Below are 72,089 nucleotides of genomic sequence, written 5' to 3'. Positions count from 1 at the left end.
GCCGCTGCGCCGGCCCGACCAGCCACCCCGGGCTGAGCACCCGGGGGATGGCCAGGGCGGCCCCCCCTGCCCTGTGCCGAGGCGGGAGGCCTCTGCTGGGCAGTAGCCGCCAGGTCGCTGTGGCCGCGTCTGCTGCCCCAAATATATATATAAAAAAACAAACAAAAAAACAAAAACGGGGGGGAGGAGGGGCCCGTCCGATGACCCCCGCCCTGAGATGAAGCCCTCCGGGGGCCCTTGGCCCCTCACGATCAGGCCCCTGCCTCCCAGCCTCCCCCCAGGCCCCCCAGGCCGGAGCCCAGCCACGGGTCCCGCATGGGGGGGGGCAAGGGCATCCGCCCCTGCCCCCCGCCCCCCCACCCCGGAGAGACATCAGCCCCTCCATAAGTTTCAGGGGAGGTGTGCTGACCACGCGGCCCGACCCCCGCCTGCCGGGCAGAGGGGGATAAAGGGCCCTCTCGAGCATCTGCGTACTTACCTGCATGTTGTTCCTGCAGATGCTCGAGCAGCAATGGCGCTGACCATGCGGTTGCTCCTCGCGGGATGGATGCTCCGCCTCCGTTCTTCGTCCCGCCTCCACTCCGTCCGGCCCCAGGTGGCAACTCAGCTTGCTGGTGAGTCAGCCGCTTCCTTTTCTCTCCCATGACTGACATCTCAGAACTGTCAATAACTTTCTCCTGTCCTAACCTCACTGTTTGATAAGCAAATTCCTTACATGAAAGAAAAAAAATAACGCGCTCCCCCCCCCAAAAAAACCTGGACTAAGGAGGAAAAAAGAGCAATGAGCTGAAAGAAACAACCCTTGTCCCAAGCAGTTCAAAATGCTTGGGAATGGCTTTGTTTCCATTTGGAATGATTTGTTGTAGGGCTGGTTCCAGGTTCTGAGAGCTCCTGAGCAGATAGTGTACAAGGGCCCCATCTGCCTACCACCAGGCACCACCCTCATGCCTTCCTCCTCCCCAACCTGTCTATGTATCCTTCTCCTGTTTATGAGCCCTCCTTCTGCCCATGCTCAATTGTCTTTACCACCTGTACGCCCAGTAGCACAGGTCAGTGTATGCACCTAGGAGTGCTGCTGTGATGGCCACCAGGAGAGCTGCCCCTGTGCATCACTTATACATATGACCTTCATCAATGATATGACCAATGATGCTGAGCAGCTGGGAACACAGGAGGCAGAGCAATTATAGCAAACAGACAGGGAGGGGCATGCAGGCAGGTGGCAGAGGAGGAGCATGGGTGCCAGTCAGCAACAATGGGCCTTGGCAACTGTCCCCCTCAAGGTATGCTGATTTGGAGCAACCTTGTTTCATTTAGGTCTGATTCATGTCACTGATTCTTACCAAATGAATATACCCCTAGATACTACTGAATTTTGTGGCCATGCTGTTTTTATTGGAAAAATTCAACTTCTAAAACAGTTTACTGACTTTCCCCCAGAGTCTTACTACCAGAGAAATTGTGGGGGAGGGAATCTTTGGAGGACTCCCTCCAAGCAGTTTTTTCCCAGAATGTTTCCATTTTTTTCACAAGCCACATCCTGACCTATGAATTTAAAAGCACTGCTGTAGGTGTTACTTTCTCCTCCCCTAATTCATACTCTGTCCAAAGTTCCTAAACTAGTTCTTAACAGTATTATTATCTATAATGATCAAATATTCTTAAAACAATTTTAAATTTAACAGAAGTATTGCTATGATTTATAGCTCTTCTGGCCACAACATTTGCTGGTTACTTGCGCTCTGAAGATTTAATTATTGGTAAAATGGCAAATTCTAGCATATATTAAATTAATTTTAAAACTATATGAAAAAATTTAATTGCTGAGTCTCAGAGAATACAACAGAAAAAAGGAACTGATGACATGAGATTAACAGTGCAATCTTAAACAGATTCGCACTCTTCTAAGCACATCAGAATGAATGGATTTAGAAGGGTATAACTCTGCTTAGGTTTGCATTCATCAGTTCCTAACTTTTCATTTAAAAACCAATTCTTCACAACTACAGTTCCAGACCATCAGATTTATATTTTCTTTTTTGTTCATCCTCAGTGAAAAAGGAGGGTTACAAATGAAGTAAAGATATAAATAAGTAACCAAAGAAATATGCTGCCTATCTCCTCTCTTCCATTGTTTTCTAGCATGAACAGGATGGAACTCCCTCTGCATGTTCATAAACCTAGTCTAGTGTTTATCAGACCTTCTTATTAAACAAATCCAGCTGTAATTCCCTGTGCAAAAGAAACTGAAGTCTGGTAACAGAGAAGTCTCAATGTAAAGTTCTGACAAGCTTGTTAGTGCATGGCCATAGGAACCAATTGTGAACATTAGCAAGTTGTAGGTGACCCTTAGTAGGTACATTTGGAGCATCCCAGGTTTAAAGTCTCTTTAGAGTAATTTTTTTCTCACTCAGTGCTATAGAATACAGCAAATCAGGGGTTTTGGAAATATGTTGAGGCCTTAAGTAAATCAGTTCTTGTCAGATTTCTGAAGGATGAAAAATGACTGTGCTTACACATGTTCAGTAAGCATTTCCCCTGGAGTTTCAGTTTGTAAATGGGCAAACTATATAATAGTAAACACTCTGTTTAGAAGGGAAAGCATCCAAAGGGGTCATAAATTTTGTAAGGTTTGTTAGAGAGTGAATACGGATCTCTGTTTTACACCTTTGAATTGGAAGAGGCTTTCACTAATGCGAAATGCTGTTCTCCATAATTGTTTCATAATTATGACTTCTTTCACTGAACATAAATAGGCTTGCAGCCATATGCTGTACTCAGGCCATTCAAGAGCTGGCTGGGGTCCACCCTGAAAAACTTGTCATGCCCAACTCTATGCCTGGCATGTGTGTGCAGAATAGCCAGGACAAAAAGGCATGAGATATGAATGCTTTAGCACTGAGATAAGAAGTACTGAGCGTGTTGAAAATGTAATATTATAGCCCTTTTCAGCTAATCCAAATACCTACAACAAAAGTGCATGGGGTGGGGTGGGGGGCAGGGCCTATACATGTTTACTAGGTTATGTGCACAATGCCTACACATATACAAAGTGTATGTGCATAGGATAAGTGAAACGTTGCAAAAGGTAGAATTTCTAATGATATGGATAATGATATGTGAGTACAGTTTATATACACATATGGATTGAGAACATGGTCTTATTGAACACAGAGGTTGGGGAAAGTTTTGCTGCCTCATCTCACTTCCCCACCCCTTTCATTCATTATACCTGCTATGATGATTTCTGATGTGGCTTATATACTGTCACTGTAAATCAGTTTAATGAAGACCAATGTATGGGGTTGTTGAATCATTGTTTCCTAAGTAGCATGATATTTTAAGTCACATATAGAATTAGCTTTTGCTTATTCACAGTCTTTTTTCCTTGACTGAGTTCACCATAAGTCTGAGAAGTTGCAGTAACCTTCCCAGGTGTGGCTTTCATAAATTTTTGTGGAATGTCATATCATTATAAGGGGCAGCTTACAGTATGCAGTATGCAGCCTATTGTACTCATCCATCAGTTACGGGCTATAAAGACTGTCAGTTCTGCAGCTCTAATGCTGGATTAAAAAATGGTATATGAGTAGACATGGGCATGAACAGAAAAAAACCGAACATGGTGTTCGTTGTTTGTTGCCAACCTCCCTCCCCTTGCTCCAGCTGACTGGTGGGCCTACCAGACAGCTGGAGCAAGGGTTGATTTAAACCTTAAAGACCTCCTGGCACTGCTTGCCAGTGACTCCGGAAGCGCTTTGACACCTCCATGTCTGGATTCACGGATGATGGACCAACAGACCAGCCAAAAAGTCGTGGGGTCCATGGAAAATGGGCATCCCACGACCTGCCAGTGCACAAATGCTGAACCTGCCTGGTCCATGTGAAATTTTGGTGTGTTTTCCAGTCTGTGTCTATCTCTAATCATGGGATCTGTCTACAGAGCATGGAGAGGAGCCTACACCTTGGAGATCCCAGGGTCTGAGAGGGATTACTCATCATCATAAGACCCTGTCCCTGAAAATGGGTAACTAACATCAGTAGGTACCTGTGTGTGTGTGTGTTATGTGCCATTAAGTTATCTCTGATCTATGGCGACCCTATGAATGAAAGACTTCCAAAACGTTCTATCCTTAACAGACTTGCTCAGATCCTGCAAACTGGAGGACGTGGTTTCTTCTATGGAGTCAAGCCATCTCATTTTAGGTCTTCCTTTTTTCCTGCTGCCTTCCACTTTTCCTAGTATTATTGACTTTTCCAGAGAATCTTGTCTTCTCATGATGTGACCAAAGTATGCTAGCCTCAGTTTTGTCATTTTATCTTCTAAGGAGAATTCAGGCTTGATTTGATCTAGTACCCACTTATTTGTCTTTTTGGCTGTCCGTGGTATCTGCAAAACTCTCCTCCAGCACCACATTTCAAATGAATCAATTTTCTTCCTGTCAGCTTTCTTTACTGTCCAATTTTCACATCCATACATGGCAATGGGGAATACCATAGTTTGGATTATCTTGATTCCCAGAGAGACATCTTTATCTTTAATGATCTTATATAGCTCTCTAACCGCTGCTCTTCCAAGTCTCAATCTTCTTTCTTCATTGCTGTCCCCCTGTTGGTTGATGAATGAGCCAAGGAACAGAAAATCTTGAACAACATCAATTTCCTCTTTGTCAACTTTAAAATTGAGTAATTCCTCGGTAGTCATTACTTTCGTCTTCTTGATGTTCAGTTGTAATCCTGTTTTGGCGCTTTCTCCTTTAACCTTCATCTGTAGACATTTCAAGTCTTCACTATTTTCTGCTAGTAATGTGGTGTTATCTTCATATCTCAAATTGTTAATGTTCCTCCCACCAATTTTCACTCCACCTTTTTCTAGATCTAATCCAGCTTTCCTTATGATATACACTGCTTAGAGGTTGAACAGGTAGAGAGATAATATGCATCCTTGTCTGATACCCTTGCCAACTGGAAACTATTCTGTTTCCCCACATTCTGTTCTGACAGTAGCCTCTTGTCCGGAGTACAGGTTGCGCATCCAAACAATCAGATGTTGTCGTTCCCCCATTTCTTTTAAGACTCTCCATAGCTTTTCATGATCCACACAGTCAAAAGCTTTACTGTAATCTATAAAACACAGGCTGATTTTCTTCTGAAATTCCCTAGTATGTTCCATTAGCCATCGTAAATTTGCAATGTGGTCTCTGGTGCCTCTTCCTTTTCTGAATCCAGCTTGAACGTCTGGCATCTCTTGTTCCTTATATGGTAAGAGTTTTTGCTGTATAATTTTGAGCTTCACTTTGCTTGCATGGGAAATTATCGCAATTGTCCAATAGTTGTTGCAGTCCTTGGCATTCCTTTTTTTGGGGATTGGAATGTAGATTGAATGTTTCCATTCTGTGAGCCATTGTTTTGTTTTCCATATTTGTTGACATATTTTTATTAAGATTCTGATGGACCCTATTTCTATGGCTTGAAATAACTCTATTGGTATTCCATCTACTCCAAGTGCTTTGTTTCTCGGAATTGCTTTGAGTGCAGCTTTTACTTCATTTTCTAGGATTTCTGGTTCTTCATCAAAAGATTCTTCGTCAAAAGTATCTGTCATCCTTCCATCTCCTTTGTATAGTTCTTCAGTGTATTGTTTCCATCTTTCTTTTATTTTGTCCTGATCAGATACTGTATTTCCATGGTGATCTTTCACCATTCCAAGCCGTGGCTTGAATTTCCCTTTGATTTCACGGATCTTTTGGAACAAGCCTCTTGTTCTTCCTTTTTTGTTGTTCTCTTCTATTTCTTTGTACTGTTTATTATAATAAATTTCTTTGTCTCTGGTCTTGTTTTAGCTGAGAGAATAGAGCTTCTCCATCTTCTGCTTCCAGTTATGTAATCTATTTGGTTCCTGTATTGGTCACCCAGTGATTTCCACGTATACCATCATCTTTTTGGTTGCCTGAAGCATGTATTAGCAATGAACAAGTTGTTGGCTTCACAAAATTCTATGAGCCACTCTCCTGCTTCGTTTCATGATCCTAATCCAATTTTTTCAACTATGTTTGATTCTGCTTTATCACCTACTTCTGCATTCCAGTCGCCTATGATTATCAGCACATCTTGTTTAGGTGTTTGGTCAATTTCTTCTTGGACACTTGCATAAAATTTTTCTATTTCTTTCTCTTCAGCAACCATAATTGAAGCATAAACTTGAATGATGGTTATGTTAACAGGCTTTCCCTGAAGTCTGATTGATATTACTTCGTCAGACTTTGCATTGTAGCTCTTCACTGCTTGTGCTATGTCTTGCCTCATGATTAGAGCAACACCATTTCTTTTGAGTTCATTTCCATAGTAAAACACATACTAAAACATAGTAAACATAGTAAAACACATAGTAAAACATAGTAAACCACTGTGTGATTTTCTGACTGAAAATGTCCTGAGTCAGTCCACATTAGTTCACTCACACCCAGGACTGCAATGTTTAAATGTTCCATTTCTTGTTTTAAAATTTCTGTCTTACCAGTTTTCATACTTCTAACATTCCATGTTCCTATTATGTGTGTTGCACAGCTTTGGACATTCCTTTTGCATCTAGTCATGTCCACAACTGGCCGTCCTTTCGGCTTTAATCCAGTCCCATAATTAAGAATAGTGTTATTCGTACTTGTCCTTGGCTCTTCCCCAGTGGCCAATTGAGTGCCATCCGACCTGGGGAGTCCTGTCTTCCAGCACTATATCTTTTTTCATTTCGGATTGTCTCATCATAGGGTTTTCAAGGTAAGAGATTAGCAGAAGTGGCTTACCATTGCCTTCTTCCACTTCTGTAGTACTAACAAGGGTTAGTTGAAGTGACACTGCCATTGTCTGTGAAAGATTCTCCACCAATGTCACCTTCCATGTGACATTGTAAATCTAATTTTCTGTAGAAAAACTTAAAAAGAAATATACAATGAGGAAGTGCTGATTTAAAACTCATCAAGAAGCAAAACAACTTCTGCTGTCCTGGTTTAAACGAAGACTTAGAATGTTTCACTCATAATTCCTAATAAACCAAGATAATCCTCTTTTTAAATTTTAATAAACTGTTCTTAATATGTTATATCATCCTATAACCCTTTACTGATTTTGGTTAATTTTCTCATGTTTCAAAGAGCCTTTTCCTTAATTACTTTATTTATTTATCCAGCATCATTGCACTTTTGTTTATCTTCATGGTAGGTAAGAGAGGCCAGAACCTCTAATCGCTCCCATCATCCATTAAACTACCCAAGTGGTTCAAGCCTCCTCATAGAGATTCTCACTTGATTTATTATACTAGACCTCTCTCTGCTAATCTCCTCCCATTTCTGCCTCCCTTTCTATAATTTTCTATAAAACTAAAGTAAAGGGATTTCTTTCTCCTATTGTGTCTGAAGAACTGAGCTAAGCCTTATGGAAGCTCCTCATGGAATAAATGTTGTTAGTCTTTTAAGATGTTGCCTGGCAACTGGCAGGAGGGCTCGGGTGTGTGATTTCGGGTATGCTGCAAAATCACATGTGGGGAAAATCTGGAAGTGATGTAGAGTTTTTACCATAGAGTTTTCAGTGATTCTTACAGCTACCCTATATCACTTCCAGTTCTTCCTGGAAATGATGTAGTGGTATAGCCAATGTCACTGTTTTTAATTCTCCTGCCAGTGTTCTGAGCAGCAACTGGAGGAACTAGGGCAGCCCTACACTCAGATTATTTGTTTTATTGAGTACAAGTTATTCTACCTTTCTTCCAAAGATCTCAGGTTAGCATATGTGGTTTTCTCCACCTCCATTTTATCCTTAAAACAAGCATGTAAGATACCTCAGACAGAGAGAAAATGACTTGCTTTAAGTCACCCAGTAAGTTTTATGGCAGGTATAGATTTGAACTAGGTCTCCTCAAGTCTAGCCTGGCACTCGAACTAGAGCCAGTTTGTTGTAGTTGTTAATAGTGGTGGGACTCTAATCTGAGGAGTGGGGTTTGATTCCCCACTCTTCCCCTTGAAGCCAGCTGGATGACCTTGGGTCAGTCACAGCTCTCTGGAGCTCTCTCAGACCTATCCACCTTACAGGGTGATTGTTGTGGAGATAATTATAGCATACTTTGTAAACTGCTCTGGGTGGTCTTAAATTGTCCTGAAGCATAATATATAAATTGAATGTTGTTGTTGTTGTTATGCCACACTGGTCCCCCAGAACTGGAAGCTCTATAAAGATCTTCAGATCAGGTCATGGCTTTTCTTTTCAGTGGAAGGCTTGGACAGATAGGGGAATTTTTACTTCAGATTAATTAATAGACTATGATGACAAGTTTTTGTCATTTCTTAGGTAAGGTCTAGATATAACTTGTCAACTTCTGCTGAATGGCAAATTTTACAACTACATTTTCTTTTTTTCTTTATTTAGAAAAAGATAAGATTTGATAATAGAAAATGCATAGAAAAGCTTATACAAACAGTACTTGCAATTAGTTTGAGACTTATAGTAACTTATACAAATAACACATCTAAAATTAGTTTATAACTTAAACCAGCACTACATTTAAAATTGAGCTAAACTGATAAAGGATAAAGAATAAGAATTTTAATAACAGAACTTAGTTATGCTGTAAATCTCCTCTCCTTAGTTATATGAAATTTAATATCAACTATTTTACTTATCATTATCTGTGTTCCATCCTTTTATCTTTATAGTAAGTTATACTAAGTTACCTTAATTAATGTTAGTTCTGGCCTAAATAATCAAAGAAATCCCTCCATTTCCCCCAAAATTCAGCTATTTGTTTATTATGTACATAAGTAGTTAATTTAGCCATTGAGGCATATTCTTGAACCTTATCTATCCTTTCTGATACTTCAGGAGAGGCATCTCCTTTCCATCTCACTGCATATAGCACTCTAGCTGCTGTCGCTGTGTAACAAAAGAGGTCTCTGTCATGGGTGGGGCCAGCCCAAACAGGATTGTCACAGTCTGGTCCGAGGTCAGTACATGAGTCCCCAAACCCTAAGTCCAAAGTCCAAAAGCCAGAGTCCAAGAGCCAAGTCCAAAGTCCAAGAGCCAAGTCAGGGGGTCCATAGGTCAGTGCCAGTAAGGTTCAGGGCATGGTCTGAAAGGTGCAAGGCAAGGTTCCAAGGGGTGAGCACAGAGAGAGCAGGAAACTGACACATTGCTTCCACCCCCAGCAGCCTCTCTCAGCTGGTTTTATAGCCCCAGGGCTAAGAGCCATGCATGCAGTGCATTACTAGGGAAAGGATATTGCAACTACTCTTTCTCATCATCAGAGAGCAGCTGGCACCGGCCCAGGAGGCGTGCACTTCATCTCCTTGTCTGCAGTTCAGTTCTCAGCTTCTGTCTACGGTGCTCTAAGGGTGGAAGTGAAGCTGGAGGGCTGGGGCCGGCTAACTGGGTTTCACCGGCTGGATCAGATCTAGAGGATTTTGGCCCTGCCTCAGCTGTTAGTGGTGCTGGCTGATCAACAGGCATTCCCTGCTGGTCAGCTTCTGTTAGCTCCCCTTCTCCTGAGGAGTCCTTAGCTTCTGGCAGTTCAAGGCTGGCTGCATGGAGCTCCTCTTCTGAGGAGTCCTCACTATCACTCAGTCCTGGCTGACTCATGACACCCTCCCTGCTCTTTTCTGAAATTGTTTGGTAAGATGTTTAATAACAAGTTTTTGGATTCAACTCAAATCTTTGAGAATTTTCTGTATCTCTTCATGTATCTTTATCCAATATTTTCACACTTTCTTACAAGTCTACCACATATGGTAAAAAGTTGCACCTGTGCATTGACAATTTCAACACTGTCCATTATAGCCCTTGGTGATTTTCGCAATGTCTTTGGGGGTAATATACCATCTAAAAACATTTTATACCCATTTTTTCTTAGTAGCTAACAGGCTGTAAATTTTATGTCCTTGGTCCATAGATCTTCCCGTTGGTTCATTGGAATATTTTCTCCAAAATTTTATTGTACAGGTTTTAACTTGTTCTGTTTCTATACAGTGTTGGGGTAATGTTTTATAAATTTTCCCTAAGAGATGTTTCAGGTCTCCAGATAATAATCAAATTATGTTTTATTTCTTAATCTACAGTCCTGTTTAAGAAATTGTTCTTTTAGCCTTGATACCGTTTGGTGATACATCAGCCATGGAACATTTATACATTGATCTTGAATTTCTTCCCGGCTTTTATATTCCCTTTCTTATCCATCATTGGTTCATAGCTGAACTGATCCACTTTGCTTCTAGTGACTATGTCATTGTAAGCATTTACTGGTGACATCAATGGGGAAACCAGTGGGCTCTGTCTATTTTTACATTGAAGCCATGTTTTGAGTAGCCCAACTAATATGTGAGCCCCGTCCTGTTTTTGGATAGACTTCAGTGATTTCTTAAGCCATAGATAATTATGGATACCTTCTTCAGCATTCTCTGTCTCCAATTGGATGTGTCTGTTAGTCAGATTTATGATCCAGTCTATTATCCAAACTAGTGCTGCCACTTGGTGATGTAACTTGAAGTTTGGTACAGCCAGTCCTCCTCATTTTTTGTCATCCTGTAGTCCTTTAAATCTTACCCTTGGTTTCTTCCATTTCCATTTGAAGTCATTTGTTACTTTCTGCCATTTGTTTAGGGTCTTTTGATCTGTATGGATTGAAATAATTGAAATAGAAAATTCACTTTTGGTAATATATTCATTTTCACCATGGATATTCTCTCTAGCCATGAAATTTTCAATTTTTCGCATCTCTGCAAATCTTCAGTGATTTTTGTCCAACGTTTTTGATAATTATCCTTATAAAGATTCTCATTTTGTGCTGAAATATATATCCCTGGGTATTTTATTGGCTTTGTAATAATGGCACAATGGGTTATTTTCCCAATCTCTTCTTGTTCCTCTGCTGGTGTCGAAAGCAGCATTACCTTTATTTTCTTTTTATTCAGCTTATATCTAGAGTACTGTCCAAATCTTGATATTTGTTCCATAACATGAATCAAGGAATTACATAGGTCTGTCACTGATATGACCACATCATCTGCATAGATTTTCATTTTATATGTCTCTTTCCCCTCCTTTATGACTTGTCAACTTTTGCTGAATAGCAAAATTTACAACTACATTTGCTGAAATCCAAATATGGGCCTGCAGTATTGAATGTTTCAGAGTCTCTTCCATTTTAGAAACTCTTATTTAATCTATGCAAAATGAAACATATTCATTTTAAAATATTTGATGTTCATTAATAAATATAACATGAAGAGTCTTAGGAAAAATAGAATAAGGAGTTAGATCTTCTATGGATATGGCTTCTCAGAAGTCTGATGTTTGGCATACATGAATTTCATTGAAAGAACTGTTTTCTAGTGCCATTTCCCCATTTTGGGTAGTAGAGGTCAATGAAAAATTCAGCTGTCTGGATTTCCAAGGGCTCATGTTGGTGATTTTATTTTCATGCATGCATGAACAGTAAGTCTTACAGTTAGGCCTGTATATGCAGGCACATATGCTTGAGGGATTGGAAATGATTTGGTGTGGAATGGAATATTGTGAAAGACTTGGTTCAAAAATGGTTAAATTAGTATGAAAATTCCGATACAAAATGCATAGTGTTGTTTTATGTAAAGCATGATTCATACGTAGCCCTTTCAAGAATATGTTGCATTTTGGAATGAGCACTCTGAGAATTTTGGTGGCAAGGCAAAACTCCAATATTTGAGCCAAAATCCAGTTTTCCCCCAAGCCTACTCCGTAATCACTAACATTTCAGGGAGTGGGGGTTGAAATTAAGCGCAGAGTAAATCTAACTCAGAATGAAGATATTTAGTGCTGGTAGTCAGCTATGCAGTTATTTTTGCAAGAATATAGCCAATTGGTTGCAAGGATGGAGAAGAAAGGAAGAGACAATTACGGTCACAATCACAGTTTGAATGGATTGGTGTAAATAAGAGAGAATTTATTCCAGGTAGCTACCAATTTTTATCTGCCTAAAAGACAGCAATTGCTTGTGGAACTATTTGCCACAATCCAATTATTCCAAGCAGAAACAGTTAAATACATAAGAAGATAGCTGGAAGTTATTGCATGTGAATCAGATATTTTTATTTGCTGTTTTCAGCTTTATTGTATAAAACCTTATAATAATAAGAAACACAGTGCCAATACAGTAACATCTTTCACTGGCTTTTTTTTAAGATGGCCAGAACTAGGGATGTGCAATTCAGGTTTCCAATTTGGGTTTTTAACCCAAATCCCGCCCAATTTGTAAAGATTCAGGATTTCCAAATTGGCTCCAGCATTGCTGAACCAATTCAGAATTCACCCCTAGTCAGAATAACAATTAAAACAGAGATTGTATAACAGTTATATGATAGGTTGCTTTTCAGAACAAGGAAACAGGTAACTGGAGCTCTGTATTACGAGTAGTTTTATTTTGTAGAGAACCTTCAATTAAGAAAGGCAAAGCAGTGAATAAAAATATGTGCTACTTTTGAAAATTAAATATAAAAATAAGACATGAAGAGGAAGTAGATATGTTTGCATCTCTAGTTCCATCTCTATGTTGTAGAACCCTTGGAAGACCAACTGTTAAGTAAAACATTGAACCTGGAAATCAAATTGGTAGCTGTGTTGGTCTGCAGTGGAAAAGCAAAATTTGCATCCAGTAGCACCTTAAAGGCCAAAAAGATTTCAAGGGTATAAGCTTTCAAGAGAAAAACTCCCTCTGTCAGAGTCTCTCTACACAATACCTCTTACACAAGGATGCTCAAGTGAAGGAAGGAGCAATGTTAGCTGGGAAGGGTAGTTTAAAGTTTCACCTCTCTAGAGCCAGCAGAGGTAGCTCCTCAGAGGGTTTATTTTATCTTTGCCTCCCCAAAGATGCTGTCAATTTCACCTCCCCTTCAGGGAGAATTTCCTAACCTGGAATTGGCAACCCTAGAAGATATTGTGGCATGCAATATAACTAGGGCAAACACCAGGCCTTTGGCATTACATGTAAACCTTGTGGAAGAAACAATCATTATGCCAGAATTTGCAAACATTCCAAGTAGAGCAAAACTATATCACTTGAGACAAATAAATAAAGTTGACCAATGCAATAATTCTGACACTGATATCTTCTACATGCATTGCATTAAAACAGTACATGCTAAAATACTAAGCTGGTTAGTAAAGCACGAGTTGGCACCCTGTAAAGAAAGTCAAGGAAAGAATGTAACAGAATAATGATCTTCAAATTTTGATTTGTTATTTTAGCAGGTCATAGAAAAGAAGTGCATACATGGGAATGATAAAAGGAATTTGGAAGATCTCTCTGATGAAGCTGTTGCGAAATGTCTAGGGGTTATATAAACATTAAAGACTCTTCCTTTGCACCATTTGCCTTTTCCCTTTCATTTAGCAGGTTCCCGGACACCGAGGAAGAAGCCCCAATTTCAACTTAACAATACAAGAATTATTGTGATGAACTCAGTGTCAAAGTTATATTTATGGAAATTAGGAACTGCTGGCATAGAAACACTAACTATTCAACACTAACATCAGTACATCAAAACTATAGCCCTGGACAATTTTATGGTTCTCTGTGGTCTCTAGCATGTTGAATGCAAGGTCTTTGTGGCATACTGTTGTTGTGGTGGGGGGCAATCTTTACCTGGATCAGGAGGTATGGTGAAGGCACTATCCCAGTGCAGATGGGAGCTGAGATGGCCACAATCAAGGAAAGATGCTTGCTGCCTATCTAAGCTTTGTAGCATTTCTAAAGGTAATGATACGGGGCCCACTCTTCCTCCAGCCATTTACTTATAGTATGCAATGCCAGGTAAGTGAGAAACAAAACTGCACTCCTCACTGGTTATTACATTAAAAGGAAATTGACCTGATGTCATATATGCCTCCTGCATATCTGCCATGAATATATGTTGTCTCTGAATTTGGTCTCTGAGAGTATGGGAAGTTCTTTATTGCTGTAATGTCAGAACCTGGACCTCCCCAGCCGATTCCGGGAGCACCCCCACTGCACCAACCTCAACCTTACCCTCAACAACCTCCGCCGCAGCTACCGCCAACACCGCGACAGCCTCCTTTACAACTCGCCCCACTCGATGTCTACCCAATGCCAGCACCAGCCCCCAGGCAAGATCTTCCCATGGGTTGGGTCAAGCTGGACGCTACGTTTGATGGAGACCCTTCCAAATTGGGATTCTTCCTTGTTCAAGTAGTACAATTTTTCAATCGTTGGGGGCATCTATTCGGGAGTGAAGCCAGTCAAATCGAGCACCTGGGATCACGTCTCCAAGGCAAAGCAGCTGACTGGTATGTAGGACTTTATGACATTGGGGCCCCTGAGTTGGATACACTCCAAGGGCTAGTGGATGCAATTCGAGCCCAATATGAGGACCCCCTGGAAGAAACTAGAGCCCGAACTGAATTGCAGGCTATTAGGCAAGGCAGCATGTCGGCTAGAGACTATGCCACAAAATTCCGACAACTTGCTGCCAAATGCCCAAGGTGCGAAGAATCCACCAAAATCATTTTATTCAAACAGGGCTTAAACCCTAAATTGTTGGACAGAGCTCTCATGCAAGACAACCCGCCTACACTGTTAGGGTGGATCCAATTAACCTGCGAAGTAGAAAATCGCCTGCTAGAAGTTCGTTTGGTGGAACAACACCAACAACCCCCGGGCCAAAGACGCTCCTCCACTCCTGTCCGAGGAAGCCGGGGGGCTGGATATGCTACTCGTGGAGCAAGAGACGCTAGATGGCAACAAGGGTTGTGTCTGCAGTGTGGCCAAAGTGGTCATTTTGCGGCGCAATGCCCATATCAGCCTGTGCAAAGACCTCTGCTCCAACTAAGACACCCAGCCCCTGCAGCCTACCCGGCGCCACCGCGCCCTACGCCAGCTCCCAGAACAGGGAGAGGTAGAGGAGCTTCTCGGAGAAACCCTCCCGAAAGAGGATTAGAACTGGAAGAAGTTATGGAATATGACCCAACAGCCCTAACAGGGGGGGAGAATCCAGAGAGTCCCTCCTCGGGAAACGAAATGGATCTGTCGTAAAAGGACCCAAACGGCAGATCAAACCTCAGTCAGTTCCGGTTTCGAACCGACCTCACGGGTCCATACTCTTCATACCAGTAACCTTGGTGAACCCTGACAAGAAAATGCACATCCGCGTGCAAGCCCTAATAGACTCGGGCTGCTCCAGAGACATTATTGCACCAGCCCTAGTAAATGGGCTAGTACTTCCGGTGAAAGAATTAGAAATACCTGTCATTTTTGAGCAAATGGATGGCACTAATATGAATCCAGTCACCACTGAAACCACTCCGGTCATAACAGGCATGGGACAGCATTGGGAAGTCAGATCATTCGTTATAAGTGCCACTGCCAAATACCCCTTGATCCTGGGGAGCCGATGGCTGTGCGATCACAACCCCTACATCAACTGGGCAGAGGGAAGCATCACGTTCACCCAGGAGTCTTGCAAAAATCATCATTGGAACCAAAATTGGGGTAACAACCCTACTATCACGGAGCCTGCTCTCCTCATCCAGGAAGAAATCAACCAAATACCCAAGCAATACAGAGCGTACACCCAAGCCTTCACAGAGGAAGAAGCTAATACTTTACCTCCTCACAGGAGGACGGACTGTGCCGTGGAAATTTTACCGGGTGCCTCACTGCCCAAAGGCCGTCTATATCCTATGAGTCCTAACGAAAGGGAAGAGCTCCGCAAGTTCATTGACCTCAATCTTCAAAGAGGATTCATTCGACCTGCTAACAGCCCCCATGCCGCGCCAGTCCTTTTCGTCAAAAAGAAAGACGGGGGCTTAAGACTATGCACAGATTTTCGGGGACTTAACGCTGTCTCTTCCAGCAATGCCTACCCCATCCCGCTCATCAGAGATCTACTCAACGTCGTGGCTCAAGGTAAGGTCTTTACAAAATTAGATTTAAAAGACGCTTACTTCCATGTTCGTATCAGAGCGGGGGATGAATGGAAAACCGCTTTTAACACTCCCCTCGGCCAGTATGAATATCTGGTTATGCCATTTGGCCTGGCTGGGGCCCCCTCGGTTTTCATGTCCATGATCAATGAAGTACTGCATGAATTCCTATATAAAGGGGTTGTGGTGTACCTAGATGATGTTTTAATCTATTCGGAGACTGAAGAGAACTCACTTACTTAGGCTACTGCATTTCCCAAGAGGGCTTGAAAATGGATCCCGGCAAAGTTCAAGCAGTTCTAAATTGGCAAACCCCGGCGACCCGCAAAGAACTACAATCCTTTTTGGGCTTTGCCAACTTTTATAGAGAATTTATTGCAAATTTTGCCCAAATTACACTCCCCCTAACCGAACTGTTAAAAACCAAAGACAAGGGGGAGCAAGCCAAAAAACCAAGGGCAAGATTGTCTTGGACGCCAGAATGCCAAATAGCATTCGATCACCTCAAAACGCAGTTTATTTTGGAACCCGTTCTACAGCACCCCGATGAAAACCACCCCTTCATAGTGCAAGTCGACGCCAGCGATACTGGAATTGTGGGCGTACTGCTGCAGCGGGGGGAGGATGGGAAGCTCAAACCCTGCGCCTTCCTTTCCAGAAAGTTTTCAGATGCTGAAAGGAATTGGAATGTTTGGGAAAAGGAGGACTTTGCTGTAAAAGCTGCTCTCACCACATGGAGACATTGGTTAGAAGGAGCCCATCACCCTTTCGAGGTGTGGACGGACCATAAAAATTTAGAGGCCCTACGCAGCCCCCGTAGACTAAAAGCCAAGCAACTGCAGTGGGCGGAATACTTCTCCAAGTTCAATTTCACATTAAACTTTCTACCGGGCAAAACTAACTTTTTGGCCGACGCTCTATCACGCATGCCCCAGCACAAAAGCAAAAGGGAGGAGACAATTGACAGTCTTTTCGCCTACGCAATTAGGAGGCGTGGTGACTACACGCAGCCGCACAACCCAACCCCCTCAACCCGATCAGGGATGGAGACAAAAACTGAAAGCTGAAGTGGAAAAGGAGGGGGGGGACATGCCCAAAGACAAACTGCAACAATCCGATAAAGGGGAATGGCTTTGGGGAAGATCACTTCTATGTACCCAAAAGTTTAAGAAAAGAAGTTTTGCAACGCTGTCACGATGCTCCCATGGCAGGGCACTATGGCTACTTAAAAACGCTTCACTTAGTGCAACGACAATTTTGGTGGCCGGGCATGGGCAAAGACATTTCCCAATATGTAGCATCTTGCCCCATTTGTCTCAGCGCCAAATCCTGAAAGGGCAAACCTCCAGGACTCTTACAGCCTTTAGAAACGCCAAATCGACCATGGGAAATAATTTCTATGGACTTTATCACTGACTTACCCCCCTCAAAGGGGCACACTTGCATTTTAGTCGTAGTTGATTTGTTCTCCAAGCAAGCTCATTTTATACCTTGCACCACCATTCCTTCTGCTAAAAAACTAGCTGACATCTTTATAAAAAACACTGTAAAAATACATTCTTTTCCATCAAAGGTGATTTCGGATCGCGGCGGACAATTCGTTGCCAACTTCTGGCGGGAGCTTTTACAACTACTGGGCATTGAACAAGGGTTAAGTTCAAGCCATCATCCAGAAACCGACGGGCAGTCAGAAAAGACTAATCAGATATTAGAACAATTTCTGCGTTGTTATATTAATTTCCAGCAGGATAATTGGTTTGATTAACTCCCCTTGGCAGAGTTCTCGTACAACAACAGCGTACACGCTTCCACAGGAGAAACTCCCTTTAAAGTCGTCTATGGCTTCCACTTCAAACCATTCCCGTTTGAAGCGCTTCCCCCTCCTACTGCCGTTTCCAAGGACGTCTCCGAATGGTGGGGGGAAGCAGCTCAACAATGGACTCAAATAAGAAAACACCTCGTCAAAGCCAAGCAGGATTACAAAAAGTACGCCGACCGCCATCGTGCGGCGGAATGGGATTTAAAACCTGGTGATCTTGTCTATCTTTCTACAAAGAATCTGAAAGTAACCCAAACCAGCCACAAGCTAGCATTAAAGTTCTTAGGACCTTTTCCTGTTCGCAAAGTAATCAACAAAGTGACTGTTGCCTTAGATTTACCAAAGAACTTATGCCACGTGCATGATACCTTCCATGTCAGCTTGCTGAAAAAAGCTCCCTCTGCAGACCAGTGGCACACCCGTGCCCCTCCAATCCCAACCTTAATCGATGATCAAACCCACTATGAAGTTCAACAAATATTGGACTCTAAAATAAAAAGAAATCAGCTGTTTTACCTCATCAGATGGAAGGACTTTGATTCTGGGTTTGATGAGTGGGTAAATTCTGTACATGTTCATGCTCCTAGATTAGTTAAAGCATTCCACTCTCGTTACCCACATAAACCTGGGGGGGGAGCATCTTAGGGGGGGCAGAATGTCAGGTCCAGAACGCTTTCTTGTATGCCTTTGCTTAACCGACTCCATTTTTAATCCTTTCAGTGTTTAAGTGCTCTCTTCACAGGTGCCAAGGTTCCCAGGCAGCTATCTCACAGAAAAGGATTGTTTTGGCTACCGATGTTCCACCAAGAACCGGCCTTGGGAAACTTTCGCTCTTCTAACTTCAAAGGGGTTGTTTTGAGAACTGTGGGGGGAGGTTGGGCCTGCTGTGATCTGTTACTTTGTACCTCATGCTTTGCCTGTCATTGGTAACAATGCATATGTACCATCCTGAATATTGTATTCAGGCTAGTGGACTATAATGAACTAATTCTTCAGTAAAAGCCTTTTGGAAACAATGGACTGTTGTCTAATTGCAGAGGGTAGTCTGGAGTAAGGACATTATCTAGCCACAGTTCTGACAAGTAGGTTATCTTGCAAATGTTTACTTTCTCTTTCTTGCTCCACTGAGGGAGTGTCCTTGAATGCCAGCTGAAACTGGTTCAAGATGTATCCCTCTTGAGAACTAAGGATAAGTCCGTCTTTCTCACTGTCGAAATATTCCCTATAACTAACACTGCTGGCCCCATATACATCACTTCTGCCAATTTCACTGTCTAAGTACCTTGTACTGAATGGATCTCTACTAAAGTTACTTCAGTTGGAACTCCTGAGTGTTAACTGTGGAGAACTTGGGGATCTAAGTGCCAGGGACTGACATTTTGGCAGAAGTCCCCTTCTTCCCTCTGGACACAAAATCCTGAAGTTGAGCTACCAGCACAATGCCATACAAGGTAGACCAAAGAACTGTGGAGACACCAGAGGGACAATTAACCAACATAGAATCAGGACAGACCGAGGGAGATGGGGTGACTGGAGAAACCCCAATTGGACTAGTGCCCAGTTTCAGCATCACTGGCTGGGAGTTTGGGGCAATCCTGGAGAAGAGGATGGATTATGGGAATCAGATGGTAACCACCCTGAGAGAGTGGGTGCCCCGAATGTCGACATGCCAGCAGACTTGGGAAGAGTTCATAGATGAACTGGATGAGTTCCTTAGGAAGAAAGTGGTGCAAAAGAAGGGGGTTCTGGTTGACGCTGTGGGGCCTCAAGAGAAGAATGGCATGCGGACTTCCGGTTTGGAATGATGGTGACCTGACGTTGCCCAGGGAGCTGGGCAATCAAGAGCAACTGTTTGGGCTGGCCAGGTGCACTGATTACCTGCAGCTGCCCCTCCCCAAGCAGGAGAGAGGCTGGGATGCTACAAGACCCTGAGAATGAGTGATCTTGGCACCGGGGGAGGTTCTGAATAAAGGATTTCTCCCAGCACCTTGAGGTCCCCTCAGAGAAGGGTGAGCTACAATCTCTGCAGAGCTCTTTTGAGTCAAAATTTGGCATAAGGCCACCAGAATCCAGGCTTCAGTATCAGACTTGATCAACTCTGAACGTAAGAAGCAGCACAAATAACCCAAAAGGAACAAAAGAAGGTAAAGATTACTATCTATTTGTTTAGACTAAAAACGGAAAGAAAAAGCCAGTAAAAAGTGAAACTAACTTATCGAGCTGGTTGCAGAAAAGAGGAGAAAGGCAATCAAGGAAAAATTGGGAGAATTTGGTGGAATTTTAAAGTATTAAAGAAGAAAGAACAGAATTGTTTACACATACCTGCGGTTTTTGAGGAGATGGCGGCGGTGAGAAAGGGGAGCAGCATGAAAGAGGACACGGAGCAAATATCGCAAGACTGTGAAGGTCATAGATAACAGTGAATATTTGCCTAGAGGGGAGTCAACACAGGACATTGTGAAGGAAGTGTTGAAAACATGGAAGATCACTGAAGAGAAAGCGGGGAAAGATCACGAGACAGAGGGGAGGAGAGGTCAAGAGGAAGTGAATACCCGCCATTTCGAGAAGGGAAAAGGAGAGAGGAATCTACCATAGAGAAAATGCACCCAACATTTTGGTAAGGACAAATTTGATAACCTTATAAAATAAAAGACCAATTGGTTCAAAGCAGAAATTAAGGTTGATTTTAAAGACGGAGCATAGAAAGAGAGCCGAGACTTGGGGTGGCACAAAGGTAAGTCCAAGTATGGCAAAAAAAGCGGATAGGGACAAACAGGACTAAAAAAAAAAGTGTTGGATAGTAATAAAGAAGTAGGCCAATCTATTCAAAAATTGGAAGAAAACCTGATTCAAATATGAAAGAGTTAATAAAGGCAGAGGTGACAGAGCTATCTAAGAATATAGATGAAATGAAGAAAGAGCTGCAAACAACAACGCAAACAGTGCAAGAGGTGGAGCAAAAGACTACCAGTTTAAAAGAGGAAAACCAGAGACTCCAAGAGCGTGTGGCAGTGATGGAGTGTAAAGTCACGGAAAACCAGTTGAGATTTAGGGGAGTGCCAGAGAATACAATGCAGAATGTGCAAGAGCAAATGATTGCTATATTGGCAGAATTTTTAAACAAGCAGCCAGAAGAAATAGAAGTAAACTTGGATTTAGTATATAGAGTGAATTCTAGCTATGCACAACAGAAGAATTTACCAAGGGATGTGATTGTACAACTGACAACTAAAAGAATGAGAGAGGAAATTTTGAGAAAACATTTTGCAAGCCCTTTGGTAATGGAAGGGAGCAGAATCAGAATTATGAAAGAACTTCCCAAAAAGATACTTCAAGAACGAAAGAAATATAGAGAACTAACTGAAAAACTGAGGGAGAAGAATATCAGGTATAGGTGGCAAATACCTGAAGGGTTGAGCTTCCATTTTCAATCTGCACGAGTCAGCATTAAGTCAAGACATGAAATGACAGTGTTCCTGTTTGACAATCAAAGAGACTTTCCTGGAGCCTTTGAAAAATAACACTATGGAGTACAAACTGATTTCTTGGAATGTTAATGGACTAAACTCACCTCAGAAGCGTAAAGCAATTTTTCATTGGCTAAAGAAACAAAATTGTAATATAATATGTCTACAAGAAACACATATTAAAGAGCAAGACTTTAAATTTCTTAAAAATGGACAATTAGGAAAAGAATGTTTGGCCTCTGCAAAACAAAAGAGGGATTGTAATATATGTAAAGGAAGAATTGGATCAAAAATTAATTTTTAAAGACAAAGATGGAAGATATTTGGCGGTAGAAATAATGTTGAATTTTAAAAAGTCTTTGGTTATAGGAATTTATGCGCCTAACGGGGCTAAAGATGATTTTTACAAGGAGTTAATTCAAAAATTAGACCAATACTCCTATGACCAAATTTTAATGACTGGAGACTTTAATGGAGTTGTTAATCTGCAGTTAGACAGACAGTTAAAGTCAGCTCAAACGAGAACAGCGAAGTTACTAAAATCCTTTTTTGAGCTGACAGGGCAAGCAAATTTGGAAGATAAATGGAGAAAATGGAATCCTAAAATAAAAGATTATACGTTTTATTCTGCAAGACATCAGTCCTTTTCAAGAATTGATATGATTTGGGCAACCAAGGATATAAGTTTATTGACAAAGAAAATAGAGATGATGCCAAAGGTGAGCTCAGATCATAATCCAATGATGTAGAAAGCCTTGATGGGACACAGAAAATTTAGGTGGAGACTAAATGAAGACCTTCTTCAGAGTCAAGAGAACATGGAATTCATTCAAAGGGAGACAAAGTATTTTTTTCAATATAACATTGGGCAGGAAGTACCAATACATATGGTCTGGGATGCTTATAAAGCAGTGATGAGAGGAATTCTGATTACTTTGAACAGTAAAGAAAGGGGGGAAAGGGAAAAGAAATTCCAAGAGATACAGGAAAAAATAGGTAAGAACGAACAAGAATTAAAGAAAAGGCCAGGGAAGAAAAAAAAATTCAAGAAATTAGGGTACTACAGGAGCATCTGAGGGCTTTTGCAAACAGAGAGTTAGAATGAAAACTAAAGAGTCTACAGCAAAAATCCTTTGAAGGGGCAAATAAGCCAGGAAAGTATTTAGCTTGGCAACTGAAGAAAAAAAGGCAGAAAAAAGCAATTGGCAAGATAGTGAAGGGAAAGAGCTAATGGAACATCAAGGTATAAAAAGAGCATTCTACAAATATTATGCCAAATTATTTCAAAAAAGGATAACAGATCCAGAGGAAATAAATAGTATTTGGAGAAGGCAAAACTACCTAAGATTTTGGATACTATGCAAGAAATTTTAAATGCTCCAATTACTGAAGAAGAAATCTCAGAAGCCATAGAGTCAATTAAAGTGGGGAAAGCACCGGGTCCAGATGGAATTTCAGCAAAATTTTATAAAACAATGAAAAAAGATCTGGTGCAGACCCTACAAAAGTTGATGAATGAGATTATGAAGAAAAAAAGACTACCAAACACGTGGAATGAAGCAAATATTTCATTAATTCCAAAGGAGTTGCAAGATTTAACAGCTGTTAGGAGTTACAGACCTATATCTTTATTAAATAATGACTATAAAATCTTTGCAAGAATTTTAGCGGAAAGGCTGAAGAGATTTTTAATGGACTTTATGGGAGAAGAACAAGCTGGATTTTTACCTAGTAGGCAAATTAGGGACAATTTAAGAGTTGTGATGGATGCCATTGAATATTATGACAAACACCCTGAAAAGGAGGTGGGCTTTTTCTTTGCGGATGTGGAGAAGGCCTTTGACAATTTAAATTGGGATTTTATGTTTTTAATAATGGAAAAGATGGACTTGGGGCAAGAATTTATATAAGCCGTGAAAGCTATTTATAAAGATCAAAGAGCGTCACTGTGTATAAATAGCGACTTGACAGTAAAATTTGAAGTAAGAAAAGGTACAAGACAAGGATGTCCACTTTCTCCTCTGCTGTTTGTTACAGTGTTGGAAATACTATTAAGGCAGATAAGGGAAGACGACAGTATCAAAGGCATAAGACGTAGAGGTTTTTCCTACAAGTTCAGAGCTTTTGCAGATGACATGATGTTTATAGTGGAAGAACCAGTCCAGACACTACCGCTATTGTTAGATAAAATAAAAGAATTTGGAGATCTGGCAGGGTTCTTTATTAACAAAACAAAATCTAAATTGCTCTGTAAAAATATGACGAAAAAGAAACAGGTGGAGTTAATGAATGTTACAAATTGTGAAGTGGTTCAAAAGACAAAATACCTGGGAATAGACTTAACAATGAAGAATATAGATTTATTCAAGAACAACTATGAAAAGCTGTGGTCACAGTTAGAGAGAGATATGTTGAAGTGGAATAAATTGAATTTGTCACTGTTGGGGCGTATTTCAGTCGTTAAAATGAATGTGTTACCTAGAGTGATGTTCTTGTTGCAAACTATCCCAATTGTAAAATACAGAAAACATTTTGATAAATGGCAAAGGAAAATATCAGAATTTGTGTGGGCGGGGAAAAAGCCGAGAGTTAAGATGAAGGTGTTGTGTGATGCAAATTTGAGATTGTACCATGAGGCAATATGTTTAACATGGTTGAGAGACTGGGCAAAATTATCTAACCATAAACTGTTAACTCTGGAGGGTCATAATAATTTGTTTGGCTGGCATGCAAATTTATGGTATGATAAGCATAAAATGGACGGTATGTTTCAGCATCATTTTGTGAGAAGAAATGTTTTTATGGTTTGGCAAAAGTATAAGAAGTTTATAGGGGAGAAAAGGCCCATGTGGATTGTTCCGGCTGAAGTTGTAAATCCACATTCTGAGTACGAGAAGACTGGATAACATACAAAGAACTATTGTGGATGGACAGAGATTCTTTTAAAATAAAGGGTCATGAGGACTTACCGTTTAGGTATGGATGGTTACAATACTGACAAATTAAAGACTTATTTGAATTTGATAAAAGAAAAGTAGGTTTTAGAAGTAAAAACTCAGAATTGGAAGAGCTTTTATTCAGAGGGGGAATAAAAATGATTTCTAAGATGTACAAACTCCTATTGAAATGGTATACAGAGGATGAGATAGTTAAAACTCAAATGGTGAAATTGGCAGTTAACTTTAATAAAGAAATTACAATGGAGACATGGGAATATTTGTGGAAAAATACACTGAAAATATCTACATGTGTAAATCTAAGAGAGAATGGGTATAAGATGATGTATAGGTGGTATTTAACACCGAAAAAATTAGCAAATGTAAGTAATGCCATGTCAAACAAATGCTGGAAATGTAAAAAAATGAAGGTTCTTTTTACCATATGTGGTGGACGTGTGAAAAAGCCAAGCTTTTTTGGTCTAGGATTTATGCAGAAATGTCATTAATTATGAAAAGTAAATTGTTGAAGAGCCCTGAACTGCTACTGTTAGGACTGAATATGGAAAAGATCAATGTAAAGGACAGGAAACTGCTATTTTATATGGTGGTGGCAGCAAGATTATTATGTGCATAATATTAGAAGCAAGAAGAGATACCAGAAATTGAAGATTGGATTCAAAAACTGTTGTACATGGCGGAGATGGATAAAATGACAAGAAAGTTGAAAGAGCAAAATCCAAGTGAATTTTTAAATGATTGGGGAAAGTTTAAGGACTATTTGGAAAATAACTGGGAAGTGAGAGGACAACTGTGGTCTTTGGATAACTACTAAAATTCATAGAGATATGTATGAACTTTACCTTTAATATTAGAATAGAGACAATGATAAGAAAAAAAGAGGTTATAGTGCTGTTGGGGGTCTAAAAAGAAAAGGGGGAGGGGGAAGAGGTGGGGACATATCTATCTATCTATATCTATATCTATATCTATATCTATATCTATATCTATATCTATATCTATATCTATATCTATATATTATATATCTATCTATATCTATATCTATATCTATATCTATATCTATATCTATATCTATATCTATATCTATCTATCTATATATATATATATATATGTATGTATGTATGTATGTATATATAAAGGGGTAATTACAGTTATATTATGTAGTATGGAATATGTATGTCAACCTACCCAATAAAAATCTTTATTAAAAAAAAAGAGAGAAGAATGGCATGCAAGAGGCCCAGCAGATTCGAAAAGAAGAGACCAGATATGAGCCCCAATCTGCCAGCCTCGGGGCATTGGAGATGGAAGAATATTACCAGGTGATGGGCATGAATTGGGAGGAAGAATGTCTGAGTCCCTATGACACCACCCCCTTCGAAACGCCAAGTGCAGATGAAATGAGCATGGTGGTGACAGACCCCCCCAGAGACTGACTCCAAACAGTGGCGAGTTGTATGGGGGAGATGAATGAAGAAGGATATGGTGCAAATGGTGAGAGGACTACACGACATGATGCACCGTATGCCTACGATGGGAGCGCCTCAGGGACCTGGGCCTGATGGAGATGGAACTGGGGCAGACTGAGGGGGTGGCCCACTCAGACCCATGTGCCCTCCTCCTCCTGTCCCTCCACAGAGAGGTTTGGTTAGGCCCCTGGGTGAACAACCAGGTGCTCCCCCACAGAGAGGGGGATCGGTAGCCTTGCCGCAGCCAGAAGCACCAGTATGGCCAGTGGGATCTCCGCTCCATCTTCCTCCGGTTGGAGGCCCAGCTATCTCACCACCCATGGGAATGCTGATTGGAGTACTTCCACCCCTCGTTCTGCTGGTTCCACTTGCACCTATTCTGCCGCCAATAGGAATGCCGGCAGCACCAGGAGCCCTGGCCATCCGGCTGTCAGGAGGCATACCGATTGGAGTACTGTTACAACCGCCAGCTCAACTTCCCCCAACTTTGCTGCCACTGGGGATGTCACGGGCTGGGCCAGCCCAAGCAGGGTGGTTCAAGTCCAAACCTTAAAGCCAAAGTCAAAGGGGAGTTCCAAGAGCAAAAGCCAAGTCAAACCGGTGGTCAGAGCACGAGATAAAGCCAGGAGTGAGTCCAGAGTCCAAAAGCAAGGTCAGGCACAGTCCAAGGTCATTCACCGATAGTGTCAGGTCCAAAAGCAGGCACAGGCAAGGTTCACGAAACACGGAGTGGTTGCAAGCAGTAGACACGTTGCTTCCACGCCCAGCAGTTCCTCCAGACTGGCTCTTATAGCCAGGCGTGGTTTTCAGCCAGCTGCTGGGGCTCTATCCTGCCACTACTCATCGTCACTCTCCAGCAGCTGGCGTTGGCTTAAGAGGCGAGCACTGCGCCGTCTCTCCTGCAGTTCCAGTCTCTGGCGCTGCCTGCGGCGTTCCTTGGGCGTGGGTGAACCTGGGGGGGTGGAGGCTCTTGGCTGCGCTGCACCTGTAGAAGTCCCTGGCTGAGCTTCCTCTGTAGTATTGGAGCTTGAGAGTGCTGGTGCCTCAGCTGCTGGCTGTAAGCCCTGATCAGCCAGCAGCTGTTGCTCCTGATTGCTGGCTTCTGCTGAATCAGGGCTAGGGCTGGCTACACAGGGCTCCTCTTCTCCTGAGGAGTCCTGGCTGGCTACACGAGGCTCCTCTCCTCCAGAGGAGACCTCACTCTCAGACTGGGCCATGACACCATCCCCCCTCCCAAGGCCCCCCCTCTTCTGCGGCCCGGGCAGCCCCGGTTTCCGAGGATAGGCCCGATGGAATTGTCGGACTAGGCGGGGGGCATGGATGTTCACAGCAGGCTCCCATGAGCGGTCTTCCGGCCCATACCCCTTCCAGTCCACCAAGTACTGTACTTGCCCCCGCCGGCGACGTGAGTCTAGGATCTGGGCAACCTCATATTCCTCTTGCCCCTCGATGGTAATCGGAGGCGGAGGGGGTGGTGGCCCGGGATGGTGCGGGTCCGGGGGTGAAGCCAGGACTAGAAGGGACCGGTGAAACACAGGATGGATCGGGAGGGTTCGTGGTAGTTGCAGGCGGTAGGCCACAGGGTTCACCTGGTCTGTGATCACAAAGGGTCCAAGGAACCGGGCATCTAGCTTTTTGGAGGGCCGTTGGCTGCGGATATGGCGGGTGGATAACCAGACCCGATCACCCACAGACAAGGGAACACCAGGTTGCCGTTTCCGATCCGCAGCCTCCTTGTAGCTTCCCTTGGCAAGCTGGAGTTGTTCCCGCAACAGCTCATGCATGGATTGGAGTTCCTGGAGGCGATCATCAGCGGCTGGAATTCCCGACAAGGGTGCCATGCTAGGGAAGAAACGAGGGTGGTGGCCATAGTTTGCCATGAAGGGGGTCTGCTGGGTGGAGGAGTGCACTGCATTGTTATATGCGAACTCGGCCAAAGGCAGTAGAGCTAGCCAGTCATCCTGTTGATGGTTTGTGTAGCATCTCAGATATTGCTCCAGGGTTGCATTGGTGCGCTCTGTCTGCCCGTCAGATTGGGGGTGGTGTGCTGAGGATAAGTGGACTTGGGTGCCAAGAAGGGAGTGCAGGGCCTGCCAGAACCGAGAGGTGAATTGAACTCCCCGATCAGAAACTATATGATCCGGACGCCCATGGAGTCGAAAGACGTGCTGAAGGTACAGGTGTGCCGTTTCCTGGGCAGTGGGGGGTCCAGAACAGGGAACGAAGTGGGCCATCTTTGTGAACAAGTCCACCACCACTAGGATGCAGGTGTGGCCTTTGGAGCAGGGCAGGTCTGTAATGAAATCCATGGAAATAGTCCTCCATGGCCCAGTGGGTGTGGGGAGTGGATGCAGGAGACCAGAAGGTTTGCCGGGGACGTCTTTGGCCCGTCTACACGTTTCACAGGCTGCCACATACCGGGCCACATCCGATTGCACCCGGGGCCACCAGAAGTCACGGGTCAAGAGATGAGTTGTCTTGTGGCGGCCGAAGTGCCCGGCAGGTCTAGAATCGTGGACCAGCTGCAGTACCTTTGTTCGTAGAGAGCCTGGGGGTACATAAATCCGGCCTCGGTGGGTCAGTAGCCCCTCTTCCTCTGCAAATCCCTCTGCCTGGGGATGGGGAGATCCCCGGACGTTCTGGAGGTACTTCTGGGCAACGGGGTCCAGCAGCTGTTGAGTCTGTATCTCCTCCACCAGCCCCGGAGGGGGTTGCGTGGCGGCGAAAGTTTCTGGAGCCAGGATGGTCATTGGAGGTTGTTCCAGGTCGGGGTATGTGTTGTACTCTGGCTTTCGGGACAGAGCATCGGCCTTCTTATTCTGGGAGCTGGGAACATAGGTGATCCTGAAATCAAAACGGGAAAAGAACAGCGACCAGCGGATCTGTCTCTGGTTGAGACGGCGGGCAGTTTGGAGGTGTTCGAGGTTCCGGTGGTCAGTGAGCACTTGGACTGGGTACCGAGCCCCCTCCAGATGATGCCGCCAAACCTCAAAGGCTGCCTTTATTGCCAGCAGCTCCCGCTCCCAGATGGTGTAGTTCCTTTCAGCGGGGGTCAGCTGGCGAGAGTAGTAGGCGCAAGGCTGTGGAGAGCTAGAGGGGGTTGCCCGTTGTGAGAGCACCGCTCCAATGGCGGTGCTGGAGGCATCTGCTTCGACTAGAAAGGGTAGCTGGGGATCCGGGTATCGAAGGACTGGTTGCGTGACGAAGCGTGTCTTCAGGGTCAGGAATGCCTCGTTGGCTTCTGGTGTCCAACGGAAAGGTTCTCGAGGCCGGAGAAGTCGAGTGAGAGGGACGGCTATGGATGCAAACTGGGGGATGAATTGCCGGTAGTAATTGGCAAACCCCAGAAATCGCTGCACATCCTTCCGAGAACGGGGGGCTTGCCAAGTCTGTACAGCCTCGACTTTAGCTGGGTCCATTTGGATTCCGTGGGGTGATAGCACATGGCCAAGGAATTCCACGGTAGGCCGGTGGAATGCACACTTTTCCAGTTTGGCGAATAGGCCATGCTGCCGGAGTCTTTGCAGCACCGTCCGCACGTGCCGAGTATGTTGCGACGCATCACGTGAATAGATTAATATGTCATCCAGGTAAACAATGACAAACTGATCCAGGATATCTCGAAAGATGTCGTTCATCAGTCTCTGGAACACAGCTGGCGCGTTAGTCAGGCCAAAGGGCATTACCCGGTACTCGTATTGTCCATATCTGGTACTGAAGGCGGTCTTCCATTCATCGCCTTCTCGGATACGCACCAGGTTGTAGGCTCCCCGAAGATCCAGCTTGGTGTAGATCTGGGCTCCCTTGACTTGCTCCAAGAGGTCGGAGATCAGAGGCAGTGGGTACCGGTCGCGAACGGTGATCTTGTTCAGGGCCCGGTAATCATTGCACAGCCGGAGTTCTCCACTTTTCTTTTTGACGAAGAGGACTGGGGCAGAGGTGGGCGAGGTAGAGGGCCGGATGAACCCTCGCTGCAGATTGGTGGTGAGAAAGTCCCGGAGTGCAGCCAACTCAGGCTCTGATAACGAGTACAGGCGTCCCACTGGCAGGGGGACTCCAGGAATCAAGTCTATGGCACAATCATACGGCCGATGAGGGGGAAGTTGGTCTGCTCCCTTTTCCTCAAACACATCTTCAAACTCTGCGTATTCCTCTGGCATCACAGAGGCCTCCTGTACAGCGGCTGCAATGGGACCTGGGCATTGATTTTCGTGTGGGCATGGGTCCCGGAAGCAGAGGTCCAACTGGCCCCACCGGATAACCGGGTCATGGCGGCAAAGCCAGGAAAGTCCCAAGACCAGCGGGAACTGAGGGATGCCTACCACATCAAAGCAGAGCCATTCACGGTGCTGCTGGATCTGCAAGAGGAGGTCCTGGGTCTCCTCGACCACGGGCCCAGAACGTAGCGGTCGCCCATCAATGGCCTCAACTACGGTGGGGGTCTTTTTTGCCCGCAAGGGAATTCGGTGCTGTGCGGCAAACTTGGCGTCCATGAAGCAGCGGGATGCCCCTGAGTCTATCATGGCATACACAAATAGCCATCGACCATCAGGCAGGCACAGCTTTACTGGCACCAGGAAGGGTTCAGAAGGAACACTGGAGGCATTGGCCGTTCCCACAAGTTGTTTAGTGGGAGTCTGCTCCTGGACTATAGCTCGGGTCCTTCTTTTGGCAGGGCACCCATCGGCAAAATGGCCCACCCCACCACAGTACCAGCAGAGGTTGTGGGCATGACGCCTCGCCTTTTCCTCTGGAGGCAGGTGGGTAGAAGGCATGTTCATGCCAGGGAGTTTTGGGTGGAAGCAATCTGTCACGGGCTGGGCCAGCCCAAGCAGGGTGGTTCAAGTCCAAACCTTAAAGCCAAAGTCAAAGGGGAGTTCCAAGAGCAAAAGCCAAGTCAAACCGGTGGTCAGAGCACGAGATAAAGCCAGGAGTGAGTCCAGAGTCCAAAAGCAAGGTCAGGCACAGTCCAAGGTCATTCACCGATAGTGTCAGGTCCAAAAGCAGGCACAGGCAAGGTTCACGAAACACGGAGTGGTTGCAAGCAGTAGACACGTTGCTTCCACGCCCAGCAGTTCCTCCAGACTGGCTCTTATAGCCAGGCGTGGTTTTCAGCCAGCTGCTGGGGCTCTATCCTGCCACTACTCATCATCACTCTCCAGCAGCTGGCGTTGGCTTAAGAGGCGAGCACTGCGCCGTCTCTCCTGCAGTTCCAGTCTCTGGCGCTGCCTGCGGCGTTCCTTGGGCGTGGGTGAACCTGGGGGGGTGGAGGCTCTTGGCTGCGCTGCACCTGTAGAAGTCCCTGGCTGAGCTTCCTCTGTAGTATTGGAGCTTGAGAGTGCTGGTGCCTCAGCTGCTGGCTGTAAGCCCTGATCAGCCAGCAGCTGTTGCTCCTGATTGCTGGCTTCTGCTGAATCAGGGCTAGGGCTGGCTACACAGGGCTCCTCTTCTCCTGAGGAGTCCTGGCTGGCTACACGAGGCTCCTCTCCTCCAGAGGAGACCTCACTCTCAGACTGGGCCATGACAGGGGATACCAGCAGCACCAGGTGGCCTGGCCATCCCACTGATAGGAGTACTGTTACAACCCATGCCACTGATTCAATCTCGCCCAGATTTGCCACCACTGGGGATGCTGGCAGGACCTGGAGGTGTCCCTAACACAATAATGCCCCAGCATGGGTTGTGGAAATTACAGGCACGATTTGATGGAGACCCCAAAGAATTGGGCTACTTTATAGTGCAAGTTATGGAATTTTTCCAAGAATGGGGCCACCTCTTCCCAAATAACACCAGCTGGGTAAGCCATTTAGGATCCTGTCTAAGGGGTCAGGCAGCTAAATGGTATGTCACCTTAAATGAAGCCAAGGTTCCAGAACTTCAAAACCTTGAGGCGTTTGTGCAAGCATTGAGAGCCCAGTTTGAAGATCCACTGGAAATAAAGTTGGCTCGGACACAACTAAAGCAGATGTGGCAAGGGAACCATTCAGTCTGCGAATACGTTGCAGAATTCAGGCAGTACGCAGCAAAGGTACGTGACTGGTCAGAAGGGGTTGAAATTGAATTTTTCTGGGCCGGCCTGAATCCAGACCTGGTGGCCAAAGCCCTGATGCAAGATGATCCTGTAACTCTGTTGGGATGGTTCCAACTTGCCTGTGAGGTCAAAAACCTGGACCAGGTGGTGAAGTTCATAAAAATGCAGCACCAGGCAACTGCCAAGAACCCCCCCCCCATGGGATCGGGGAGAAAAGAGAAGACTTTCAACCTCCATTCTCTAGACACGGAGCGAACCATCTGCATGCAAAAAGGATTATGCCTACAATGTAGGGGAGTAGGGCATTTTGCTGCCGAATGCCTGGGGAGCAACAAGGGGATGATACCAAGGAGCCGCACAGCAAAGCCAACCACCCCACTGGCTAGCAAGCCATCAAAAGGAGCTCCCCAAAAGAGAAATGAAGTGGCAACTGGCCTCAATACCGAGGAGGGGGCGAATGAGGAACCATCAGAGGAGGAAGAAATCCCCAACCAGCCTGCAGGAAATGCCAGTGACCTGTTGTGAGGAGGCCCTGACTTTACATGCCAGTGACTTTAGTTAACCTCAAGAGGGGGACCCATATTCGAGTGTGAGCATTAATTGACTTTGGATGCACTCAGGACTTGATTGCCCCAGCACTAGTCACAGGGTTGGGGCTGAACATGTGTAAATTGAACCACCCCATTGTATTTGAACAAATGGATGGGTCCCAAATGAAAGGGGTCCCCACGAATGTGGAAACTGAAATAGTCCCGGTGGGAATGGGGAACCATTGGGAAGCCAGAACTTTTGTAGTGAGTGACGCCACCAAATTCCCATTGGTGTTGGGGATACAGTGGCTATGGGACCATGACCCATATGTGAAGTGGAAAATGGGAGAACTGTGTTTTACAGGGGGAGATTGTTGAAGTCATGCATGGAACCCGGAGTGGGGCCTGAGAGCACACACACACACCCCGTTTGAAACTGCTCTATTAACTCAGGAAGAGATTGAACAGATTTCCTCCAAATACCAGGACTTGAGTCATGTGTTTGGCGAGGAGGAAGCTGGTGAACCTCCCCCCCCATTGGGCTACAGACTGTGCCATAGAGCTGATCCCAGGCCAAAAACTGCCAATGGGAAAACTATACTCAATGAGCCCAGGGGAGGGCGAGGAATTGCATAAATTTATTGATAAAAACCTAGCCAGTGGATTCATGCACCCTGCTAGATCCCCTCATGCTGCACCGGTACTGTTTCGCAAAAAGGATGGGGGTTTGAGACTATGCACAGACTATAGGAGCATCAGTGCAGTATCAATGTCTAACACCTACCCCATCCCCTTGATACGAGATCTATTGAGAGTAGTTTCACAAGGGAAAATTTTCTCAAAGCTGGACTTAAGAGACCCTTACTTCCGAGTAAGGAAAAAAGAAGGAGATGAATGGAAAATGGTATTTAACACCCCTTTGGAACAATTTGAATACTGGGTCATGCCTTTTGGATTACAAGGGGCTCCGGGGAGGTTATGAATTTAATTAACAAGGTGCTACACAAACATTTGTATAAGGGTGTGGTTGTTTACCTTGATGATTTGTTGATTTATTCACAAGACTATGAATCCCATGTAAAACTAGTACATCAGGTATTGCAAACTCTCTGGGACAACCACTTGCCTGTGAAGTTGTCTAAATGTGAATTCCATAAAAAGGAATTGGATTTTCTGGGATACAGAATCTCGAAGCAAGGGTTAAAAATAGACCCCGTGAAAATTCAAGCGGTAGTGGGGTGGGATCCCCCCAAAACCAGGAGACAGTTGCAATCTTTCCTAGGGTTTGCTAACTTTTATAGACCATTCATAAAAAACTTTGCCAAGGAGGTGCTTCAACGTGAAATTGAAATTGAAAAAGAACTCCACCCACCGAAGGTGCTTGGTGCCTAATTTTTACGAGGTGCGCAATGCTTTCAAATTGTTATGATCAGTCCAAATTTCAAATGACACCTTGGCCCCCTCCAGCCAATGTCTCCAAGTACATAAAGCCAGTTTAATCACTGAAGCTTCTTTGTCCCACACCGCCTAGTACCGTTCGGCCTCAGAGAATTTCTTTGATATGTAGGCACAGGGGTGTAGCGTCCCCTCTGCATCTGCTTATAAAATAACTCCCCCCATGGCAACATTGCTCACGTCTACCTGTACAATGAACTTCCAATTCTCATCAGGGTGGCGTGGGACTGGTTCTGAAGTGAATAAAGTCTTTAGGTGCTCAAAGGCCTTTTGGCGCTCTTTGGTCCAATTCAGTTTAGCACTGGGTTTCACCCCTTGAGGTCCTTTATCCTTGGTTTTCAGCAAGTCAGTTAAGGGTAAGGAAACCTGTGCCTACATATCAAAGAAATTCTCTGAGGCCGAACGGTACTAGGCGGTGTGGGACAAAGAAGCTTCAGTGATTAAACTGGCTTTATGTACTTGGAGACATTGGCTGGAGGGGGCCAAGGTGTCATTTGAAATTTGGACTGATCATAACAATTTGAAAGCATTGCGCACCTCGTAAAAATTAGGCACCAAGCACCTTCGGTGGGTGGAGTTCTTTTTCAATTTCAATTTCACGTTGAAGCACCTCCTTGGCAAATCTAATTTCCTGGCAGACGTTCTTTTGCGCATGCCCCAGCATGAGAGCCAGAGAGAGGAAGTAATAGACACAAAGTTTTCACCAACCCAGTTGGGAGGCAGTAACCACCCAAAGCCAAGCAAAGTCAATGTAGAAAAAAAAAACTCCAGTCACGGACTGGGAGGAGAAAGCAAAAAGGGACACAGAGAATTTACTATTGCTCCCAATAGTAAATAGGATTTTCAGCACGAACCTGGCGTGAGAACATCTCACATCTTTGTACTCTCAAGTTGAATCACTGGGAAAGCAAGACAGCAATACATGGGAGTAAGTATTATACAAGATCATGAACACTGAAAGATTCTACAATCCGTTAGATAAGCACCTGCACTAAGCCTGCGAGAGAAACAGTTATGGCATTGGCAATATGATATCAAGTTATAGCAAGTTATGGAGACTAGATAACTATTAATGTGGCAGAAGGGAAGAGAGGGTGATCTTTACAAGAGGAGAAGAGATAAGTTAGAAACATGCTGTAATTCTTAATTTGATATTAGGTTTTTTATAGTTTAACATAATATCTATTTTAGTAGTATATTAGAATGAATAAGAAAAGAAAAAGAGATAGAAGTAGTAGATTTAGACAGCGGGTTGGAAAACTGTTGGAAGTCTGAGATAAAGGGGGGAGGGGAAAGGGTGGGGGAATATAGAAATGAGGGTATTAATAAAAAAATTTGTAATATTAAATTTTACTCACCCAATAAAAATCTTTAAAAAAAAAGTTATAGCAAGTTACAGCATGAAACATTGCTTCAGGACAACAGGTTTGCATTAGAATAAGCAGTGCAGACAACAGCATTGATATTGGCATGGCTGATATGTGGCTCATGACACGTACCAGCTAGTTTGAGGGAGGAGGTGTTAAAGCACTGTCATGATTCTAAACTGGTTGGCCACTTTGGCTATTTGAAGACGTTGCACAATCTGGCACAAAGATCTGGCACAATGACAATTTTGGTGGCCAAACATGAGAAAGGACATCTCTCAATACGTATCCACTTGCCAAGTGTGCTTGATGGGAAAAACCGGGGGGGGGGGAGCACCAGGTCTCCTCAAGCCTCTAGAAACCCCTTCTAGACCATGGGAAGTGGTCTCAACGGACTTTATAACAGATCTCCCTCCATCGAAAGGGAAGACTGTAATTCTGTTAGTGGTTGACTTATTTTCAAAGCAAGCCCATTTCATCCCGTGCTCTCTTTTCATGCAACATGTAGTCAGACTACACTCGTTTCTGAACAAGGTAATATCAGATCGTGGAGTCCAGTTTGTTGCCAACATTTGGCGGGAGCTATTAATAATGGCTGGAATTGAACAAGGACTTAGCTCCACTCATCATCCAGAGACTGACGGGCAAACTGAATGGGTTAACCAAGTGTTGGAACAATTCTTAAGATGCTACATTAATTATCAACAAGATAATTGGGCTGATTTCCTGGGTTTTGCAGAATATTATTATAACAATGCAATACACAGCTCCACAGGTGCCTCCCCTTTTATGATAGCCTATGAATATGAGAGAACTGCAATGCTGGCCATAAAGACCCCAAGCAGTACTGCACCAGGGTTCTGGGAGAGTGGTGGTCTAAATTAACAGCTCAATGGGAAGTAATTAAAAAGACTCTAGTGAAAGCCAAAGAGGATTACAAAAAACAGGTTAATAAAAAATGATCAGTTCCATGGAAACTACAAGTAGGCGACTATGTGTACATTTCTACTAAAAATCGAAGAGGGGAGCAACCCAGCAAAAAAATGGGGTGGAAATTTTTGGGGCCATTTCAAGTCAAAAGGATAATAAATGAAGTGACTATAGAAGTAAATTTACCCAAGAACTTAAAAAATGTACGTTTCCCCGGAGACCGCTTCGATCAGCGAATAAATGTTTACTGGTGGTCCCCGGCCCTAAGGAAGCCCGCCTCGCTTCAACCAGGGCCAGGGCCTTTTAAGTCTTGGCCCCAGCCTGGTGGAACGCTCTGTCAATGGAGACCTGGGCCCAGCGGGACATATTATTGTTCCGCCGGGCCTGTAAGACAGAGCTGTTCCACCAGGCGTTCGGTGGTTGAAGGGGGCGGTGCCATGTCGGCCTCCCACCTTTGGGGTGGGGGAGGGTTCTCCCCACCATTGTACTTGGTTAATTTATTTCATTATTGTTTTGTATATTGATTTTAGTATTGTTGTTTTTTGTTTTTATCGATTTTAAACTCTTCACCGCCCAGAGCCCCTGGGATGGGCGGTATATAAATTGAAATATAATAATAATAATAATAATAATAATAATAATAATAATATTGACACTGAGAGATCTCTGTCTTTTGGTGCTATACCTCTGAAGATGCCAGTCACAGCTGCTGGTGAAATGTCAGGAACTACAATGCCAAGACCATGGCTATACAGCCTGGAAAATCTACAACAACTAATACTGCTTATGGATCATTTTGACTCAGTTACAGTGATGGATATTAACAGGATCCTGGCATCTGTGAAAGCCACTACTTGTGCTCTGGATCATTGCCAATCTTGGCTGCTATAATCATGTAAATACCCCATAACTAAGCCCTTGATGTCTATTATAGTCAATAACTCAAGGTGCCTTCCCCCAGCCACTCAAAGAAACGGTTGTTCACCTGCTACTTTAAAAAAAAATCCCTAGACAAAAATGATGTGTCTAATTATTGCCCAATCTTTAATCTGCCCTTTCTTGCTAAACTGATTGGGAGAGCAATAGCAGACCAACTCCAGGCCTTGTGGAATAATTTTTGTGTTCTACATACTTTTTGTCTGGTTTCAGGCCATATTATGGGATAGAGATGGCTCTGGTAACTTGAGTGGATGATGTCCGTCTGAATGTAGATAAAAGCCACACTTCTTTGTTGCTCCTCCTGGATCTTTCTGCAGCCTTTGACACAGTAGATCATGCCACCCTGTTGAGGCATTTGGAAAAAGGGAATGTGCCTTAGACAGGTTTAAATAATTCATCTTGGAATGGACTCAAAGAGTTGCTGCTGGAGACCAGTTATCTTCAGCGTAGGGATTATTTTGCGCAGTTCCTCAGGGATCAATCTTATCTTCTGGTTCCTCAGGGAGCAATCTTGTCTTCTAGGATAAAATATTCATAGTTGTGGACCTGGATGTCATCAATGTCCAGGGGACACCTAGTTCTATATCTCTTTATCCAAATCCCCTGGTGATGCACTAGAGGTCCTAAGTCACTGCCTGACAGCTGTAGTCAGTTGGCTGAAAGTGAACAAATTGTAATTGAACCCAGCCAAGAAGGAAGTCATGCTGATTAGGAAAGTAGAAATATTGAAGGACATTCTGCTTCCCACTTTCTGTGGGATTCAACTGACCCTCACAGACTTGATTAATAGCCCAGCAGTGAGTATACTTGATCCAGCACTTCTGCTAGAAAAACAAGTTAACACAGCAGCAAAAAATGCCTCGTACAAACTCTGTCTAGCCTGGATGATGGATTCCTACATTGACACTGCGGATCTAGCCATCTGGATCCTCACCATGATAATATTGAGACTTGAATGTTGTAATGCATTCTATATAGATATCCCCTTGAAGTCAATTTGGAGATTCCAGTTGACAGAGCATGTGTATTACTCCTATTCTGCAGTCACTGCTCATCAGTTACTGAGCATAATTCAAGGTGTTGTTGACTATCACATACAAAGCCCTTTGTGGCCTTGGTCCCTCATATATATGGGACTGCTTCCCTCTTTATGTTCCACCATAGCAGCTTTGGTCATTTGAATAGGGCCTTCTGCAGTTGCCACCCTGCAAATGGGCAAAATCAACAGCTGCCCATACACATGCTTTCTCTTTAGTGCCCCTCCCTTTTTGGAATGGCCTGCTTTAAGAGGTCAGGAAATTTTCACTCTCTTAACTTTCCCCACACTGTACAAAACCAAATTATTCAGGAGGACTTTCTTACCCAGGTAATAGGGCTGTGCTGTAAGGAAATGGTTCATAGAGGTGTATTGGTATAGGGATAGAAACTGTAAACTATACTACTTTGTACCCTCTGTTGCTATAAGTATGATCCTGCTGGATAATTCTGCACTGTATAACATGTCATATAAATCTGATTATGCTTTGTTTCAGTAACTAAGCTAAGCAATGTGCATGTTGATGAAATGGTAAATTCATTCATTCAATGATGTCTAAGGAGAACTCAGATGTCCCAGAGCTGTCAGATGATGATGATATACAGGATCCATCAGTCCCCAAACAATCTTCTGAAGATCTACATACTTTATCACATACATAATCATATGGTTCAGAGACCCATACCACCCTGCAGCCCAAATGATATATCACAAACGAAGAGCATCAATAGGGAAATGCCTCTACATACAATAGTAGTATATACATTAAAGCCCTACATGGCTTGGGACCAGGGTATCTGAAGAAATGTCTTCTCACATATGTTCTTGCCTAGGAATTAAGATCATGGGAAGAGGTCCTTCTGACTGTCCCGTCAGCTAAAGAAGCTCACCTGATGTGTACATGAGAGAGGGCCTTTTCAGTGGCAGTCCCACAATTATAAAACAGCATCCCCAGAGAGGTGTGTCTGGCCCCCTCACTGATGATCTTCACGAGGCAACTGAAGATGCTTTTTGAGGACTGCTTCTAATTAACTTTGTTTTTATGTTTATTGGCTGTCCTAAACTGTTTTTAAACTTCCTTTTATTTATTTTATTATAATTATTTTATTTGTATTTTAGGCTGCCTTGAGTTCCTGCAAGACTGAAAAGTGGCTAAAAATGTTTTAAATAAATAAGTAAATAAAATTTAGTAGTCCCTTGAACAGTACACAAACCAGCAGTCACACCAAGCCACAGTAATTCATCACAGTAATGAAGATTACATGATGAATAATTAGTAGAGTCACAATATTCCAGCATCATAATAGCATTGCTTATATAGTTACTTCTATAATATTTTTAAAAATATTTAGTTTGAGAAGTCATATTGATGTTTTAGGTGTATGTATTCTTCAACAAATATGATAAAGAGGATGCTAGAATAGTTATCCTAACTAACAGAAGGAGCTGCAGCAAATACTTTAGTCAGTAAGAAATTGGTTAGCCCAGGCTAGCCTAGTCTCATCAGATCTCAGAAGCTAAGCAGGGTCACCTATGGTTAGTAGTTGGATGGGAGACCACCAAGGAAATTAAAGGTTGTTACACAGAGACAGGCAATGGCAAACCACCTCTGAAGGTCTCTTGCCTTGAAAGCCCTGTGGGGTCATCGAGATCAGAGATCTAAGGAAGGAGTAATTGTTGCCGGTTTATTCCACAGTTGCACAAGCCTGAGTCACTGAGTCACTAAAGCAAAACAGTCACTGAAGCAAATAGCCCCTCTCTCCCTGTGTCACCTGGAAGTGAACTGGGAGTATGCAAACCTCTCACTTACCTTTCAAAGGTGGACTGAGACCTATGATCTTTATCATGTCTATTTTTTACTCTACACTCAGGAGGATGGCACGGACTATCAGGAGACAATGCGAAGGCTGCAGAAGCACCTTCCTTCTAAGGCTGAACGACAGGCTTTCCTAGCCATCAGGAAGGAAAACAAGCATTTGCATTTATAATTGTCCACACTGGACTGCGTCTACTGCCATTCTACTAATGAGATCACTGTCTGCACATTAGTTTGTAGCAGCAAGTCATCAATGTTGCTTTGCTATGATTTTCCCTTCGCTTCAAACAAAACAGAAACTTCTCCATCTGTGGAAACAATGCATCTCCTCCTTTGATTCTATATTATCATTTTGAAGTTGTCTATCAGAAAAGCTGATCTTTACAATTTGCTCACAATCCCCAAACCACATTTTGCATTGATACTTTTGATATATTGATGACAACAGACCTGAGATAAGATTTTGATGAAGATGGATGAGGCAGATGGGAGAGGATGGGGGGGGGGGGGGAAGCCCAGTGGTCCAGGTTGTCTTGTTATTTCAGAGAGACAAAAAGTCATGCTGAGAATGAGCACTGTAGTCTATACATTGTTTGGAGTGGCTGGATGATGACAGCAAACTACCAAAATTGCAGCAATAAAGGATGAATGAAAACATAGCAAGTCTGAAGTCTGACCTTAGATAAATCTTAATCAAGAATGTTCGACCAGGTTCCGCATTGGGCAGTGTGTGTAATGCATTAAACCCTTTTAAAAAATTGATTTTTTTCCAGATGCATTATGAGGATCATTCTGAGTGTCTTCCTGTTCATCATTTATTTAGTATCTATTACCTAACTCTTTAAAAATTTAACATTACAATGCTTATCATTGCCAGGATTGCAACTATCCATGCTTTGATATTAGGCATGATTTCTCAAAAGCATTTGTAGTCTATAATTGCACTGTTGGAGACAGAGATCCTGACAGTCATTGCACAGTCTCAACAAATATATATCCCTTAGCTAATCAGATGGATTTGGCTGGATGGCTTAGGAAGACAAGTTCATTTTTTGTACTACTACGTTCTCTCTGTTAGGAAAAAATATAACTAGCAGTTTGCTCAAGGTCAGTAAGGTCAATACATTCTTATGAATCGATATGTCATCATATAAACATTAGATGCCTACATTTAAAAGTTTGTCCAAGTATGTGTTAGGAAAACACACAAAAGCTTCATCTTTGTGTCAGTGCCTTGGTCTTTTGAGTTATACTGACTGAGGGGTGGACTGGGAAGGAAAAATGGCCCTGGAAAAGGACTCCATATCCTGACCCCTGACCCCACCCCCAAAGGAAGAGGGAAGGAAGAGGCAGTCTGCCTGCCCTGGCCCCACCATGCCAAAGTGGTGAGGGAGGCAGGAAAATACAACCTACTCAACTGGCCAGTGCCTCCATCCCTGGACAACATGAGGTTCATCTAGTTGGGCACTGCCTTCTTTACTCTGTATGGGGCTCAGACGACCTGGGAGCTGCTTGCCCTGTGCAACATGGGACACAGGTGGGCAAGGGGCTGCATCCCCTGGCCAAGTGCCACCTCCTTTGCTCTGTATGGGGCTTGATCGGGCAAGGTAACATCCCCTGGATCACATGGGGCCCAGGTATACTGAGCATTGCCTTCCTTAAGCTACTTCCACAGCACAGTGCAAGGTTTGTGCAGGCCAGACACTGCCTTCTCTGCATAGCATAAAGCTTGGGTAGGCCAGATGGAGCCCTTCTGCCACTGGGCTGGCCTGACTCAGGTTGGGGGAGGAGGCCATTGGCCCATCAGGAGATATTCGGGTGCACATAACAGCCAATCTGCCCCTGTACTAATTGGAGTATTTTGGATCTTGTTTTAATTATCATGTGTTGTGTAAGCAATCTCAACCCACAGGCTCCTTTCTTCAGCCTTTGCTATTATTACTCAAATGTATTGGTCTGCTTTAACAGAAGTTTCATTATTCAAAGGATGGGAGGTTGAATGTATTCTAAAAGATGGATTTAGTACTGTCATGCAGGATTGTTTTTTCTGCCACATTTGTGCAAGCTGTGAGGAGAAGAATCTGGTGTTTCTTTTGTAGAATGTAAGGTAGTGCTATACCTCTCCCACTTCTTTTAGTGCTAAAAAAACCCTCTGGGAACAACATTTCCTAAGTTTGGTTTTCTTTGGATGGCAGAGCATTGGAGACTCACAATGACTTACAGCACTTGCCCTCTTACAAGGTAGTAGTAGATCTGTTTTCCCCACATCAGGTCCTCAGAAAAACAGAGCCCGTAAAACCCTAGGTACTTTAATTATGGCCAAACTAGAAAATATTGCACCTCCATTTTAGAATTGCTTTTTAACTTTTGAAAATGCATGGGACCCAATCCTGCTGGGGATCATGTCGTGGTGTTAGCAATCATATCCCTTCTCCTTGTTGAAAGGGCAGCTTATGAATGTGAAATATCATAAGCTCCTTCCTCATGTGCCATAAGCACAAAATATTGCCTGGCCAGGCAGAATAGATTACCAGAAGTGGGTTAGGCTGACTAGCTGCCCCTCCATGCCCCAAAGAAGCAGTGAAACAAAGAGGTCTTCCAGGAGCTCCTGCTTGATTTCATCAACATCCTTCTGTACCTTCCTCACCACCTTTTCTAATCTGGGCTATTTGGGGACCTGATAAGTCCTTTCCATCCAACAATCATGAGACGACAAGCACTCTCCTCACCTATAGTTCCTCCCAGCTATGCACAATCAAACCTTTCCCAATTTATTGTTTCACCCCTGGACAAGCCATCAAGTTATTGTTTCAGGAGCAGAAGACGTAATTCTGCCCCAGGATACATTTTGCACTGTAACTAGTTTGCCCCCAGCCATGTGTTGTGTGTGTGACCTTGGATTTTATGCACACCTTCAGATGTGTGCCTAGATGGTAAATATTGCCTTACCCTGAACCTGTCTCCCACTTCCTCTCTGATTTCCGAGTTAGCCCTGTGTGTATACTGTGCGTGATTTTCTGTGTGTTTGCCTTCACTGATCCTTTAATTAAAAAAAATTCCTGGTTCATTCAGAGAGTTCTCTAAGTGAACAATCCTGGTGTATGTTGGTGGAGATATCCTGGTTACCCCCTCTCACTGTGTCTCCTTCAATGCTAATTCCCCAACTCACAAGGAGACCCCCATTTAGAGTAACAGTGGGGAGGAGCTCCTGTTTATTCCCACACACATCATTTTCAAGAGCTCTCTGTCTGCTTCACTTTCTCTATCCCAGCTCAAATGGCTGTTTCTTCATTTTCTCATGTTCCTAACCCTCCCTTCAGCTGAGAGGAATCACTCTCTCCAAGCTCTAATGGGAACTGGAACAGAAATATCAGAATTGAATGCTCCCAACTAGGGGTGTGCACCTCAAAATATTCAGGTTTCCCGCTTTGGGTTTACCTGAAGTGAGAAAACAATTCCGGATAACTCAAATCTCAAAGAAGCAAGCTGCTTCAGGATTTGAGTGTTTAAATGCTTTGGTATGCTCTGTAAAGATTCCTGAATATTTACAGAGCACACTGAAGCTCAAAGCAGCACTTTTCTTGCCCTTTGTGAACAGCAAGAAAAATGTTGCTTTCAAGCTTCCTGCCCCGCCATCTTTTTTACCTGATGGGAGTGGGAGGAGGGCTGGAAAAAGCAGCAGGGTTGGAAGTCAGTTTAAAGCAACACTTTTCTTGCCTCTTTCTTGCTTCTTTCAAATGCCCGCTGTTCAGCTGATGGGAGGGGGAGGAGGGAAACCTCTCCTCCCCCTCCCATTGAGTGAAAAAAATGGCGGGATGAGAAGTTTGAAGGCATCACTTTCCTTACCACTTGCAAGTGGCAAGAAAAGTGTTGCTTTCAAACACCCACGAACAGAGAACTCGGAACTAGAGCAGACCCTTCTTAAAGAAGACAAGAAAAGAATATCCAAGGTATACCAAGTACTGTTGAAATGGTATACTGAGGATGAGATAGTTAAAACACAGATGGTGAAATGGGCTATAAATTTCAATAAAGAAATAACAATGGAGGCATGGGAATACTTGTGGAAAACTACAATGAAGACAACGACATGTACTAATATTAAAGAGAACATTTACAAAATGATCTATCGTTGGTACATGACACCAAAGAAGATTGCGCTAGGGAACTTGAATACTTCTAATAAATGCTGGAAATGTAGGAAGCATGAGGGCTCCCTCTATCACATGTGGTGGTCGTGTGAGGTAGCTAGGCAGTTCTGGGGGGAAATAATAAGAGAAATGAGTGAAATTTTACAGTTTCAAATAAATAAGAACCCAGAACTCCTGCTGCTAAACTTGGGAATGGAGGGAATTCTAGCCCATCATAGGACGTTGATATTTTATATGACTGCAGCAGCTAGACTTTTGTATGCGCAGAAATGGAAAGTACAAGAAGTGCCAACTATTGAAGATTGGATCTACAAATTGCTGTATATGGCTGAAATGGACAAGATGACAAGAAAACTGAGAGATCTGGACTCAGGGCAGTTTAACACAGACTGGGAGAAGCTGAAACAATATCTGGAGAAGAAGTGGGAGGTGGGAGGAAAACTGTGGCAGTTTGAGAACTACTGAAGTATAATAAAAGTATAAAAGAGAGGGGTGACTTTACCGGGGGAGGAAGAGAAATGTGAATTTATAAGCAGTTAGATTAATTGATTGAGATATATATAGATATGTAAAGGTTAATTGATAGAATATTGATAGAGAATAATTAATGGTAAGGTTTAAACATGAGGATTGAGTAATTAACAATATTTTCTTTCTTTGATAAGATTTATATGCACCAAACTGAATGCATAGAAGAGTTAAATTGATTGATTATGTGATGAGTTATATAGAATTACCATAAAAAGATGAAATGAGTAATACATAGAGAACAAATCAAATTGTTTGATTTAAATGTGGGAAATTTTTATGGTTTATGATATATAGGTTTATGGTATATAGAAATATTCAAAACTGGAAAATGGGATAAATTGTTTATCTAAAGACGTACAGTTTGGGTGTATAATAAGTAAAGGAGTTAAAGATGTACTGCTTAATATAATGGAGAATGTATATTTGTTTTAGACAGAGGAATTTAATAGAAGTAAGGGAAAAGGGACAGAGGGTGGGAAAGCTGTTGGAAGTCAACAAAAGGGGGGGAAAGGGAGGGGGTTAGAAACGAAAAATTAGGGGGAAATTGAATGTAATGTAAAAATAATAATGTTCTAACCCAATAAAAAACTTTTTTAAAAAAAAACAAACACCCACCACTTTTTCAGCCAATGGGAGGGGGAGGGACCCCCTCCCCCTCCCATCAGCTGAGTATTGGATGTTTGAAAGCAGGAACACTTTTCTTGCCACGCAGGAATGGGGGAGGAATGGGGAAGGCACCTGTCAAGTCAAGTGTTAGGCACTGTGTGCACATGCATGCACACACTGTTCTTTTCATATCATCCAAACCAAACCTGTCAATCTAATGAGTTTCTACTCAAGCGCATGAAAACTCACACAACAATAGACCCCAGAGAAGATGAGTATTGGAGGTGGCCGGGTGCAACCAATGGCAGGGAACAAGTGGCACCAGCACAGCATGTAAGCAGAAGATGGCTCAATTGCTAACCGGTCCGGCACTGCACAGCATTTTTTTTAAAAAAATCCTGCTTTAGTGACAAAGCCAATAAATGTTACATTTGAGTCCTACTGTTTGTCAGGTTCAGAATGCTTTCATGTATGTCTTTGCCTAACCGACTCCATTTTTAATCCTTTCAGTGTTTAAGTGCTTTCTTCACAGGTGCCAAGGTTCCTAGGCAGCTATCTCACAGAGAAGGATTGTTTTGGCTACTGCTGTTCCACCAAGAACCGGCCTTGAAGGACTTTCGCTTTCCTAGCTTCTTTTTTTTTTGAAAAGTTTTTTATTGGGTTAGAACATTATTATTTTTGCATTACAATCAATTTTCCCCTAATTTTCCGTTTCTAACCCCCTCCCTTTCCCCCCCTTTTGTTGACTTCCAACAGCTTTCCCACCCTCTGTCCCTTTTCCTTTACTTCTATTAAATTCCTCTATCTAAAACAGATATACATTCTCCATTATATTAAGCAGTACATCTTTAACTCCCTTACTTATTATACACCCAAACTAGATAAACAATTTATCCCATTTTCCAGTTTTGAATATTTCTATATAAACCTATATATCATAAACCATAAAAATTTCCCACATTTAAATCAAACAATTTGATTTGTTCTCTATGTATTACTCATTTCATCTTTTTATGGTAATTCTATATAACTCCTCAGATACTCAATCAATTTAACTCTTCTATACATTCAGTTTGGTGCATATAAATCTTGTCAAAGAAAGAAAATATTGTTAGTTAGTCAATCCTCATGTTTAAACCTTATCATTAATTATTCTCTATCAGTTAACCTATACATATCTATATATATCTCAATCAATTAATCTAACTGCTTATAAATTCACATTTCTCTTCCTCCCCCGGTAAAGTCACCCCTCTCTTTTATACTTTTATTATACTTCAGTAGTTCTCAAACTGCCACAGTTTTCCTCCCACCTCCCATTTCTTCTCCAGATATTGTTTCAGCTTCTCCCAGTCTGTGTTAAACTGCCCTGAGTCCAGATCTCTCAGTTTTCTTGTCATCTTGTCCATTTCAGCCATATACAGCAGTTTGTAGATCCAATCTTCAATAGTTGGCACTTCTTGTACTTTCCATTTCTGCGCATACAAAAGTCTAGCTGCTGCAGTCATATAAAAAATCAACGTCCTATGATGGGCTGGAATTCCCTCCATTCCCAAGTTTAGCAGCAGGAGTTCTGGGTTCTTATTTATCTGAAACTGTAAAATTTCACTCATTTCTCTTATTATTTCCCCCCAGAACTGCCTAGCTACCTCACACGACCACCACATATGATAGAGGGAGCCCTCATGTTTCTTACATTTCCAGCATTTATTAGAAGTATTCAAGTTCCCTAGCGCAATCTTCTTTGGTGTCATGTATCAACGATAGATCATTTTGAAAATGTTCTCTTTAATATTGATACATGTCGTTGTCTTCATTGTAGTTTTCCACAAGTATTCCCATGTCTCCATTGTTATTTCTTTATTGAAATTTATAGCCCATTTCACCATCTGTGTTTTAACTATCTCATCCTCAGTATACCATTTCAACAGTACTTGGTATACCTTGGATATTCTTTTCTTGTCTTCTTTAAGAAGGGTCTGCTCTAGTTCCGAGTTCTCTGTTCGTATGCCCCTTTTACAGAGTCCGAATTGTATAAATCTCTAATCTGTCTGTACTGGAACCAATCGTAGTTAGGTGATAGTTCCTCTTGCGTCTTTATTCTAAGTTTAGATACTTCAATTTTAGTTATTTCTTTGTATGTTAAACATTGTTGTTCATTATCAACAGCTCTCGGATCTATCACCTCATATGGAACCACCCACAAGGGGGTTCCTTCTTGTAAGTAAATTCTGTACTTCTTCCAGATTGTATATAAACTTCTCCTTACAAAATGATGTAGGAACATCGAGTTGACCTTTACTTTGTCGTGCCATAGGTATGCGTGCCATCCAAAAAAATTTTTATATCCCTCTAGGGCTAATAGTTTCTTATTCTTTAACGTCATCCACTCTTTTAACCAAACTAGGCAGATTGCATCATGATAAAGTCTCAAGTTGGGCAGTTGCATTCCGCCTCTTTCCTTTGCATCTTGTAAAACTTTTACTTTCACTCGAGGCTTCTTGCCTGCCCAAACAAAATCTGATATTTTCCTCTGCCATTTTTCAAATTGTTTAGAGTCTCTGATGATTGGTATTGTCTGTAGCAAAAACATTACTCTTGGTAACACATTCATCTTAACTGCTGCAATCCTGCCCAACCATGACAGATTCAGTCTATTCCATTTGATCAAGTCTCTCTCTATCTGAGTCCATAATTTTTCATAATTATTCTTGAACAAATCTATATTTTTTGCAGTCAGCTCAACTCCCAAGTATTTCACCTTACTAGTTACTTCACAGTCCGTTGTTTCCATTAACAATTGTTGTTTCTGCTTAGTCATGTTTTTGCATAATATCTTTGACTTCTTTTTGTTAATGAAGAAACCTGCCAAGTCACCAAACTCCTTGATCTTATCTATCACTTTTGGCATGTTCTCCAATGGTTCTTCTACAATTAACATTATGTCATCTGCAAATGCTCTAACCTTGTATGAGTAGTCCTTTATTTTTATTCCTCGTATTTCCTCATCTTGTCGTATTTGTATCATCAGAATCTCCAATACTAAAATGAACAACAATGGAGATAACGGGCAACCTTGTCTTGTTCCTTTACTAATCGTCAATTTCTTAGTCAGTTCATCATTCACTACAATTGCTGCAGTCTGGTCTCTATAAATTTCTTTAATTGCTCTGATGAATCTTTCTCCCAGTTGTAGCTTTTCCATAGTGGCAAACAAAAAATCCCAGTTTAAATTGTCAAACGCTTTTTCAGCGTCTACAAAGAAGAAACCAACCTCTTTATCACAACGCTTATCATAGTATTCAATAGCATTGATCACTGTCCTTAAATTGTCTCTTATTTGTCTGTCTGGCAAAAAGCCTGCTTGTTCTTCCTCTATGACTTCCGAGAGCCACCCCTTCAGTCTCTCCGCCAATATCTTCGCAAAAATTTTATAATCATTGTTAAGTAATGATATAGGCCTGTAATTTTTCACGTTAGTCAGATCTTGGCCCTCTTTTGGGATCAATGATATATTCGCTTCGCTCCAAGTGTCTGGAATTCTTTGATCCCTAAAAACTCCGTTCATCACCTCTTTTAGGAATGGTGCCAGTTCGTTGGCCATTGTCTTGTAAAATTTAGCCGTAAGTCCATCTGGCCCTGGCGCCTTTCCTAGATTTGCAGATTGTATTGCCTTACTTATTTCCTCATCGGTTACTTCACTATTCAACTTATTTCTCCAAGCTTCCGAGATCTCTGGAAGTTTAGTTTTCTCCAAATATGATGCTATTGATTCTTTGGTTACTTCTTTTTTATTATACAGCTTAGCATAAAATTTATAAAAGGCTCTACTAATGGTAGTCTGTTCCAGATACGTTTTGTTTTCTTCACAGATTTTATTTATTTATCCCTGCTGGGATCTGTTACTTTGTACCTCATGCTTTGCCTGTCATTGGTAACAATGCACATGTACCATCCTGAATATTGTATTCAGGCCAGTGGACTATAATGAACTAATTCTTCAGTAAAAACCTTTTAGAAACAATGGACTGTTGTCTGATTGCAGAAGGTAGTCTGGAGTAAGGACATTATCTAGCCACAGCTCTGACATTTTGTTACCAATCATCTTTTCCAATGCCTAAGCTGGATCAAACGGACTCCAAAGCTGTCCCGCTCAGGGATCCTTTGTTTGACCCGTATGTCTCCACCAGCTCCCAAGGATTGGAACCTCAAGGACCTGTACCAAGGGGAAACAGCTCCTCAGTTCTCGTTCGAGGGGGCCGAGGGGCTGGATACGCCACTCGTGGAGCGAGAGATGCTAGATGGCAACAAGGTTTGTGCTTGCAGTGTGGTCAAAGCGGCCACTTTGCAGCGCAATGTCTGTACCGGCCTGTGCAAAGACCTCCGCTCCAACTAAGACGTCCAGCCCCCTCAACCTACTCAGCGCCACCGCGCCCAACACCAGCTCCCAGATCAGCGAGGGGCAGAGGAGCTCCTCGGAAGAACCTCCCTGAGAGAGGGTTAGAGTTGGAAGAAGTTATGGAATATGATTCAACAGCTCTAACCGGGGAGGAGAATCCAGAAAGTCCCGCTTCGGGAAACGAAATGGATCTGTCGTAAAAGGACCCAAACGGCAGATCAAACCTCAGTCCGTTCCTGCTTTGAACAGACCTCCAGGGTCCATACTTTTCATACCGGTCATACTAGTTAATCCAGATAGAAAAATGCACATCCGCGTGCAAGCTCTGATAGATTCGGGCTGCTCAAGAGACATTATTGCACCAGCCTTGGTGAATGGATTAGTGCTTCCTGTACAAGAATTGGAAACGCCCGTTATTTTTGAGCAAATGGATGGCACTAATATGAACCCAGTCACTACTGAAACCACTCCGGTCGTAACCGGCATGGGACATCACTGGGAAGTAAGATCGTTCGTCATTAGTGCCACTGCCAAATACCCCTTGATCCTGGGAAGCCGGTGGTTGTGCGACCACAACCCCTACATAAACTGGACAGAAGGAAGCATCACGTTCAGCCATGACGCCTGCAAAAGTCACCGTTGGGATAAAAATTGGGGTACCAATCCTACCCACAACGAATCAGCCCTCCTCACCCAGTAAGAAATAAATCAAATATCCAAACAATATAGAGCCTACATCCAAGCCTTCACAGAGGAAGAGGCCAATACTCTACCTCCACATAGGAGGACAGACTGTGCTGTAGAAATTTTACCGGGCGCCTCGCTGCCTAAGGGCCGCCTATATCCCATGAGCCCCAACGAAAGAGAAGAACTCCGCAAATTCATTGACACTAATCTTCAAAGAGGATTTATACGACCTGCGAACAGCCCGCACGCTGCGCCAGTGCTCTTCGTCAAAAAGAAGGATGGGGGCTTAAGACTGTGCGCTGATTTTCGGGGACTTAACGCTGTGTCATCCAGCAGTGCATACCCCATCCCGCTCATCAGAGACCTTCTCAACGTCGTGGCTCAAGGTAAGATCTTTACAAAATTAGACTTAAAGGATGCCTACTTCCACGTTCGTATCAAAGCAGGGGATGAATGGAAAACCGCCTTTAACACGCCCCTCGGCCAGTTTGAATATTTAGTTATGCCGTTCGGTTTAGCTGGGGCCCCATCGGTTTTCATGTCCATGATTAATGAAGTATTACATGAATTTTTGTACAAAGGAGTGGTGGTTTACCTAGATGATGTCTTAATATATTCAGAATCGGAGGAGGAACACGTAGATCTTGTAAAAAAGGTTCTGACCACACTGATGTGTAACAAACTGCCCATCAAACTATCTAAATGTGAATTTCACCAAACAGAACTCACTTATTTGGGCTACTGCATCTCCAAAGATGGTTTAAAAATGGATCCGGGCAAAGTACAAGCAATCCAAAGTTGGCAAACTCCTACTACTCGCAAGGAACTACAATCCTTTTTAGGTTTTGCCAACTTTTATAGGGAATTCATTGCAAACATTGCTCAACTAACACTCCCCCTAACCGAACTGTTAAAAACTAAAGACAAGGGGGACAATGCCAAGAAGCCGAGTGCCAAATTGCCCTGAACACGAGAATGCCAAGAGGCATTCGATCTCCTCAAAATGCAGTTTGTTTCCGAACCCGCCCTCCAACACCCCGATGAAAATCGCCCCTTTGTAGTGCAAGTCGATGCCAGCAACACCGCGATTGGGGGCATACTTTTGCAAAAGGGGGAGGACGGAAAACTCAAGCCCTGTGCCTTCCTATCCCGAAAGTTTTCTAAAGCGGAGAGAAATTGGAACGTGTGGGGAAAGGAGGCTTTTGCTGTAAAGGCAGCCCTCACTACCTGGAGGCATTGGTTAGAGGGAGCCCGTCATCCATTCGAGGTTTGGACGGACCATAAGAATTTAGAAGCCCTCCGCAGCCCTCGGAGGCTAAATGCTAAACAGCTGCGCTGGGCAGAATACTTTTCCAAATTCAATTTTACTTTAAACTTTTTGCCGGGCAAAACGAACTTTCTTGCTGATGCCCTATCGCGCATGCCCCAACACAAAAGCAAAAGGGAGGAGACTATAGACACCGTCTTTTCCCCTATGCAATTAGGGGGTGTGGTAACAACGCGCAGTCGCACTGCTCATCCCCCTCAACCCGATCAGGGATGGAGGTTAAAGCTGAAAGCTGAAGTGGAAAAGGAGGGGGGAAAGGTGCCCAAAGACAAACTGCAACAATCGAAACAAGGAGAATGGCTTTGGGGGGACCGCTTTTATGTTCCTGACAGTTTAAGAAAAGAAGTCTTGCAGCGCTCTCACGATGCCCCTACAGCAGGACACTATGGGTACTTAAAAACGCTTCATTTAGTACAACGCCAATTTTGGTGGCCAGGCATGCGTAAGGACATTTTCCAATATGTAGCATCCTGTCCCATTTGCCTCAGTGCCAAATCACGCAAAGGCAAACCTCCCGGATTATTACAACCGCTAGAAACACCAAGCAGACCATGGGAAGTAATATCCATGGACTTTATCACTGATTTACCCCCCTCCAAAGGTCACAACTGTATTCTGGTCGTAGTGGATTTATTCTCCAAGCAAGCACACTTTATACCTTGCACCACTATACCTTCAGCTAGAAAACTGGCGGATATTTTTCTGAAACACATTGTAAAATTACATTCTTTTCCGTCTAAGGTGATCTCGGATCGCGGCGGACAATTCGTTGCCAACTTCTGGCGGGAGCTTTTACAAATGCTAGATATTGAACAAGGTTTAAGTTCAAGTCATCATCCGCAAACCAACGGGCAGTCCAAAAAAACTAATCAAATCCTAGAACAGTTTCTTCGCTGCTATATCAATTTCCAACAAGATAATTGGGCCGATTTGCTCCCCCTGGCAGAATTCTCTTACAATAACAGCGTGCACGCCTCAACAGGAGAAACTCCATTCAAAGTCGTTTATGGCTTCCACTTCAAACCCTTCCCGTTCGAAGCGCTCCCCCCTCCTACTGCAACTTCCAGAGACGTAACGGAATGGTGGGGGGAAGCTGCTCACCAATGGACTCAAATTAAAAAACATCTCAACAAAGCCAAAGAGGATTACAAATGATACGCCGACCGCCACCGTGCGGCTGATTGGGATTTACAACCCGGCGACCTTGTTTATCTTTCCACGAAAAATCTGAAAGTGGCTCAAACCAGCCGTAAGCTTGCGTTAAAATTTCTTGGACCCTTTCCTATTCGTAAAGTAATCAACAAAGTGACTGTTGCCTTGGATTTACCAAAAAATTTGTGCCACGTACACAATACTTTTCATGTTAGTCTGTTAAAAAAAGCTCCTCCTGCAGACCAGTGGCACATCCGTGCCCCTCCCATTCCAACATTGATTGATGATCAAACTCATTACGAAGTACAGCAAATTTTGGACTCTAAATTAAAAAGAAATCAGCTATTTTACCTCATCAGGTGGAAAGACTTTGACTCTGGGTTTGATGAGTGAGTGAATTCTGTACATGTTCATGCTCCTAGATTGGTTAAAGCGTTCCATTCTCGCTACCCACATAAGCCTGGAGGGGGAGCATCTTAGAGGGGGCAGAATGTCAGGTTCAGAATGCTTTCATGCATGTCTTTGCCTAACCGACTCCATTTTTAATCCTTTCAGTGTTTAAGTGCTTTCTTCACAGGTGCCAAGGTTCCCAGGCAGCTATCTCACAGAGAAGGATTGTTTTGGCTACTGCTGTTCCACCAAGAACCGGCCTTGAAGGACTTTCGCTTTCCTAGCTTCAAAGGGATTGTTTTGAGAACTATGGGGGGAGGTTGGGCCTGCTGGGATCTGTTACTTTGTACCTCATGCTTTGCCTGTCATTGGTAACAATGCACATGTACCATCCTGAATATTGTATTCAGGCCAGTGGACTATAATGAACTAATTCTTCAGTAAAAACCTTTTGGAAACAATGGACTGTTGTCTGATTGCAGAAGGTAGTCTGGAGTAAGGACATTATCTAGCCACAGCTCTGACACTGTTATACCATGTTTCCCTGTGCCTTGTAGTTTCATTTCCTCGATGAGGGGCTATTTGGGTAAATCCTCCTCCCCAATCTGCTGCAGGAGCTGATACAGGGATAGGTGTGTGTATGTTATATGCCTCCAAGTTCTCTCCAACTTATGGTGACCCTATGAATGAAAGACCTCCAAACAGACTTGCTCAGATCTTGCAAACTGGAGGATGTTGCTTCTTTTATTGAGTCAAACCATCTCGTTTTAGGTCTTTGCTTGCATGGGAAATTAACACAAGAGTCCAATAGTTGCTGCATTCTTTGGCCTCCCCTTTTTTGGAATTGGAATGTAGACTGAGCATTTCCAGTCTGTAGGCCATTGTTTTATTTTCCATATTTGTTGACAGATTCTTATTAAAAAATTTATGGACTCCATTTCTGTAGTTTGAAATAGCTCTGTTGGTATTCCATCTACTCCAGGTGCTTTGTTTCTCCCAATTGCTTTGAGTGTAGCTTTTACTTCACTTTCTAAGATTTCTGGTTCTTCATCAAAGGGCTCTTCTTCAAAAACATCTGTCATCCTTCCATCTTTTCTGTATAGTTCTTCAGTGTATTGTTTCCATCTTTCCTTTATTTTGTCCTGATCAGGGATGGGACTCCCTGTTTAAACCTGTCAGCCACTGACCTGTTCTCGCACTGTGCGTAAAAGCACACAGAAAGGGAGGGCTAGGGTTTTTCCTTCATAGGAAGGGAAGTAGAGGGAGGATGGCCCTCTTTCCCCCTATTATTTACTAGTAAAAGTAGAAGGCTGGACAGGTTGCTGGTTGCCAGTCTCCCTTTCTGATTAAAATCGTTAACCCAGAGTTAATAGAAGAAGAAGAAAAGCGGCTGGCAGAACTGAATAAGTCCTCCAGATCTGTCCTTCCATGTTGAATACTGATCCGAAAAGAATTGGGTGTGTGTGTGCATGTGTGGGCAATTTAATCAGTTTTAATCAGTCCTCCTTCCTAATCTGCTGCAGGAGCCCATGCTGGGATGGGACTCCCTGTTTAAATCCATTGGCTGCCAGCTTGTTCTTGTATTATGCATAGAAGTGATCAGAAAGGGATGCCAATGGTGAAGCTGGCACTTACGGCACCATACCATCTGCTGCTCTTCTCCCTGGTGCAAAGCAAACCTTTGATCCCTATGACCTACTCAATGCCAATGCTATTGCCCAGGAAGCACTGAACAAAAAATGAGCTCATGTGCACCATGCCCACCCCCTTCTTGCCAATGGAGTTAATGCTAAGGGCTCAGTCTTTTCCCTTTGGATCCAACTGGTTGGAGGATGAGTGCAGACAGACTTGCTGTTAAGGAAAGCAAGATGCTGCTGGATGGCCCCTGACTGCCTAGCCTGTCTGTGCGGCCTTTGTGTGATAAGTACTGAAATGAAACATGCAAACTTTTCAGCCATGTGTGTATGTGTGCGTGTGTGTCATTACAGCCTCATTTCTCAGATTTTATTCAGCATTTCCAAAGCTGATTTAGCAAACTGAACCTCCAAATTCTCTATGTAATTTCGGCTCTTTTTTCTGTTTTGTATGCCCCTATCCTCAACTATGAACTGCTATCCAAGCCCATCAGCTGCTTATCTACCTCGTGGACGTCATCATATTTCAGAGTGTTGGACTAGTCTGCTGCAGACAAAAGTATTTTGGCACCTTGAATATGGAGTGATCAAAATGTCCTTCAGAGTTCTTTACTGTAGAGGAACCTAATAAAACGAGAGACTTCAAGGTCAGCGTAGTTAATTCATGAAACTCTGCTTAAGATGATAGTGGTGTGGGTCTGATGTTTCTCCTTTCATATAATGTGGTGTCAGACTGGGATTCATCTTTTTCTCCAGAAGAACACTGACAGGTTGTATCCTGGTCCCTCTACTTTTCAACTACTATATTAACTCCTTGGTGCAACATCTATCCAGGTGCGAAGCTTCCATTCACCAAAGCTTGCTGAAAAAACAATTCCTGCCTTATTATATGCAGATGATATTGTCATCCTATCTCACTCACAAGTGGGCCTCAGGAGAGCACTCCGTACCTTCACCACATACTGTAAAAATGAGCAGCTTGCGATAAATTACCGAAAAACAAAAATCCTCGTCATCACCAAAAAACATCGAACTCATAGATGGCAAATAGAGGGCTGTAACATTGAACAAACCAACATCTTTAAATATCTTGGAACAGTCTTCCAGGCATCTGGACATTGGAGAGCTCAGGAATCATATTCTGCAGAAACTACCCATGGAGCATTCTCCGCCATTCTATGATTCCACTTCACAGAAGATTCTTCTTTTGTCCCTGCAGCAAACAAGGTCTTCCAAGGAAAGGTTATATCTCAGCTCTTATATGGCTCTCAGCTCTGTATCTACAAAGAGAGGCACTCACTGGAAGCAGTACAATCCAAGTTCCTACGAAAGATCCTTGGAGTCCCACGGTGTATCCCAATGCTCTCCTTAGATTAGAGACTGAGCTGATCCCCTTGGAGACTCACATATGGCTCTTTGCATCCACCTATTGGCTAAAACTCATCTTCAACCCAATGGAGTTAGCCCCTTTGATTCTTGCTAATTGTCACTGCTCAACCTGGCAAAGAGTAATTGAGGAGAAACTCCAGGAGCATGGTCTTTCTCCTCAAGCCTTATTGCATATTGGGTACCAAAAAACAAAAGAAGCAATCAAACAGTGGCTTTGGGATCATGCCCTACAATCAGATAGGGCACAGATACAGAAATACCCAACAATTCTGCAGCATGCCAAATGCTTCCAACCAGCATATTATCTTAGATCCCTTGAGATGTTGAAATATTGGAGATCCTTTACCCTCGCACGCTTCAACGCTTTATCTTCAGCCCTCCTGGAAAGCAGTACCATTGTGTTCCACTTCCTCAGCGGCTCTGCCCATGCCATACAGGGAAAGTAGAGTCTATTAAACATGTTCTGTTGCACTGCCAATTTTACAATAACATCCGATCTCACCATCTAGCTCCAAACTAGACAAGGGCACTGTTATGACCTTTACTTTCACTAGGGTAGATTTTGCTTTTAATCTTCCCTTGACACCCTCTGGGTAGTTTGCTGCCACTAGGAATATTATATTCCAATATTTTTTATTTAGGTTTTCCCTTTGGTAACGTTCCAAAGCGTCAGGCTCCTTCATGGTTCTATGTGGCCCTGAGGATAGGAATGGGATATAGCAATGACAGCTACTCTGGGATATAACAAAACAAAATAAACTTTTATTTAGTCAAGAAGCATATCGGTTTCATAAACGTAGTTCTCGGTTCTTAAAGTTACTTCCTATGAACTCATTCACACATATCTCTTCTAAGGCTTCACACACAGTTTGCTTCTTTCTCTAACTCAATATTTCTCTCACAGAAATGTTTAAACTCCTCAGGCAGCACCCAGCTAGCCTCTCTTTCTCTGACTCTCATTCACAGAAATATTAAACCTGCTCAGGCAGCACACAGCTGGCCTCTCTTTCCCTGACTGAGTGTCCTTTCACAAACATGCTCAGTTCCGGTTCCACACAGGTTATATTTCTCTCATAAATACTTCAGTATACTCAGGCAGCACACAGCTAGCCTGCTTTCTTCTGACTGCCACCTTGCTCTCTGCACTGTCAGTCTAAACTGCATTCACTCCGCCCACCCTCTCAGTCATCAACCAATCATATCATTCGCTCATCCATCTCCTTCACCCCCCACTCTTCACCTATCTCATCAAGCATTTAAAGATACATGCACACATTTACTTGGAATCATTACAAATCCCCCCCCCCTTCTCCTTAAGCGGAACACATCTATTTTCCAGAAGAGTTGTGTGCAGCTTCCTCTGGCTTAGGGAATGTTATATAGTCTCTGCAGTTCCAGTTAGGTCCATTTCTCACTCTTCTGTGGGTTTTTTTCTTTTTGTTTTAAAGTCTTGTGTTTCTTTATCTTGCATTCCTCCTCTGCTGGGGTGTCATTTTCCTCTCTGGGATGTTCCACTGCTGGGCTGAGGTCATCTTCCTCTCTGGGGTGTCCCACTGCTGGGCTGAGGTCATCTCGGCTTTGGCCTTCTCTACTAGGTCGTTGTTGGCTTCTTCTGGTTGTTTCTCTATCAATATTCTGTTCTTTTCTAAACAATCTATTTCTTTCTTGCGAACAGAGTTTGAGCTGCTCAGTTCTTTACATGCTCGCTTCATATTTGATTCACTGGGTGACTCATTTAGAAGGCTAGCATCCTTCAAGGAGTTTCCTAACTCTTTATACTGGTTTTTGCACATGCTGAGCTTTTCTAGTACTTTACATTTGTCTTCAACCAGTTCAGCAACTTTACTATCAAGTTGTTTCTCTCTTCCTACATAAAGTTATTTCTAATTGACTGATAGCTCCTGTACATTAGTAGAAAGACAATTAAAAGGACAACAACGGCAAAATAAATCACCATTTCTAAATGCTGAATCTTTTTGTTACTGTTTTCTAGGGTTTTTTGCAGCCTTTGGTTTTCTGTATCCGAACATGGGTAACTGACTTCTAAACACTCAGCTTTCTTAAAAGACGTTTTCATAAGCTCTAGACTTTTCTGAAGCTGTAGGTTGCGGGGCAAGCTCAAAGGCAGGGTCCTAATGCAGGAAATAATTACGCGACAGCTTTGTTGGATAAAGACAGGCCACAACTTTATTGGTTACAGGAAGGAAAAGGAGCGTTGGCAGCGTAGGGCACGGATCCCAGCATCGGGTGACCCGCCTGCCAGCCGATGACTCTCTCACCCCCTCAGCACGCCTGCTGAAAGGGGACACCCCGGGATGACGTTTTATGGGGTCCACACCGGGCGGAAGCCTCTGGGTGGTTCCCCCATCACCTGAAGCAGGCATGCCCCGGCAGCCCCCCAAGCAGGGCCTGCCACTGCCATGCCTGGTCCAAGATTCCTTATGGGGATCCCCATCTATGGGAAATAGTGCCAGCAAGCCCTGATTCCCCCAAAGGGATTGGTGCCCAACGCCCAACCGCCTAACCCAAAGTTGTGACAATTTTAACAGGGAGACTATTCCAAAGAGTCTCTTCAGTTAACACCAAATCAAACAGTATTCCAGACCATTAACAGAGAACGCTAACCGTATGCTAATACAAAGCCAAACCTGACTTCCTTGGGGCTTAAGACGCTAACCCAGATGTAAATAAGCGGAGGGTGGGAGGGGTTCGCAGTTCCGGAGCCGACTGGACGAGACGCGCTCGGCCCCAGCTTAAATAATTTTTGCGAGGACCTGAGGGAAAACCTCTTCCCTCAGGTCCTGCAACGGCCCTCAATTGAATTCCCAGCCAGCCACTGATTGGCTGGCTAGGAATTGCTTCCGCGCGGCTCGTATTAGAGCCGGGGCCGAGGGGAACGCTCGCCTGCTCGTCCTCCCCTGCCTGCAAGCCCCGCAAACACCGAGCCCCGGTAAGAGCGGGGCTGGGGGCTTCTCACTTTCCAGTTCTTTGTTTTCTAATTGTAACTGAGTCATCTTGATGTTTATACTCTTCAAAGTTTCAACCGTTCTTCTGAGTTCTAAATTCTCTTCATCAGTTTGTGTATTCTATTTCTCTAAGGACTCTAGTAGGGGTGTGCAAGGAAAAAACTTTCGGCTTTCTTGTTTCGGGATTACCCGAAACAAGATTCTCTACCGTTAAAGCCGAAAGCCGAAACAAGAATTTCTTTCGGGATTCGGGATGCGGGATTCTTTCGGCATTCTTTCGGCATTCTTTCGGGGGGTTTTTTTGGGAAAATGCCTCCGTCTTTCAGGACGCCTGGAGGAGGTATTTTCCCACCTAATAAGCCCAAAATTGGTGGGGACCTTCCTCTAACCCTTCTCTAACAACCACCCAAGTTTCAGACCGATTGGACTTTGGGGGGCCATGTTATGGCACCCCAAAGCAGGTCCCCCCATCCTCCCCATAAGAAAGCAAAGGAGCAGCATATTGTTAGCATGCTGCTGCTAATCTTTCTTCATTATTTCCTATGGGGAAAAAATGAAGAGGCAGGCTTCCTTTGCCAGGGGTGGCATTTTGCATGCAAAATGCCCCCCTACCCTCAGGGACCCTTCTCCCACCCCTCCTCCCACCCCCCACCAAGGCTCAGCCTGCTCCCACTTGGGGGGGCCATTTCATGGCCTCCCCAAGTAGGTGCTCTAATCTCTACCACTGACAGCTGGGGGAGGCTTGTGTTGCCAGGGGTGGCATTTTGCATGCAAAATGCCCCCCAGCCCTCAGGGGCCCTTCTCCCACCCCTCCTCCCACCCCCCACCAAGGCTCAGCCTGCTCCCACTTGGGGGGCCATTTCATGGCCTCCCCAAGTAGGTCCCCTCAGCCCCCAAAGTCCACCCCTCACAGCCCCACACAAACCCAATTCCCCCCCAGCTGCCACACACAGACCCAAATCCCCCCAGTAGCCCCTCACAGACCCAAATCAACCCCAACCTGCCCCACACCCACCATAACCCCAGGAACAGGCTGGCCTGCCCTCCCCTTTTGGGAACCCCTAAACTCTCTTTCCCAGGGCAGTTCCGCACAGACAAGGGGTGCCACAATGGTGGCAGTGCCAAATCGTCCCTGGGAAAGAGCACCTGCCTTGGCACACAGACAACCACCCCCCTGACCCCCCCACCACCTGCAGAGAAGGCTGGCCAGCCTGCCCCATTGTTCCCTATGCTGGGAACCAACCTCCCATCAAAGAAGGGAACACAGACACACAATCATTAAGTTTAAAAAACCTTTATTTTATCATTTTCAAATTACAAGTGGTCAACAAATCACAACATATTACACTTATTGTCCCTCACAGCACAACACAACACAATTAACTACACATCAGAGAATCTTAAAAACAATTTTTCTTTTGAAATGGACAAACAGTAAAGTTTTGAACATTACAACAGGTTACATAGTAAGCGGGCACAACAGGGCATGGAAACAGAAGCCCACACTAGATGATCATAATAACTACCAGCCTAATACAACTCTCCCTCCATAACATGACTTAATGGGGGGGAACCACTGCAACAAAATCCCCCCCCAACCCTCTGGGGCCCTTCTCCCACCCTTCCTCCCACCCCCCCCCCCACCAAGGCTCAGCCTGCTCCCACTTGGGGGGGCATTTCATGGCCTCCCCAAGTAGGTGCTCTGCTCTCATCTCTACCACTGACAGCTGGGGGAGGCTTGTCTTGCCAGGGGTGGCATTTTGCATGCCAAATGCCACCCTTACCCTCAGGGGCCCTTCTCCCACCCTTCCCACCCCCCCCACCACATGCATTCCTTGACAATCAAGAAATCTGGAGTTAAATATAATGTTCATGTAAGTCCCTCAAAGACAGAAGCAATATGGAGGTAATGACCCATTTGATTTCCACAACCTCAGACACAATTAGGGATCCGTTTCCCCTTGGTGGGGGATCCCCCACTCTCACCTATCACCCCGAAGGGGGAAAGTCAGGGAATGAGCCTTCAAGGTACGCTCCAGGGGCTGCTGCCGTGATGTCACTGATGTCATCTGGCTGCCCTGAGAGTATTCCTGTGCTTTGCAGTGGGCTGATTTGGGCCCTACAGGCCAAAGCAGGATCCCTTGTGGCCCAAATCTGCCTGCTGTGAATTGTGCTTGCTCCCCAGCCTTGTGTGATGATCACATCACTTCCTAGAACAGACATCATCATGCCAGAGCATTGCCATGAAATGATCATGCGTGTGTGAACAGACCCTAAGTATCCTGTAGGCTTCAGTGATGGTATAGTAATGTTTTCACTCACATTATAGAGAGAGAGAGACAGAGAAGGGGGGGAGGCACTGAACCTAGATTATTTCTTCTATTTTACTGTCCCTTTCCAAAGCCAGGGTGGCATTGGCACAATGCCCCCTCCCCCCGGCCAGAGCCTTAGTAACAGTATGCATTGACAGGCCCATGCATCATAGTCCTTTTTGAGACCCAGCCAAGTTGTGTGCCTTTTGGAGAAAAATGTTCAAGTTGCTGGTGGGGGTATGAACAATTTTTAGATATCCACTGTAGTGCAATGGCTAGAGAGTTGGTCTAGAATCTGGCAGACTCTGATTCTGTGCCTTGTAGGCTTGATGGATGTTCTTGGCTCAGCCTAAGTAAACAATTGTGTTGTGTTTTCCAGAGGCAGTCTAGGTGATTTTGGGGCCCTGGACAAATGTTCTGGATGGGGCCCCAGAACCAGTGCCGCCCCACCACTGGCTCCTTGCCAAGGCCAAGCAATTTGGTCACCTAGGCCCCAGATAGAGTGGGCAGGAGTGCGTTGTTTCCTTCCTCCCCACCCCTCCACCCCCTCATACAACTAAGAAGGCCATCGGTAGATGTAGTCACTCCAATGTGAGGCATGGAGCAGCTGTCTATTGTTAGCCTGGTTGTGATGAGGGTGAAACAAATCAAGGGAGAGCAGCAATGTGTAAACCACTCTAGGTTCCCATGGGGGAGAAAACCGGGGCATAAGATAAACCTTTAATTTGGTGGGGAGGGGGTATATACATTTTATGTGTATGTGTCTGTATGTTTTATGCATTCAAATCACTTGTGGTGTACTTTAGAATTATATTGAGCTCCACAATATCCCAAAAACCTTGTCCATGTATTGCAAACCGAAGTCAATCTACCACATCTAGGGTATTCTTCTTTTCCCTACTGCCTTCAATTTTTCTTAGCATTATTGTCTTTTCTAGTGAACCTTGTCTTCTCATGATGTGACATAAGCACTATCATCAATTGATATCTTCAAGGGAGAAAGCAGGCCTGATTTGGTCTGGATGCCACTTACATGTCTTTTTTGGAGTCCATGGTACATGTAAATTAAAACTTTCTTCCCACTTCACAGTATGAATGCGTTTTCTTCCTATGAGCTTTGTCTAAATTTTACTGTACTGATACTGCTCATTTGGCCAAAAGGCCTGCCCTTGAGCAATGCCACATTAAATACTTCATAATAAAAATATGTTTTTAGAACCATTTAAAAGTGTCTTTAAGTGCCATACGCTGATTTAAAAAAAAACATAAGCTAAATGTTTGGGAACACAACCAGATATGTGAATGACTGAAATGCAGCCCAATCCCACTGCTACTTAAAATCCATTTTTGATGGAGGTCTGGATTGTCTTACAGTGGTGTAATTGGGCTTGGAATCAGGAACCTGGAAGTGTTCCATGGGGGCTACAACTTTCATGCCAAGGCTAAGAGGGTGGGAACGGGATCTCTCTGGGGTGGCAAACTCTGGCCTTGGAAGTTACTGGCAATTTGGAGGTGGGACTTGTGGAAAGGAAAATCTGAGTAGGGATCTCCCCCAGAATCCATGGTCCGCATTTGCCCTCTAAAGAGATTGCCCTTGGAAGCAGCCAGTTTCTCTGTAGGGAACTACTCTCTCTAACCTGAACTCAAGCCCAACCAGGAGTTTGGCAGCCCTAGGAAAATTTCTGAAAAAGATGGCAAAGGAGGGCCAGCAACTGATAGAGGCATGGAAGCCCACACCAGGACAGTAGCAGGGGCCTACTTGGGCACAAAGGACGACCAGTGCTCTCATCCCCCATAGTCCACTCCTTACAGCCCCACACAAACCCAGTTCCCCCACCCCAGCTGCCACACACAGACCCAAATCCTCCACTCAGCCCCTCTCAGAACCAAAACCACCCTCAGCTGCCCCACACCGAGTACCCCAGGAACAGGCTGGCCAGCCTGCCCCATTGTTCCCTATGCTGGGAACCAACCTCCCATCAAAGAAGGGAACACAGACACACAATCATTAAGTTTAAAAAACCTTTATTTTCTCATTTTCAAATTACAAGTGGTCAACATATTACACTTATTGTCCCTCACAGCACAACACAACACAATTAACTACACATCAGAGAATCTTAAAAACAATTTTTCTTTTGAAATGGACAAACAGTAAAGTTTTGAACATTACAACAGGGCCGATTCCAGACGACTAACCTTAAGTCGCCTCATGCCGCCCTCTTCCGGATCGCGACGGGGAAAATGCGAAATATCGCGTTTCCTCGCGCGAGTTTTGCGCGTCGTCGCGCAAAACTCGCGCGAGGAAACGCGATATTTCGCATTTTCCCCGTCGCGATCCGGAAGAGGGCGGCATGAGGCGACTTAAGGTTAGTCGTCTGGAATCGGCCCAGGTTACATAGTGAGCGGGCACAACAGGGCATGGAAACAGAAGATGATCATAACTACCAGCCTAATACAACTCTCCCTCCATAAAACGACTTAACGGGGGGGGAACCACTGCAACAGGGTCCAGCAGAACCTATGTCATTTCCTGTGGCTGTGCTTTCAGTTCAGACACACAAAGCTGAACTGGGCACTTCCAAGGCACTGGACAATGGTATTTCTGGAGCAGTTCTGCAGAGGTCTCCCCCACCCCCACACCAGCCTCAGAATTTACCTGGGAACATCTGCGAGAGATCATCATTGGCCGGTGCCCATCCACCACTCTTCCCGCATCCCCCAACCATGCAAACCCAACATTAACATCAACAATTTTTTTTTGGTTTTTTTTTTTTTAAACATTAACATTCAATCAACTTTTAAAAAACATAATCACAACATTTTTTTGGGGTTTTTTTCTTTTTTTTACATGAACAGAACATCAACTTTTAAAAAACATAATCACAACATTTTTGGGTTTTTTTTTCTTTTTTTTACATGAACAGAACATCAACTTTCAAAAAACAGTACAACAATTCTTCTACAATTTTTTTTTACAAGGATTTCATCTGATAAAAACACCTAAGCAATCCCTATCTAACCTGTTTCTCCCTCCAGTAGCAATCCATGTTTCTGGGGCATTATTTTTCATAATAAATTTGGTCCCACAGGGTCTGTCTCAGTGATGGGAGATGTTTTGAATACCCTGGGGGGGGGGGCTTTCAAATTGCTGGGTGTTTTCCCTTTGCCACTGGTTCCTAACCACCCTCCCTCTACTGGCCGGTTTTAACTGTATATACAGGGTTTTATACAGGAGAGAGCGCGATTCCAAAGGATTGGACTCACAGAGGATGCAGGCCACAAGTTGGGCTCACCTCAGTCACTCTGGAAGTCCAGTCCTGAGAAATCGAAGAGGCGAGAGTTGACCTTCAGGAAGGTCAACTGCTCGACTCTCCATGGGAGAAGGCGAGTGCGATGTGGGCCGACAATGTCGCCCGCATGTGAAAAGACGCGCTCGCTCTCCACGCTCGTCGGAGGGCATGAGAGCAGCCGCTGCGCCTCGAGGGAGAGGTCCGGCCAGACCGACTCCTTCCTGGCCCAGTAGCTGAGCGGATCGGTGGAGAGCGACTCGCAGGGCTCCGCGAGGTAGTCCCTGACCATCGCCTCCGCCGGATCCTCTCTCACGGTCCTCACGACCCCAGAGGGGACGAGGGCCCACCGGAGCATCTCCATCTCCATCGGCACTCCGGTGGTGGCCTCGGGGGGGGGGGGCCTGCGCAGAGGGGGCATCAGAGGGACCCGCACGGCAGGGCCCCTCTTGCGTCCCCCCTGTCGACAGGCGTCCCCTCTTGGCCTGCCTGCGCCTCACCCAAGAGCAGAGCCCGTCTCTGGCTTGGGTGAGGTTCCCGTCCCGCTCGGCGAAAGTGCCCTTTATGCGCGGGTCACACATGGTCGCCAACATGTATGACTCTTCCTTAGTGAGAGGAGTTAGCCTGGCAGCTATGCCCTGCTGCAGCCTTCTCACTAATGCGCGCACCGCTGGAACAAGGTCAGCACGGGGCGCGACCCGGTCTGCAAGGGTGGCCAGATTCCTCTGGAGCGTGTGCACCAGGGGAATGACCAGACCGAGGGTCGCCGTGTCTGACGAGACCGCCACAGTGAAGTCCTTGAAGGGCTTCAGGACCTCCACTGTCTGGGTGATGGTGAGCCAATCCTCCCGGCTGAACTCACCCACCTGACTCGCACCGCGGTTCTCGGAGAGCCACGCGTGGAGTGCGGCCTTCTGCTCCACCAAGCGCTCAAGCATGGCGCAGGTGGAGTTCCAGCGAGTGCTGACGTCAGTGATCAGAGCGTGCTCTGGCACACCTGTCCTGACCTGTGTCTGGCGCAGTTCGTGCGTGGCCTTCACGCTGCGTGAGAAGTGACCCGTGAGCCTCCGACATTTCTGGACAAGTAACTGGAGTTCACGGGTCCGGGTATCCACGGGTTCCTTCGAGGAGCCCAACCCCAGCGCATCTCTCACCACTAGGTGAAGCTTGTGAGCGGCACAGTAGACGCTCTCTCGGCTCACTAGATGCGCCGCTGCCCTCATGTTCTTGCCACCGTCCGTCACCATGCATCCCACGGTGGCGGGTCCCTGGCCTATCCACTCGTCCAACTGTCTCCTTAAGGTGGCAGCGATGTTCTCCGCCGTGTGGGACACGTCGAGCACCTCGGCGTGAAGCAAGGCCTTGCAGTAGCCGGCCTGGCGGTCTCGCATCCTTCCCTGTCTAGCTGTGCTAGGCACCTCCCCCCGGCCCCCACCCAGAACCGACTCGGGTTCCCACCAGTGAGCAGTAAGCGAGAGGTACGCTTGCTGCACACTTGGGCAGGTCCAGATGTCCGATGTGAAGTGCACAGTTCTCCAGGCAACCCGGGACAGCTGTGCCTTCACATGATCCCTGGCAGCCCTGTAAAACGAGGGCACCACCGATCTGCTCAACGACGTGCGAGCAGGGACGGCGTACCAGGGAAAGCAATCTTGGAGCAGCCCTGAGAAGCCGAAGTCTTCAACTATGGAATACGGTTGCCCATCCACTGCTATCATGTTGACGATGTGGCGCGTGATGCGCCTGCTCGCCCTCCGGATCCCCTCTCTGGGCACACTAGCGCCCTGCATACCAAGCATCTCCGGGAGAGAGGCTTGGCGTCCCTTTCCTGCAGGTACCCTTAGGGGGAGAGCACCAGAGGAGCCTGCCTCCTTCTGGCTAGCTGGCGGCCGTGCGGCGCCACTCGAACCCTCCTCCCGAAGAAGCACCGCCTGGTGGTGCCTCTTCATATGGTACCTCATCCCAGACGTGGAGAGAGGCCACACATCTTTGCCACGGCTGACGCGCTGCCTACAATGCAGGCACAGGGCTGCTCGGGGATCCTCCGCTGTCTGGAAGTGCTTCCAGATTTCGGAGGAAAAGGGCAACCCATGCTTCCCAGGAGAAGCGCTTTCCGGATCACCCTGAGGCACCTCCTGTGAGGTGCTCTGGCCGGACACACCGTGTCCCACTCTCGGCCGGGCAGGTGGGGATGGACGAGGCTGAAGGGGCAGAGATGTGGGCTCTTCCACCACAGTCTCTGCCTCTTCCTCCCGCATCCTCTCCTCCTGCACAGCCGCAAGAGGCCTGCTGCTGGCCTCAGAGGAAACTGGGGTGGACCGCCCCAGGGGGGGTCTCACGGGCAGGTCCTCCAACATCCTCCGGGTTCCTGGGGTGAGCGGGAGCGCAGGGAAAGTCATGTGCTCCGCGCCCATCCCAGGAGACACCACATGCTGCCCCTCCTCCAGCAGCTGGCTCGCAACCACTGGAGGAGGAGGAGCCTCAGCAGCAGGCCCCCGCCCAGTGCCAGCCCCTGCCTCACGCACCCGGGTTGGGGGTGGCCCTCCAGCAGCTGCCTCAGGAAAGAGAGTCTTGCGAACCCTCTTCCTGTCACCAGAAGCCAGGCTGGTGAACGGCAGCAGCGCAGGGGAGGGCCTCCTCCGCTCAGATGGGGGGGCTGCCGCAGCAGTCCCCCTCCCCCTCCCCTCCTCCCCTCTAGATTTCTCCCTAGCCTTTCCCCCGGGGCCCCTCTCTGCTTTCCTCTCTGACATACTTTCCCCTCCCAAATTCAACCCTAACTAATCAGAAAAGATTTGGAAAACAAAGGTCAACTTTGTTTTCAAGACCTAACTAACCTGCTCTAAATCTGTGCTTCTAGTGGCTCTGTGACTTGGAGATGAACAATCAAGTGCCTTTTAAAGCAACCCTATTTATGTCAGGGATCCTGAGCCTGCCAATCAGCTGAATTCCTCTGGAATTGAGCTGGCCCTAAACCCCAATAACAGGTGACAAAGCCTTAAACACTCACACACTAGTATGCCCGGGCCGGCCTGGCACCACCACGGGTGCCAGAGATGGGCAGTGGAACCCTAGTTATGGGGGCACTAATGGGAAGCCTATTGACAGCTATTACAAATTTTTTATATATATATATATATATATATAGAATTCAAACCTAACACTCACTCACTAATGCTTTCCCTGCTGAGTCCCTATTTAGTTTTTTAAAAAAAACTAGGCTCGGTTTCCCTAATAATTATGTTGAGGGCAATTATCCACTGATCACCTACCAACTGGCCTACCTACCTAAGAGACACTATTTAGCGGGACCAATGTATCTGTGGTATGTCGGTGTGGGGTGTGGATGTGGTGTTTTGAATATGAGCCTCCCCCCTCCCAAGCTAGCAAGAACCCACCCCCAAGCCCACCCAAATGTGAACCCGGACTCGCTCACACTAACACCAGTCCTGCAGTCCAGCGATGTTCAGGCGGTCTTGCAGCTGGTCCTCCTCTCCTCCACGATGCTGTCAAGAAAATTGGAAATGTTAACAGAGTCAACACCACACGCCGCACACGCAACCCCCAAAATTCAAGGCCCCGTTGCACAAGCCAAGTCACCCCCCCCCCCTGAAAGGCTAGGGCCAACCAGCAGCAAAACAAAACACATCCACCCAGCAGAGCTTCTGGCCTTTGCAGGCCAAAAGCTGGCACACTCATTTTTTAGTCCTGTGAAACAGTAGTTCAAGCTCACCCCACACTCAAACTTGAAAAATGAAACATGAAAGAAAGCAGGCACTGCAATCAATGCTGGCCCCCCCCTAACCCCCAAACAATATCCTCTTGCCCAACCAGAAAATGCCCCCCCAGCCCAAGCCATTAAGACAGAGCCAAAGCATATGCTCGCAGGTAGGCACAGCAGCAGACATAAGCTCAAAAACCAAATTTTACAACAACCCTACCAGTCCACCACTGCAGATGTCCAGCAATGTTGATCCTCCACGCAGAGATCTGCAGGCCGATGTCCACCAAGTGCAGTCCAGTCCAGAAGAGGTCCACCAACGATAAACAACCTGAATGTGAAGCAAAACAGTGAGTGCCAGGCCAGCAAACGGGAAGGGTTACCAAAGCCGGAGCAGCAGGCCTGTGTGTGGGCCGAAGGCTGGCACAGTTGATCAGGACGGAGCCTGTTGGGAATCCTTGCAAGCAGGGGACCAGACACAGAAAAACAAGCCACACCATTCCAGATTGTGGAGCACAACTGTGAGTGCCAGGCCAGCAACCAAAAAGGGTTACCTTGGCCAAAGCAGCATACCTGTGTGTGGCCCGCAGGCTGGCACAGTTGATCAGGACGGAGCCTGTTGGGAATCCTTGCAAGCAGGGGACCAGACACAGAAAAACAAGCCACACCATTCCAGATTGTGAAGCACAACTGTGAGAGCCAGCCAGAAGAAAGGCTTCTGGCCTGTGTAGGCCCAAAGCTGGCACACTCTTGTTTTAAGCTTAAAACAGTAGATCAAGCTTAAAGAAGGCAAGCACAACAACCAATGCTGAACCCCCCCCCCATCAAACATTGTCTGCCCAACCTGTCCCCCAGGCCATACCTGTGTGTGGGCCGCAGGCTGGCACAGTTGATCAGGACGGAGCCTGTTGGGAATCCTTGCAAGCAGGGGACCAGACACAGAAAAACAAGCCACACCATTCCAGATTGTGGAGCACAACTGTGAGTGCCAGGTCAGCAACCAAAAAGGGTTACCTTGGCCAAAGCAGCATACCTGTGTGTGGCCCACAGGCTGGCACAGTTGATCAGGACGGAGCCTGTTGGGAATCCTTGCAAGCAGGGGACCAGACACAGAAAAACAAGCCACACCATTCCAGATTGTGAAGCACAACTGTGAGAGCCAGCCAGAAGAAAGGCTTCTGGCCTGTGTAGGCCCAAAGCTGGCACACTCTTGTTTTAATCTTAAAACAGTAGATCAAGCTTAAAGAAGGCAAGCACAACAACCAATGCTGAACCCCCCCCCCACCATCAAACATTGTCTGCCCAACCTGTCCCCCAGGCCATACCTGTGTGTGGGCCGCAGGCTGGCACAGTTGATCAGGATGGAGCCTGTTGGGAATCCTTGCAAGCAGGGGACCAGACACAGAAAAACAAGCCACACCATTCCAGATTGTGGAGCACAACTGTGAGTGCCAGGCCAGCAACCAAAAAGGGTTACCTTGGCCAAAGCAGCATACCTGTGTGTGGCCCACAGGCTGGCACAGTTGATCAGGACGGAGCCTGTTGGGAATCCTTGCAAGCAGGGGACCAGACACAGAAAAACAAGCCACACCATTCCAGATTGTGAAGCACAACTGTGAGAGCCAGCCAGAAGAAAGGCTTCTGGCCTGTGTAGGCCCAAAGCTGGCACACTCTTGTTTTAATCTTAAAACAGTAGATCAAGCTTAAAGAAGGCAAGCACAACAACCAATGCTGTACTCCCCACCCACCATCAAACATTGTCTGCCCAACCTGTCCCCCAGGCCATACCTGTGTGTGGGCCGCAGGCTGGCACAGTTGATCAGGACGGAGCCTGTTGGGAATCCTTGCAAGCAGGGGACCAGACACAGAAAAACAAGCCACACCATTCCAGATTGTGGAGCACAACTGTGAGTGCCAGGCCAGCAACCAAAAAGGGTTACCTTGGCCAAAGCAGCATACCTGTGTGTGGCCCACAGGCTGGCACAGTTGATCAGGACGGAGCCTGTTGGGAATCCTTGCAAGCAGGGGACCAGACACAGAAAAACAAGCCACACCATTCCAGATTGTGAAGCACAACTGTGAGAGCCAGCCAGAAGAAAGGCTTCTGGCCTGTGTAGGCCCAAAGCTGGCACACTCTTGTTTTAATCTTAAAACAGTAGATCAAGCTTAAAGAAGGCAAGCACAACAACCAATGCTGAACCCCCCACCCACCATCAAACATTGTCTGCCCAACCTGTCCCCCAGGCCATACCTGTGTGTGGGCCGCAGGCTGGCACAGTTGATCAGGACGGAGCCTGTTGGGAATCCTTGCAAGCAGGGGACCAGACACAGAAAAACAAGCCACACCATTCCAGATTGTGGAGCACAACTGTGAGTGCCAGGCCAGCAACCAAAAAGGGTTACCTTGGCCAAAGCAGCATACCTGTGTGTGGCCCACAGGCTGGCACAGTTGATCAGGACGGAGCCTGTTGGGAATCCTTGCAAGCAGGGGACCAGACACAGAAAAACAAGCCACACCATTCCAGATTGTGAAGCACAACTGTGAGAGCCAGCCAGAAGAAAGGCTTCTGGCCTGTGTAGGCCCAAAGCTGGCACACTCTTGTTTTAATCTTAAAACAGTAGATCAAGCTTAAAGAAGGCAAGCACAACAACCAATGCTGAACACCCCCCCCCCACCATCAAACATTGTCTGCCCAACCTGTCCCTCAGGCCATGCCAAGAATAAACTGCAACACCTTTTTGCAGAGGCAGGCCACAGCAGCACATTGCCCAGCATCAAAAAAATTTACAAAAATTTAAAAAAGGCCTACCAGGTGTCCTCTCAGGATGTCCAGCACAGTTGATCCTCCAGGCAGATGTCCTCCAGGCTCCAGGTGCAGTCTCTCTTCTTCTCCTCTCTCGGTCACAGCTCAGCAGCAGCAGCAACAGAAGTGTTCCAGACAGTCTTGCTCCAAATTTAAATCCCCTGCTGCAGCCTCAGCCAAAGATTTAAATCTATTGGCTGGCATGAGAATGCAGCAGTGGGATTGGTGACTCCTAAAGTCCCCCCTCCCCTGCCTTTCCCCACCCACACTCCAAGAGCCACCCTCCTCCTGCTCCCCCTCCCCTACCTGTTAGTTTTGGCGGGAATCTCTGCTGCTTTGCAAATGCAAAGTGCAATGCAATGTTGCACCTTGCATTTGCAAGGCAAAGCAGGATTCCCTATCCTCCTTTGCAAGAGGGGTGGGGGTGACAGAAGGAGTGAGTGATTCACTCCTTCTCCCCCCCTCCCCTCTTCTAAGAGCCTGCAGGAAGCCTTTGCTTCCAGCAGGATTTTGCTAGCCGCTTGCTAAGGCAAACGGCTAGCAAAAACAAAATGACGATTCTCTAATGCCGAAAGAATGCCGAAAGAATCCCGAAACGTTTCGGCTTTTTCTTTCGGCTATCCCGAAACGTTTCAGCATTCCCCGAAACGTTTCGGGATTCCTGAAGAATGCCGAAACACTTTTGTTTCGGCATTCTTTCGGCATTCTGAATGCCGAAACGCACATCCCTAGACTCTAGTTGAAATCTGAGGTTTGTCTGGCTAGTTAGAGTCTTTTTCAGTGTCCTATTTTCCATATCCAGATAAGAGTTTTCCTACTCTGACATATCTATTTTTTCACAAGTTATCTTTAGGTTAGTAACCCTTTTCTGTAACAGCTCATTTTCCCATGCAAAAATGTCTGTTTCTACATTCATCTCATTCTGCCTGGCCTCCTCTCTTATGTCCTTTAACTCAGGATCCT

Source organism: Eublepharis macularius, chromosome 3 (genome assembly GCF_028583425.1).
Source record: "Eublepharis macularius isolate TG4126 chromosome 3, MPM_Emac_v1.0, whole genome shotgun sequence".
In the NCBI taxonomy this organism is placed as follows: Eukaryota; Metazoa; Chordata; class Lepidosauria; order Squamata; family Eublepharidae; genus Eublepharis; species Eublepharis macularius.
This window is presented reverse-complemented; position numbering follows the sequence as displayed.